The following is a 72,089-nucleotide window of genomic DNA, read 5'->3' on the forward strand; positions in this document are numbered from 1 at the left end:
AGCAAAATGGGGATGTTTGCATTGGATTAAATTTTTTTTAAAAAAAAGTGATTTTACCAAAATTGGTTCCATAATTGTCCCTTGCTAAATTGCACACAAGTCACAAAACTAGATCTACAACCCAACAAGCAAGCCACGATTTATTTAACACTTCACTATATGATATTGAAGAACACTAAATAATTTGTGCCTATCAAGAATACACAGTTGAAACTAACTTAATAATTTGTCAATCTGCACATAAGACATTGAACTTCAAATGCAAACCATTCAAATGAATGCACACCAAATCTCAATCGATCGAAACAACTACTCATTTGTTTGCTAATAGTGGGTCTAGATCGAAGGACCAAATTTTACCACACATTGTGGTCTTTCTTGGAACATAAAATCAAATCTCTTTTTGGTGATTCTAGTTCCTTCACTACTCTTGCTTTGAATGAATGATGAAGTGTGTATTAATGCGAGATCATGGATTCGTGAGTGTAATATGCGACACACGATTGTAGATTTGCAAGCATAACTAGTTTAGCACAACCATGGATCAATGAGCGTAGGAGAAGATGTGATCATGTTGGAAAATGCCTCAAGCTTCTTTTCATCTTGCTTTCTCGCCAAACCACGCCCATCCCCCTTCTTGTTCCTTACCCTTTGTCTAATCCTATCAAGTATTTGCACAGGAGAGAGATAGAGAAAGAACAAGGTCATGAGTTTCTCCAACCCAACAGAAGAGGAATCAACCTTTTTTTAATTTTAATCTGGTGTATGCATCTCTATGATAGTCTAACACTAATCTTGAAAAAAAAATTATATTCTACACACCATTATTGTTTCCCATGGTGGGAGACCTATAAGTCTTTCCCACGACAGAAACAGTCTTTATATGTAGGCAAGTCTACATACGTAGGCAAGGCTTGCACAAAAAAATTAACAAGGGTAAGGCGCGATTTTTTTCTTACACTACATCTTCTCTCTCTTCATTTTTCTTAAAATACTCCTATTTTAAAAGTATTTCTTAAACTACACTTTTTTTTTAAGCGAGGAAAGTAGTCCAGGTTGGGGAATCTGACTTCTCTTTGGTTTCAATTTTTTTAATTTTTTTTTAAAAAATTAATTTTTATATTAAAATTTCAAAGTTAAGAAGTTGGGGTTGGGGAATCCAACTTCCGAACTTTTTATTTTTTTTAAAAAAAATAATTGATTTTTTTAATATTATTATTTTATTTTTAAAATAATGAGAATATCTTTTGTTTTATAATTTATTAATAGTCTTAAAATAAATAAAAAAAAGCAAAATGATTAAAAAAATAAGTTTATTAAAAACACAATAAATATATAGTTATCAACTCTTAATTATATTATATGAAGAAATTAAAACACTTAAATAACGAAAAATACTAACAATTTGAGAGACAAGCATAATAAACAGAACATAATAAAACGAAAATAACAGAATGTATTAACAATAACAATTGAAACATGAAAATGACGAAATTAATCATAGTTTGAAAGGTGTTGTGAGTGGACATGTCTATAGTTGGATTACTGGTTTGTTAAAAATAACTAAAATTTCTATTGGACAAAAACGCTTCCAGTACTTGGATTTTGCTAACACCTTTAACACATCTTCATTGTTTTTCAACTCTATTATTTGATATTCAATTAATTTTTCTGAATATTTTGCATCGCCTAGCCTCGAAAGAACAATTTTCTGACCACTTGTGATTTGTGAATTCCATAAGGGGGAACCCCTAGAGGCGCAAATTGCTTGATGACATCCTTGAGTGTTTCGATGATGTATCTCGAAAGAATGTCAAATCTTATTGGGTTTGTTCTAGTGAAGGAGTAACCTAAAAATCTGCCTTGTCATGGTATCTTCCACTTGTCGTTATAATACATCATTGCATCATGAGTAGGAGTGATGGTGAATCGATGTAGGTTGAGTATACCATCGGGTGTTATATTGATAATACATAATAATTCCATAGGACCAATACACGAGTACTACTCATCGGACATTAACATTGTGCAAACATCATCATCATTTTTCAATTGCAGAGAATGAAAAAAAATATTGCTAACTTGCATCTATGGATAACTGTCGGTAGTAGATTTCATCCATAAATTGGTCATTGGTTAGCCGAAGGGTGTTGTGTATTCTACTCTTGAGTGTCTCAAAAGAACACTCATTAGGAACTCACATTGGTATTGGAGTAGGACATTGAAAATAAACACCAGTTTGGTTGTAAATGATTGATCCATTTGGAAAAATGAATGCTAATCTCGAGTTAGAAATGGTTTGAGTGTTTTTTTCTCCCAAGAATGTCACAGTATTGAGATTGAATTTGGTTTGTGAATGTATGTTGTGTGAAAGTGTGTGATTGCATTAAGGGTGTTTGGTGTTATTTATAGTTGTTTGAATATTTGTCCCATTGATGTGTATTGGAATCTCATAAGGTTAGAATTGTGTCTCTAATAGAGGCTTATCTGGAATCCAATGTTGATTGAGACATGTCATTATTCTAATTTTTCTTTTATCGATATAATGCATAGTATTGTCAATTTCGATTGTCATTTTACCTTGCTACCTGGTGCACCAGAAGTCCATTATTACTTTTAGACTTGAATTTTACTTGTGAGTTGTCAATTCAATGTCAGTTTTGTTGGTGAATCATCTATTATTTTTTCAGAGACTTGGGTGAATTGCAAAGTGTTGTCAATTTCAATTATGATTTTACCCTTCTACCTAGTGCACCAAACATCCATTATTACTTTCAAACTTGAATTTAAATTGTGAGTTGTTAATTCAATGTCAGTTTTGTTGGTGAAACATTTATTGTTTTTTCAGAGACATGGATAAATTGCAAAGTGTTGTCAATTTCGAATGTGATTTTACCCTGTTACCTGGAGCACTAGATGTCCATTATTACTTTCAGACTTAAATTTAAATTGTGAGTTGTCAATTCAATGCTAGTTTTGTTGTTGAAACATCTATTGTTTTTTTTCAGAGACATGGGTAAATTACAAAGTGTTGTCAATTTCGGCTGTGATTTTATCCTGCTACCTGGTGCACCAGACGTAATTTCAAACTTAAATTTAAATTGTGAGTTGTCAATTCAATGTTAGTTTTTTGTAAATAATAGAGACTTGATTAATTTGCACATACTTATATCAAGTGTTTGCGTTTTAGGGAGTTGTCATTTTTTGGACCAAATTGTTAACATAAACTGAAACAAATGATTTATTTCATTATGTAAACTAAGTACTACAAACAAAAACTACAAAATGAAGTAGGCAATGCAAACTCACAATGACATAATGTTAAAGCACTGCACACTGACATAGCACACCACGGGAAAACCTCAAACCAGAAACAATTAACACACGGATCATCCCCAGATTATCAACCTCATTTGAATATTGGTCTGTGGGAAGGAGACATGTTACATCCTTTCAGCCTGAAAGAGGAGTCACTATGACTATCATGGTCTTTGACCCAACAACTCTCGTATTCATCTAATAGGTCCTCAACATTGGAGGTTGAGTCATGTTGGTTGCTTGGTGGGTTATTGTTGTCACAAATTGTGGCAAATAACTCCACAAATGGTAGTGTTGGGTTATTGTAAAAAAAATGTTAAACATTTGTCGAACATCAAGATCATCTCCCAAAATAAAACATGTGTATTTATATTGTTGTCCTGGCTCAAATATAGGGCATCAAAAGTGGAGATGTTAGATATGTTGGTGTGGTTCAATGTTTATTTTTTGGTGAATAACTTCAAGAAATTGTGTAAGGTTTATGGCCTTTTTGACCATGAAAGTTTTTGTATTGTTACTAATGAAGGTGGTGCCCTCATTAGTGTCATAGATTTGGCCGTTGTAGTAAACACAAACATATGCAGTTGGGTGACACATTGTGGTAGGGGTTGAGATGAATATTTAAAAGTTCTACGAATGTCTTTAGTTGGTAGTGATATTTATAGAATTTGTCGATTGCAAGCAGGTGTTTATTGTGCAATCATATACACTGATAAATGGCATATGAGCTTGTCTAGCACATGGCCTTGAGATGCGACAAGAGTCAGTGCATTGAGTAGTAATAATAAAAAAAATAGGTTGAATCATTCGCACAGGCTTTTTGGATTCCTTGACGTGAAAACTATGCAATAAATTTGCCACGGATATTTTTAATGTATTGGAGATTAATTTTATGAATTGCATAACATGACCACTTAAACATTGTTTTAAGGGTTGAAAACATAGGTTTATTTTTTCTTTTTACTCTTAATTTGAAGCCCTTCTTGATGAAATTGTTACACCATATATTTTTTTGGATTCTTTGACGTGAAAACTATGAAATAAATTTGCCATAGATATTTTGAATGTATTTGACATAAATTTTATAAATTGCATAGCATGATCACTTAAACATAACATAACATGGCATGGCCACTTTAACATAATTTTGAAAGCTACATTAGAAGGGTAGTTAAACATAGTTGATCCCATTATAACAACATTTTATACTTTAATGACCAAGACGATGACCAGTCCCACAGCGTGGTGAACGTCATATTTTTCTCTCTTGTATCACTGGTTCTCCCTCGTGATGATGATGTTGTTGTTCTATCTTAGGGTTTTCACTGTGGATTGCTATAGCTGAAGAACTTTGTCATTGTTCTCCAAACAAATATGGTGCATTGAACTGTTGTAAAGAAGCTAAATATGATGCTGGAGAATTTGGTGTATTCAAATCGACACCAAATAAATTATTCATCCATTCATGATTAGTTACATTGACCGACTCGTGAATCTGGCCAAAAAGTTTGATAAACAGGTAGAGTACAAAACATTGTTTTGAGGATGTGGAACTAGGAAATGTGTTTCTTCAACGATTGTCCTTGCAACATTATGGGTAATTGTTGTGCATGGATCATTTAGTTGTTGTGCAACAGATAAGAACAAAATAGTGTTTTGCATATACCATTCCATATACTTTGGTGTATGTGTCACTGGCCCTTCAACCCATTGTCCAGTTAAAACATCATTGTGTTTGATTTTCTAGATATTAGTCCATCCCACATGATATTTCATCTAGTCACTGTAATGATTATCTCGCATGTCAATCTGGTAAAGTCGATCAAGATTCATAAGATCAACAAGGATATCTTGATGTAGTCCAAATTGTATGTTGTTCCACAATGGGAAAACAAATAATTACAGTATAAGCTGACCAAATGTCCATGTCTCTATTTGCATGTCTTGGTAAGTGGTCTTCAAATCCTCTATATGGGACCCAAGAAAACTAAATATATGTTAACAATGCAACATTAGTAAATGTTAATATGTACATATTGATGATGCGGTTGATGATAGTAATATACCTGATGGCTCTCCATATGATCTATACGAGATCTATACCCGACCAAGTCGCCATGAGGTATGCCCCTATGTTCTAATCTACCACCACTTCATCTGAAATGTAAACAAAAATAACCATTGTTTATTGTAATGTTATAATGTGCATCATTGAAATTAAAAATTTTGATTTCATTATTTGTAATAACCTTTTAACAAGTGGCTAAGTTGTTTTGGGCCGTGGGACTCTTGGTACAATAAAAGACATGTAATACCAAGCTTGTGACTGTAATAGTATGACATAACCACCCATAACTCTACCAACCTCTGATGATGCCTGACATAGTTCTCTGTACAGGTTTTCTAAACAAGCAAAACCCCAACTATATTTTTTTATGTTGTCAAAGTCATGTAATAGGTTCAAATACATTAGATGAACTCTATTTCCAGATTTATCAAGTATTAAAAAGCCACCAATTATGTACATTATGTAAGCTCTACACCTACATTGTAGTTGGGGTATTGTTGGTTCTTTAGGTAATGGTGTGCACAAGATGTTAAGCAACCATGTCAGCTTCAGTGTGGCTCCCTTACATGCATTATTTGGAGGCACTTCACCGAGTAACTCGTCGCATAACTAATCCCAATGTAAGAAGCTAGGTCCTGTCACAACACAACCATCGACCCTAATGCCTAGATGCAGTGCAACATCTTCAAGTGTGATAGTGCACTCACCCAATGATAGGTGAAAGGTGTATGTTTTAGGCCTCCATCGTTCAACCAATGTAGTGATCAATGCAGGATCAATTCTTTGCTATTTGATTTGGGCAATATATTGGAACCCGGTAGGCGATAATAATGGTATAATTTATGGTTATGGTTCAGGTATTGTATAGTAATACGAAGTGATTAAGTCATTAATTATGGTACGTGAATGATGAACATGTTGATGACGTAATAGAGGCATATGAGCCATGACAACGAGGTTTAATGGTAAACTAGGTACAAATGATATAGAATTTGAAGTTGGGCGATGAAAATGATGTATTGACATACACCTCCCATCAATTTATAATATAAACTGCATCGAGATTCCAAAGCACGTTTACACTTTGTCTCATTATAAGGCCTCGAGATTCGAAAGCACGTTAATACGACCATCTTACTGTCACGCATTGAGATTCCAAATCATGTGAACCATGGACCCGTGATTGATTGTATATATAAAGGCACCATATCACCATATGTAGAAGCAAAGCTTTCCAAGTTTATTTTGATGATGCCAAAGACTCAAGTTAAGAATCAAGAGTCAAGCAAGTTTCAAGAATAAAAGATTCATTCAATTAAGAATCAAGATTCAAGTGAAGATTCAAGAGAAGACTCAAGATATGCAAGAATTTCAAGAAAAGCATCAAGATAAGTATAAAAAGATTTTTTCAAAAGAAAAGATTGAATAGCAAAATTTGTCCAAAAGAATTTTTCAAAGAAAAATCTTTTACCAAGAGTTTTACTCTCTGGTAATCGATTACCAGAAGGCAGTAATCGATTACCAGTAGCCAACATTCTTTTCAAACTGATTTACAAAGCAGTAATCAATTACCATGAGCATATAATCGATTACCAATGTTTTTAAACGTTGGATTTCAAATTTCAAGAGTCACAACTTGTGATAAAACATTTTCAAACTTGTGTAATCGATTACACAACATTTGTAATCGATTACCGGTGTTTCTAAACATTTTGATTTTTAAATTTAAATATGAAGAGTCACATCTATTGATGTGTAATCGATTACACTATAATGATAATCGATTACCAGTGACTTATTTTGAAAATTAAATTACCAAAAGTCACAATTCTTAAAGTGACTAGTTTCTGAAGATTTTTTTTAAAAGAGTCACAACTTTTAAAGTGACTAGTTTTCAAAAAGAGTCACAACTTTTAAAGTGACTAGTTTTCAAAAGAGTCACAACTTTTAAAGTGACTAGTTTTAAAGAAATTGCCAAGAGTCACAAACTTTAACTTGAGTCATCAAATGGCTATAAATATGTGACCATGGCACGAATTTCAACTAACTGAATTCATTCAATTATTCTCAACATCTTTCTAAGAGTTTTTGTTCAATACTTGCTTTGTTCAATACTTGTTTTGGGCAAAAACTTGTGTTTATTCTATCCTTCTGTTTTTCTCTTCTTCTTCATTCCTTCTCCCTCCTGCCTAAAGAATTCAAAGAACTAACCGTCTGAGAATTTTTTTGATTCTTTCCTTCTCCTTCTTGCCAAAAGAATTCAAAGAACTAACCGTCTGAGAATTCTTTTGATTCCCCAAACAAAGAATTCAAAGAACTAACCGTCTGAGAATTCTTTGCCCAAACACTGAATTCAAAGAACTAATCGTCTGAGAATTCTGTGTAAGAAGCGGGTAGCTTCTTGGTTGTAATAGTGAACATAAGGGAGGGTACATCCTTTGTGGTTCGCTTCAAGTAGAGGGTACATCTACTTGGTTGTTCAAAGAGAACAAGGGAAGGTACATCCTTTGTGGCTCTTTGCTTGAAAATAATTTTAAAAGGTTATTGGAAATCTCAAGAATTGTGGGTTGCTTGGGGACTGGACGTAGGCACGGGTTGTTGCCGAACCAGTATAAATCTTGTGTTTGCTTTCTTCTTCCCTACACTCTTTACTTTTCCACTATGCACTTTTTATTTTCGCTTTACTTTTCTCTGAGTTATTGTTTTTGTTCTTTACTTTCTCATAACTTAGTAGTAAAGCCTAATTGAATCTAGTAATATTAAGAAGGATAAAATTTTAATTAGTCAAGACACATTAATAATTAATTCAACCCCCCTTCTTAATTATTACGAGGCCACTTGATCCAACACCATAGACTTTGCATAGTTGCATCAAATCAAATTGTACAAGAAAACAAAGAGAGCAAGAAAAATTAGTTCAAAGCCAAGATGTGCGTACGTTTATATCAATGGTGAGATTATCCACAGTTCAAGCGCAAATGCAATTTTCAAAAGTGACAAGACAAAGTCGACACTGTTGAATCCAACAATGATGATGTCAGACATAATCACCACAATTTAGTCATCAATTAGAGATGATGATATTACGCATATAATTATTGCACTTTGGTATCGTGTTAAGTATACCAATTCAATGGTCGTGTTGAGTATAGGGCAATTCAAATTATTGACGAAGAAGGTGTTTGGTGCATGTTCGATACATTTACAAATATGACAAGTGAAATATGTGTGGAACTTAAAGTTAATGTTCATAATTCATCATCACCTTCTCAAGTTAATGACTTAAGCTGGGTAGAGATAGAGCAAAAGAAGATAGACAATTCCCTGGAATTAGAATGACTAATTTAACATATTTTGTTGTTGTATTGCTTTTAATTTTTTGTTAGTCTTTATTATGTATTTGTCATTGTTCCATGCTTTTCAGTTGTTATTTTCAATTTACTTTAATAATATGATCCTAAATGCTTTGAAAGCACATTAATGCGGATCTCAATAATCCGTGTGGACTCGATGAGCAGTGCAAAACAATGCGGTCAACAGTTACGATGCAACAAACAAACTATTGTCTATGATGTGCGCAGCTGCACATTGTTCACTCACATGCACTAACAACCGCATTAATGCAAATCTCAATAATCCGCATGGGCTCAATGAGCGATGTGGAACAGTGCGGTCAATAGTCATGATGCAATGGATAAGTTGTTGTTTGTGATGTGCGCAGCTGCACACTGTTGACTCACACCTAACTCTCCTACCTCACCCTCCCACCTAACCCTCCTACCAAACTTTCTCACCGTATATATAATCCCAACATTTCACAACACATCACACATAACAACATCCTTACAAAAGAAACCTCTATTTCTAACTCTCATAGCCTTCCCATTCACATCCCCCAAACATCACCATGGCTTCATCGTTGTCATTCACCACCATGGTTAGATTGTAGACGACCCGATTCACGGATTGACGTACCCATGTGCAAACCCAATATTTCTACACATGAGTAAATCTATTATGTTAACACAATTGATTCAAAAAATTAACAACCATCTCCCTACTTGGGCAACTGAAACAGTTGTTATATAATGCCCCTATTTCATTTCATCATGGCAAAACACGTTTTATTTTAGCAAAATTACACGACAATGATGACCTTAAAGGAATGATAGAGGACTATCCAAGGAGGAAGAGTTTAACTTGGGTGGACTCGACATGGATGGACCAATTACTTGAGTAAGGAGTAACATATTTCAAGAAAAGCTTGTCGAGAGATTAAATTCTCTCATGGAGGGAAGAGAAGAAGAAATGAAACTCATAAACTTTAGCTAACTTTTAAAGTAGGATTTAGTTTTGTTTTTTAATTGTATTTTGGGCCTATTTCGGACTTGTAATGGGCTTCCATGACCTTTTATTTTATTTTCAAGTATTTTAATTTTTAGATTAGTTATTGGGCCTTGGGCCTAATTTAGGGTTAACACTTTATGGATAGCTTTTGATGAAATTCCAAATTAGACATGGTTAAGAGAGTACCTCTCTTGATTCTTATGTGAAACCTTAGGTTCTTATCAAAGAATTCTATTCTTTGTGGAGAATCATCATCAACCTTAGGGTCTTATTCTGTTTATTACTTGTGCATTGACTTTCCTTGTAGGTATGGCTTCTACAAATGGATATGCTACTTCACCATCTCCAAAAACCGCAAGGCTCATGGCGGAGATGATTAAACTTGGTGATCAAATGAGAAGAATGAGCTATGAAAATGAAGAAAGGATGGACAGAATGAGAAAGGAGAAAGATGAGAGTTTGGGAAGAATACACAAGGAGTAGTGAAGCTCTAAGTGTAAGGATTGAAAATATAGAGCGAAGAAGAGAGGACATATCATCTAATTCTTCTCATGGAGAAGATGAGGGGTATGAAGAGGATGAGGGAGAAAGGAGGAATAAGAGGTATAGCGAGAGAAGAAATCATAGAAGGTATGGAGGTAGACAAAGAGAGGAAGGGATTGAAGGAGTAAAGGTGAAGATCCCTACTTTTAAAGGGACTTATGATCCAAAAGTGTATCTTGAATGGGAGATGAAGATTGAGCAAGTCTTTGCTTGTTACAACTACAATGATGAGAAAAAGATCAAATTGGGCTCACTAGAGTTTGAGGGATATGCTTTAGTATTATAGAACCAAGTGAGGAGTGATGTTGAGAGGATGAGAAGGCCTTTGATTAATATGTGGCAAGACATGAAGAGAGTTTTGAGAGAGAGATTTGTGTCATCCTATTATGGGAGAAACTTTCACAACAAGCTTCAAAGACTAACTCAAGGAAATAGGAGTGTGGATGAGTATTACAAAGAGATGGAGATTTCCTTGATTATGGCTCAAATTGAGGAGTCTCAAGAAACCACCAAAGCAAGGTTTTTGCATGGTCTTAATGGGGAGATCCAAGACATTGTAGAGTTACACCACTATGTCTTTTTGGAGGATTTCATTCATCAAGCTATCAAAGTGGAGCAATAATTAAAGAGGAAGCAAATATACAAGAAGTCCCCCTATGGCTCTTCAACTGGAAAAAAATAAAGAGACATTCAAGAAGAAGGGAGGATCTTCATTCAAATCTCATGAAAAAGGTGTTGCCCTTGGTAAAAATAATTCTAACCCTACTCCTACTTCTTCAAAGTCAAGTTCTATTAAATGTTTTAAGTGTTTAGGAAAGTGTCATATTGCCTTCCAATGTCCTAACAAAAGGACTATGGTTGTTGTTGGATCAAGTGGTCTCGGAATAATTAAGAAGGGGGGGTTGAATTAAATATAAGTGTGTCTTGAATAATTAAAAATTTATCCTTCTTAATGTTACTAGATTCAATTAGGCTTTACTACTAAGTTATGCGAAAGTAAAGAACAAATACAATAACTTAGACAAAAGTAAAGCGGAAATAAAAGATACACAACAGAAAATAAAGAATGTAGGGAAGAAGAAGACAAACACAAGATTTATATTGGTTCGGCCATAACCCGTCCCTACATCCAGTCCCCAAGCAACCACCGGTTCTTGAGATTTCCAATAACCTTGTAAAATCCTTTACAAGCAAAGATCCACAAGGGATGTACCCTCCCTTGTTCTCTTTGAACAACCAAGTGGATGTACGCTCTACTTGAACTGATCCACAAGAGATGTACCCTCTCTTGTTCTCAGTGTTACAACCCAAGTAGATGTACGCTCTACTTGTACCACAAAGGATGTACGCTCCAATTTGTTAAGACAAAGAATTCTTAGGCGATTAGTCCCTTGAATCTTTGTAAGGGGAAACAAAAGATATCTCAAGCGGTTAGTCCTTTGAAATCTTTTGTTTAAGGGAAAGGGAAGAATCAAAAGAATTCTCAAGCGGTTAGTCCTTTGAATCTTTTGTCAAGAGGGGGAAGGGAGAATCAAAAGAATTCTCAGGCGATTAGTCCTTTGAATCTTTTGGCAATAGGGAGAAGGGATGAAAAGATAGCACACTTTTGTTTTCTGCAAAATTTTCACTTGCAGAAAAACAAAGTTTTGAAACAAAGTTTAGAAAGCTTTTTGGCAAAGAAAAAGCAATGGGCAATGGTTAGAGAAAGATTGTGAAAAGGAATTGTTTGGAAGAATATACTATATATGTATTGAATGTGTGCCAAAGTCATGCTTTTATAGACTCTTCATGTTTGGTCAAAGAAACATTGGAAAAGTAATGACTTTTGAGAAAACCATGTTAAGAGTTATAACTCTTAACTTTTTCTTCAAAACTGTTCACTGGTAATCGATTACCACAAAGGTGTAATCGATTACACAATTCATTTTATGAAAAGTTGTGACTCTTCACAATTGGATTTGAATTCCAACGTTCAGATTCACTTGTAATCGATTACTAATATAGTGTAATCGATTACACTATTTGAAAATTATTTTGGAATGTTGTAAACCATTTGAAAACATTTTGAAAACTAAACTAGTCACTGGTAATTGATTACTAATAATTGGTAATCGATTACCAGAGAGTAATTGCTCTGGTAACTTAGAAAATTTGAGAAAATTCTTTTGTAAAACAAAACTGTGCTATTTGCTTTTTGAAAAAATCTTTTAATACTTATCCCATATGAAGTCTTGACTTGTTGCTTCTTGATTTCTTCTCTTGAATCTTGAATCTTGGATTGGATTCTTGATGCTTGATCTTGAAGTCTTGAATCAATTACTTGGGCTTTTGGCATCATCAAAATTGCTTGGTTCATCATCATGAAGCTTGCTTCTACAATTGTGTTGGGTAATGGGAATATCACTATTGCATCTTCTTCTAACTCTTCTAGTTCATCTAGTGAAAGTGAAAGTGAAAGTGAATGTGATGTACAACCCCTGGAAGGTGATCTTTTGATGGTTAGGAGGTTAATGGGTAGTGTGTGTAAGGATGGAGATGAAACTCAAAGGGAGAACATTTTTCATACTAGGTGCATGGTCATGGGGAAAATATGCTCTTTGATCATTAATAGGGGGTAGTTGCACCAATGTAGCTAGCCAAAGATTGATTGAAAAGCTTGCTTTCAAAATTTCCCCTCACCCTAGGCCTTACAAACTACTATGGTTGAGTGAGAATATGGAGCTAGTTGTAGATAGACATGTTTTGATATGCTTCTTCATTGGAAAATGTGTTGATGAGATGTTGTTTGATGTAGTCCCCATGGAGGCTGGCCATCTCTTGGAAAGCCTTGGCAGTATGATAGGGATGTTGTCCATAATTGTGTCACAAAAAATTTTCATTTAAACATAAAGGGAAAAAGGTGACCCTCACACCTTTGTCTCTAAGTGAGGTTTGTGAGGATCAAACAAAAATGAGAGTGAAAAGAGAACAAGAGAGAAAAGAAGAGAAAAACAAAATTGATGAAAAGAGAGAGCGTGACAGGAGAGAAAAGAGTGGAGATAAAAAAAAAGAGTGAAACTGTAAAAAAAAAGGATGAAAATCAAGGAGAGAAAAATACAGAGCTTATTCATGAGAGAAAAAGAGGTGAAGAAAGTGATGCTAGCTAGGTAACCTATGTATTTACTAATGTCTCATGATTACAGTTTGTCTTCTATTGTTAGTTCTTTGCCTATAGGTGTGGAAGAATTATTGAAGGAGTTTGGGGATGTCTTCCCCCAAAGACACCCATCATGGGTTACCTCCTTTGAGAGGGATAGAGCAGCAAATTGATCTCATGTCGGGAGCTTCCTTACCAAATAAGCCAACATATAGAAGCAATCTGAAAGAGACATAAGAGATCCAAAGGCAAGTGGATAACTTGATGGAAAAAGGATGGGTGAGAGAAAGCTTGAGACCATGTGATATGCCAATCGTCCTGATAAATCAAACTCTATCCCAAATTTTAAGGTACTTGGTAGGTAAGAATTTGAAAGCTTGGGACAAATGCCTACCTCATGCTGAATTTTCTTATAATAGGGTAGTAAACTCTACTATTTCTTATTCTCCTTTTGAGGTAGTTTATGGTTCTAGTCCATTGTTCCCTCTTGATTTGTTACCTTTGCCTAACACTTTTACTATGATGAATAGGGATGAACTTTCTAAACCCAACTTTGTTAAGAGTTTTCCTGAGAAGGTGAAAACACAAATTGAGAAAAAGGTTGAATAATTTTCTAGATATGCCAATAAGGGTAGAAAAAAGATGGGTTCACTTGAGAAAGAATAGGTTTACTTCCAAATGGAAATCTAAACTTCAAGAAAGGGGAGATCATCCTTTTCAAGTTTTAGAGTGCATAAACTATAATGCATATAAAATTGGTTTACTACTAGACTATGGTGTGAGCAATACTTTTAATGTTACTGACTTGACTCTTTGTGATGTAGGTACATTTGACATCAATTCAAGGGCAAATTCTTCCTAAGAAGGAGGGAATGATATAAGGCTATCCAAGGATGAAGAGTTTGACTTGGGTGGGATCAACCTGGATGGACCAATCACTTGAGCAAGGAGTAAGATATTTCAAGAAGAACTTGGCGAGAGACTAAATTCTCTCATTGAGGAAAGAGAAGAAGAAGTAAATTTTAGCCAACTTTTAGAATAATATTTATTTTCGTTTTTAATTGTATTTTAGGCCAATTTTTTGACTTGTAATGGGATGCGACCTTTTATTGTTATTTTTAAGTCTTTTAATTATAAGATTTGTTATTGGGTCTTGGGCCTACTTTAGGGTTATCAATAGAAGTTATAAATAAACTTCTTAAAACACTTTGTTGGCAGTTTTTGATGAAAGCTCATATTAGAGGTGGTTAAGAGAGTGCCTCTTTTACTTCTCTTGTGAAACCTTAGGTTCTTATCAAAAAAATTTATTCTTTATGGCAAATCATCTTCAACTTATCAATCTTGTAAGATTGTGGTGTTGTTCTTTTCATCTCCTTTTCTAATTTCACATCTTCCTTTTTATTTTGCCCGTTTCAGAGAGTCCCAAATAGGTTTCTCATGCTAAAAATTGGATTCACGAATTGTATGTTGTTACTGAGCTTATTCCTCAACCACAACTACCATATACACAACCATTACCGTACAACAATCTTAACCTCAATGATCCAATGTCTTCATACAATAACGTTGAAACACAAGACACCTTTGACATTTATACTTCATACACACAACTATTAATACTTCATACACACAACTATTATCCCAACATGATTCTTTTTTTTATGCCCAAAAAACCTCCTTTCACCAACAAAGTTATTATCCATCACAATATTTTACAACATCACCCCATCACAACAACCACAAACACAAACATCAAAACCAAATGAAGATTTCATCACTAATGAAGATCCCATCATACGATTTCACGAAGAAAACATTGATAATTTTAGTAAGCATGAGGATCAAGAGCTATTTCATCACAACAATGACCAAATCGATGACGAGGGTGTTATCGTACCAACGTCACCTTTATTGCAATATCATCAACCTAGGCATCAAGTGGAATTGAACCTCAACCATCTACCACAATACATTGATCACCACCATTTCGTTCCGCAACAAGACCGTGTACAACCACCAACTGGTGCACTTAAGGTTGGCATGACCTTCGATGAAAAAGCACAATGTATTCGAGCAATCAAAGAATGCAACATTAGATATCATTTTGACTGCAAACCAATATATTCTAACTAGAGAAGGCTAAACTTTGTGTGTAAATCACATGAAAATGGTTGTATATGAAGCTTAGGCGCATGCAATTCAAAGACACATGAGAAATGAATTATCAAGAGTATCAAAGGTCAGTATACTTGTCTCACGCCAATACTCATACAACATCATAGGCAACTCGATAAACACATCATAACACAGATCATCCAACCCATTGTCAAAATGAACCCAACATGTCTCCATCAAAATGTTGATTGTAGAGATAAAAACATTCATGAATTATACTCCATCCTACAAAAAGACATGGTTAGCAAAGCAAATAGTGTGGGAGATGATTCTAGGAAATTGGGAAGAATTGTATGTCAAACTACCAAAACTTTTGGTATCTTTGCAATCTTGTATTCTCGGGATTGTGGTTCCTAGTCAAACAAAATCCATGTAAGAGGGAGAAATGATAACTGGCAAAAAAGTGCCTAAACGTGTCTTTTGGTCATTTGGTCCATGCATTAATGGGTTTGCATACTGGAACCCATTGTACAAGTAGATGATTTACGTGAAGTATACTAGTATGTTATTGATAACTTACAACACAAGACGATGCTAACCATATCTTTTCGATTGCCTACGCCATTGTAGAAGAATTTGAGAAGACATGTTATTCCGCAGAGTAACATTTAAATTATTTCAAATAGGCACTGTTCGCTTCCGACAAGTGCACTAGATCGGGCAAGTAGTATAAAATGGTAAGAACCGAGTATCGAACTCTCGGGAAACTTGTGTTACTTGGTAAAGCTATTTTAGTAAATAGGTGTCTAGTGTGAAAAGAGATGTATTTATATGAACAGATGTGTAAACTAACTACTAAAAAGGGAAAATCACGTGAGAAATGATGCGTGAAGACAAGAAAGTGACACGTTGGTCTTCCTAGTAGGTGCATAATGCTCAAAGGATATTCTCTATTTAACAATGCTTATGTGTTCTATGGTGTCTCCTGAAATGCTAAACCCCGATTCCTCATGATAGTCTAGCCTAATCTTGATCAAGAATCGTCCGCAGATTCCTCTTGTTGGACTAAACTCAACCATGATCGTATTAAGATAAACATACAACAACTAGGTTACCGTACCCCAATTCCTCATGAAAATACGACAAACTAGCCCTATCCTATCAAGTTCGAAGAATCAGACCAGTTTCCACTGTTGAATGATCCTAAAAACACATACATCTACGTGATGAAGGAAAAAGCATGGTAGAATGAAGTTCTGATAGTACAGTGAACACACAAAACATCATTAAATAGAAAAAAGGATATTTACATCAAGTACCTACAAGGAAGATCCAACAGAGGATTTAGCTTTCCATAATTGGGAAGCTTCCTTTACAACAAAGAAAAGAGAAAGATGAAAGATTGCAGAAATACAAGTGGTGGGGATGTCTCCTCCACCTCTAGGACCTCTCAATCGCTCATAAACTCAGCTCACGCTCTCAGGACAACTTCCTTTTCCAGCTCTGGTCTCTGCAGATCTTCACACAACAAAATCTCTCAAACTCTCTGGAATTTGGACCTCTCTCTCTAGACCTGAAGACATGCAAGAGCTCCTCAAGAAAAATAGCCAAACTCCCTTTCTAAATCTGATTTCAGGCTTAAATAGGTGGCTTTGTTCGTGCTCGTGCGCTTAGCACGACTCTGATCCGCTCAGCGCACATTAGTGAATATCGGCTTAGCGCATGCTTTTTTCGCTCAGCAGATGGATTGAAGCGGTATGCTTAGCGGGATGACCATTCGCTTAGCGAACATGCACAACTCATCCTTTTTCCATATTCTTCCTCGCACTCAGCTGAGGAGGGTTGCGCTTAGCGGATGGCTCGCTAAGCTAGCAGATTAGTTTAGCGAGAAGGTGAAAATCAGCACTTCACAAACTTGCCTAAATAACCTGAAATTGAGAGAAAATGATTATTAAACACACAAAATAGAATTACTAAGTATTTATTACCTATCTTTAACTAAAAGAACTTATAACACTATAAAATAACCATAAATTGGAGGAGTTTGATACAATTTACACAAGTTTTAAACACAAAAGTTAGTCGTATTCACCGACTAACAGGCACCCCTCCATCATAAGTGCCTACAACAACCCTAATAACTTATGGGTTAGGAACACATGCATGTGCCACATTATACAAACCCAAACTACAAACATTTGAATAAACCACTCATGTAGGTTGGGGAGAATCTTCAATATTTTATTTTTTCATTAAACTATATTTTAATTCAAATTTCATAACGTATTAAATTGGTTGAATACTTATAGGATACGCATACACAAAGAATATGCATTGGCAGCATCTCCTGGATATTTGTATGAATAAGCCAAATGCAGCTGAATGGCTTGATCATTTACCCAAAAAATATTGGCTACAATGCTTCGATGAAGAGAAACATTGAGGACATATGACTCCAAATTTGTCTGAGTCGATTAATTTCATGTCTAAAGGCACAAGATATTTGTTGGTTGGTTAGTTTAGGAGATGTACTTCAAGACTACAGAACTTTTGGCTATTAGAGGCCGACAAACCCATACAATGATCAACTCCAACTCACATTATTTTGAAGTCGTCTCTAAGGCAATTAATAACGGTCGGTAGGAGGAATCAAATATGCACATTGTTAATAAATTTGAAAAACACAATCACACATTTATTGTAATAGAGACCACTTTGAAGGTTTAGGGTCATGTTACAATCTCAAAAATTGTGATTGTGGATGAATATCATGCTAAACATTTACCTGTGTTCTAAGGTAATTGTTGTTTGTAAATATGTCAATGTTGATACCATGAACTATGTGCCGCCAACACATCTACGACAACTCCTTTGGTTTACTGTCACACGAATTAATGTGGCAAGAAGTGCAAACGGTCATCTTTTTAAATCGCATTCCTCCGAGAATGAACGAAAAATTGAATGGGATACCAGAAAAAAAAAAGTGAAATTTATCTGTAACAAGGCCATAACATAAAAAAATTATCCCAATATACCTTATCTTTAGCTTTTAGTTAATAAATATTATTGTTTATGTATTTTATTTATAATGTAATGTACTATGGTATAAATTAATTATTATTAAACCAAAAATATTATCAATTTTTTAAAACTAAATCATATAAGAAAAAAATTATATTTAATAAAATAATTTTTATAAAAAAATATAATATTTTAAAAAATAAAGTTAGAAAGTTGGGCACTGAATTCCCAACTTCTTAACTTCGTTAAAAAATATTTTTTAAACAAAATTTAAAAAAAAATAGCACAGGTTGAGAAGTTGAGATGATCAAATCCAACTTCTCACCAACATTAAAAAGAAGTACACTTCAAACATTTCTTTTAAGTATGGTGTATGACATTTCTTTTAAGATCGATATACTTTGAGAAATTAGAGGAGAGAGAAGGTGTAATTGGGTAAAAACAAAGATTGTTGGCCTTCAAATTACTAAATATCTGGTTGAACTTGTCCAAGATGAATTGGAATGACTACTTAGAGGCTTTAAAGTTTAAAGTCTTAATACATATAATATTGTAAAAAAAATGCATATACTATCTATTTATGAAATTTATTAATTTTTACATCTTTATTATATTTAATATAAATGTGTTAACAAGTTATATTAATAATATATTTTTAAGATATTATTTAGTTATATCTTAGTCATGTATTCATGTTAAAAATAAGACTGTGTATATTAACAACAACAACAACAACAACGCCTTATCCCACTAGGTGGGGTCGGCTACATGAATCAACTTCCGCCATAATGTTCTATCAAGTACCATACTTCTATCCAAACCATTAATTTCGAGATCCTTTTTGATAACCTCTCTTATAGTCTTTTTGGGTCTTCCTCTGCCTCGAATTGTTTGTCTTCTCTCCATCTGGTCTACTCTCCTTACTACAGAGTCTACCGGTCTTCTCTCTACATGCCCAAACCACCTAAGTCTATTTTCCACCATCTTCTCTACAATAGGCGCTACTCCAACCCTCTCTCTAATAGCTTCGTTTCTAATTTTATCCTGTCGAGTCTTACCACACATCCACCGCAACATCCTCATCTCCGCTACACCTACTTTATTCTCATGTTGGCTCTTGACCGCCCAACATTCTGTTCCGTACAAAATCGCCGGTCTTACCGCAGTCCGATAAAACTTTCCCTTTAGCTTGATCGGTACCTTTGCATCACATAACACCCCCGATGCTTTTCTCCATTTCATCCATCCTGCTTGAATGCGATGATTCACATCCCCTTCAATTTCCCCATCATCCTGTATTACAGACCCAAGATATTTAAACCGTGTGACTTGAGGGATAATATGGTCTCCTATTTTCACCTCTGAGTTAGAAACCCTCCTTCTTTTGTTGAACTTACATTCCATATACTCCGATTTGCTTCTGCTTAGGCGAAAACCATGTGTTTCTAGAGCTCGTCTCCAAGTTTTCAACCTCTCATTCAACTCCTCCCTCGACTCTCCAAGGAGGACTATGTCATCTGCAAAAAGCATGCATCTCAGCGCTATCTCTTGGATTTGTTCCGTGAGGACATCCAGAATTAAGGTAAAAAGGTAGGGGCTAAGGGTTGACCCTTGATGTAAACCAATTGTGATGGGAAAATCGTCTGACTCTCCACCCTGTGTCCTAACACTAGTCGATACCCTATCATACATATCTTGGATAGCTCGAATATATGCAACCCTAACCCCTTTCTTCTCTAGAGCTTTCCACAAAATCTCTCTAGGCACTCTATCATACGCTTTCTCCAAGTCAATAAAAATCAAGTGCAAGTCTTGTTGGGCCATGCGATATTGCTCCATCACCCGCCGTAATAAATAAATCGCTTCCATGGTCGACCTTCCCGGCATGAAACCAAATTGATTCTCAGTAACTTGAGTCTCCTTTCTTAATCTCCGTTCGATCACTCTTTCCCATAATTTCATGGTATGACTCATGAGCTTGATTCCCCTATAATTTGCACAATTTTGTATATCCCCCTTGTTCTTATAGATTGGCACTAACGTGCTTCTCCTCCATTCCTCCGGCATGCGTTTTGACCTCATAATTTCGTTAAAGAGTTCGGTGAGCCACTCAAGACCTCTATCTCCAAGAGTTTTCCATACTTCAATAGGTGTGTTGTCTGGCCCCACCGCCTTACCATTACTCATTCTTTTCAACGCTTCCTTTACTTCCTGTTTCTGAATCCGACGATAGTACTTATAGTTCCGGTCCTCTTCTCTTGTGTCTAGACTGCTAGAGTCATATCCATATCCATCATTAAATAAGTTGTGGAAATACGCCTTCCACCTTTCCTTGATATCTTTGTCATGCACTAAGACTTTGCCTTCTTCATCCTTAACACACTTTACTTGATCCAAATCTCTAATCTTCCTCTCTCTACCCTTAGCAAGACTGTGTATATTAGAAGAAAGAAAACCCCTTTATTTAGTTACTTTATAAGAACAAATGTACTACTAAATATCTTACACCTACCTAAGGTTCATATCTTTCACAGCATAGTTACCTCCTTACCAGTGGATAGAGTATGAGGTTCGGATACTGCTACTACGACAAACGCCAATAACAATGGAACCTCTCTCATTCTCCACCTCGCACTTATCCATTCCCACCAAAACCACCCTTTTCTCCCCCAAACACCATCCTCCCTCCGCCTCTGCCGCCACCACCACCGTATCCTTCTCCCACAAACCACCGTCAGACTCCAACAGCGCTGCCACCCCTCGCCGCCCCTCCAAACCCCCCAAAGCCACACCAATAACTCCTCCCTCAAACCCTCTCGCTAACAAGCTATGGCTCACAAGCAAACTCTCCCCTCCTCCTCCTCCTCCGCCACCGCCACCGCCACCACCGGAAATTGACACCGAAACCAAAAAAGAGAGCGGCGGTGAAGGCGCGGATTCTGATTCCCGGAATTTCGATTTCCGGCAGCCGGGGAAGATCTTCGTGGGGAACCTGCCGGCGTGGGTGAAGAAGCCGCAGGTGGCGGAATTCTTCCGGCAGTTCGGCCCCATACGTAGCGTGATTCTGTTCAAGGGCCACCACGACACGGAGCGGAGCGCGGGGTTTGCCTTCGTCATCTACGACGGCGGCGAGGGGGACGAGACGAAGGCGGACAAGGCGGCGATGAGGGCGGTGGAGTTCGACGGCGTCGAGTTCCATGGGAGGGTGCTGACAGTGAAGCTCGACGACGGGAAGAAGATGCGGGAGAGGAGTGAAGAGAGGGCGCGCTGGCTGCAAGGGAATGGTGGTGATAAGGGAGAGTACCCGTCCACGAGGCACAAGGAGAGGGACGGGTCCAGGAAGAGCTTCCAGAAGGTTCTGGAAACCCAGCCAGAGAATTGGCAGGCCGTTGTGACCGCCTTCGAGAGAATTAAGAAGGTTCATTATCTTGTTCTATATGCTATTCTTATATTAGTTGTTGCTTCTATTAACTCTTTACTCTGTTTAGAAGGGTTGCTTGTGTAGTTTTTCATATAGTAGAGAAGTAGTTAGTAGGTAGAGTCTTTTTTTTTTGTCTACACCACAAGTATCTTCTACTGGAGGCAATCCTGTTTGAGCCGGATAGGACCACTATGGGCGACAAAACTCTCCCTTCAAGTATTTAATGTAGCTGCGTACCCAGGACTTGAACCTGAGATCGGTAAAGCTAGAGTTTGGTTGGATAAACTTCTCTCTAACTACTAATCTTAGAAGAAAATAAGAAAAAAAATGAAATATGTCACTAGCTAAAATTAGCTTATGCACAAGTTAAAAATCGGATTTTGGAGAAGCTTTCTACTAATTATCTTATGCACAAGTTAAAAATCAGATTTTGCAGAAGCTAATATGAGAGAGTTTCTACAAATTAGCTTATGTATGAGTTAAAAATCAGGTTTTGGAAAAGCTAATATCAGAGAGTTTTTACAAATTATCTTATGCATAAGCTAATTTTAACGTATGGAAAAGCTAATTTTAGTTTTCCTTCTTATTTTCTTCCCCTATAAGTTGTTATGGAGAAGCTTGTCTAGTGGAAGCTTATGATTGAAGGGCATTTGGTTTGATTTTTTTTCTTTCTATTTTCTGAATTCTGGTTTTATTTTATTTCTTGCTTTCTGAAGTTTAATCAGAAAACAGTGAATGAAAGCATAAAATAAGGAAAAGTAGTTTTCACTGTTTCCAATACATACTTCTGTAAACAAGAAATGAAGTTAATTTTTGGTTTTTACCTTAATAACAACATCGGTGAGACATTGCTATAAGTCATTAAAACGAGGGGGCACAAATATGATGTTTGGAAATTAAAGAGAAAATTTGAAGCCATAGAAGTTGTTTTGTGGAAAACTTGAACTGTTTGGCCTCTGTTTCACCATTACTGAAGAGCAATGGATAAGAGTTGGGGATTTTTTATTTTTCTAGTTGAGGGTGGGGGGCGTTTGAAGAGAAAGGACTCCAGAGGGCAACTAGACAAGATAGATGACAGGTTTCTCGATTTTCTTAGGTTGCACTAGTTTATTTGTTGCATGCTAATGTATGCAGCAGTATGTGTCGCCAAAGCTATTGTGAACATAAATCTCTGAGATAAGGGAGTAACACATTATGATAAATGTTCTTTTGTTGTCATTAGTTAAAAATTCTTGTTTACATTGTATTATTATTGAAGAGGGCATCAAAAACTATGGCAAATTAGAAATAATGATTATTAAGTTTTGGTATTTTTGTGTGAAGAAAATAAGATCTTTGTTTTAGGTCAGAGCCAGTGGTAGATTTATGATAATACTTCCTTTTATTTTGCAAAAAGGAAGTGACATCTTTTTTTGCATACACGTAGATGGCTGAATGAAAATTTTTAATGCGCACCTGAGAGTTCTGTGTTTATCTTTTGTAATTTTAATTATAAGTAATAAGTAATTGTTCTTTGATTCATTTTGTTGTTATTAATTTTCCAGCCTGCTAGAAAAGAATATGGCTTGATGGTTAAATATTATGCACGACGAGGGGATATGCATCATGCACGCCAAACATTTGAGAGTATGCAAGCAAGAGGAATAGAGCCATCTTCACATGTGTACAGTAGGTATGTTCTTTATACAAAATCATCTGTATTAGAGGTGTGGTATAATTTTAACATCTGCTAAAATTGTTTTTACTTTTAACCTAAGGCAACATTCTGATTGGTGTGTGTTGTCATTTCAGAGATGAACATGTGAATGAATTGACTTTTCTTTGTAAAGTTGAATATTATTGATCGGGGAAAAATATTTAACTGTCGAGTTTCTGTTCTTTCAAATGTTTACCATTCAAAAGAAGTCCTCTTTAAACTTGTTCTTTCATTTTTCTCTCTCCTCCTTGGTGTTTAACTCAAGGATTCTGATAGATAGGAACAACATCAGATCACATTTCTCTATAGCCACTTATATCACTTCTCTGTAACTTACAACAGAATTTTCCCACTGGTTGTGCTGGCAGTTAGTTACCCCAAGTCGTGCCAATTTTCTCGCCCAATTGGGACTATGATCCCCTACAATTCTTCCTCACATACACTGTCACAATACAAGGGTTTTTAGCATTCTTTAGGGATTCTGTTTGGTATTCTGTATTTTTTGTTTTTCCATTTTTATTTTGTTCTTTGGTTTAAGGAGAATATTATCCCCATCTTACAGTTTTTTTTCCTTCAAAATTAAATTTCTTTTATGAAAAAAGAAAAAGCACTATGACTATTGTTTCTTCTGACTTTAATAATTAATACATGTTAAATGTTTGCAGTCTTATTCATGCTTATGCAGTTGGTAGAGACATGGAAGAAGCTTTACATTGTGTTAGAAAGATGAAGGAGGAGGGAATTGAAATGACTATAGTGACATACAGTATAATTGTGGGAGGATTCGCTAAAATGGGCAAGGCTGAGTAAGTAAACCAGATAAATTCCCCGTTACTGTATCCTTTTATTAGAAGTATTGTTTGTACTTGTTAGTTTTTTTTTTTCTTTCTTTTGTTCATATACCAACTCAAAAGATTAAGCTATTAAGTGAACCTATACAAATGGTTTCTGTCTCTAACTCATCCCATTAACTTGGGATTGATGTTTGGCTAATATACATGCCCACTTTAATTGTGCTGTTTTTTTAAAATTTTTATAATAATTTCATAAAGAATGTAGCCAGCAAGGATTCAATTTGTACTACTTGGTTATAGAACTTTGATACCATGCCAAAGGGAAAAATTGAAAGGTGTCCAGATTGATTTTTATGCGGCTAGCGTAGACTTTCATTTTGGTTCCAGACTTCCAGTTCAATGCACTGGGGTAAATCTTTTAAGTTTAAAGGATAGTTGACACCAGTTTTTCTGGAAAAGCATACGGTTGTGGCAGAAAATTGGAAATGAAGATGTTTGGGTTATATAGATAAAAAGAAAATACTTTGTATTTATTGTCTAACAGAAAACCTGAATCCAAACAATAAACAAAAATTTCAAAACTGATAATGCCAGAATGGAATCCTAGCAACTGATTGCCACTGAACTTTAGAAGTGGAATGCCAATTTTTCCTGCTTATAAGGAAGCCAAAAACCTGCACACTTTATTGTAAAAATTAATTATCTAGGTTAGATTCCATTATTAACTACCTCATTTATTTAGCTCTTCTATTCTCCTTTTTAATAAAAATATGGAAAATAAACTAATAAAGTTGCATCAGTCACTGGAGATCAATTGATCTTCTGAACTCCCAACCACCAAAGTGCAAAGTGCACTGCTATAGCTGGGTTTTGTTTTTTTTTCTCTTACTAAAGTAATTGAATATTTGGTTTTGCTGGTTTGTTCACTTCTGGTTTTTCATACTTAAATAACCCCACTCTCACGATTTCTCTATTCTCTTCCCTGTGCTGGTGTGAAAGTTTTGATCTTTGATATTGGGAAATAATTTGAGGGCCAGTTCATAAATGAGTGAAGAGTAAAGCATCAGTTTGTATCATGGAGATAACTATTTGATGTTGCTTTGGAAGTGCTGCAGATCATTGGTTTAAGGAGGCCAAAGAGAAGCTCCCATCTTTAAATGCTGTCACTTATGGGAGCATAATTTATGCGCACTGGTGAGCATTCATATTTCTTTTAAGGGTTCATTTTTATTTCTATGATATGATTCAAGACCTTTATTTGTCATATGTTGCAAGTATTGGATAGATCATTATTACTAAATGGAGAATTGTCTTCCAAATTTACTTGTGTCATTTCCTTCTTTTTTCCTTTGTGTAATGTTTAGCTGGGAAATAAAAAATTAATATAAGTATCAATGTTTGCCAAGACAAAAAAAATTTCCTCTCAAGTTGTTAATTAAATCAATATTAGGTTAAAATTTAAACAAATTAACCACTCAATTATTGACTGACATAGTTAATCTGTTAATGTTTTTATCTATTATTGTAACCTAGATTTCTGTTTTTGTAAGTTTCCAATTTTTGTCAATGTGCAAATAATTGTCATTTCTTTTCAATTTTCTTCTTGTTTTTGATATCCTGTTGCATTTTACAGTCAAACATGCAATATGGATCGAGCTGAAGCCTTGGTGAGGGAGATGGAAGTACAAGGGATAGATGCTCCCATTGACATATATCATACCATGATGGATGGTTATACAATGATTGGTAATGAAGAGAAATGTTTGATTGTGTTTGACAGACTTAAGGTATTGCTCGTTCATAGTTTTATCATCATCATCACTATTACTATAGTCTTTCTAGTTTCTAGTTTTGGCATGCTATGTGCTCATTGTGTTGTCATCAATTTTATCTTTTAAAAGAAAATGTCCCACTCCATGCGAACATCGAATAGCATAGGGGGACTTAAACATAAATTTCTAACATAAAAATTCCAGATTGTATGTAGGATTCTCTTTCAAAGAGCAAAGTCCGTCCTGTGCTTTTTGCCTGTACACTAGCTTTGCTCCTACGGTCCTCCTACCCACTGCTTACACGTATCTTTCAAGCTAACATTAATGCTTCAGTGGTTTTGTTCATATCCTCAACATGATTTTCTTTGCACTGCAGCTATCATCTCTGTTTCTCAACATTTGCAGTATCCAATCAATGATCTTTTAGGACCTGATCTCTCTCTAGAAATCTCCCAGTCATGCATTGTCCACACTCTCCAGCTGGTTTTTATGTCAGCGTGTCATGGCTCATCTTCAGCCACCTTAGCTGGCAACCATATAGATAATCTCACCTCCCCATTATCTGCATGTCCGTCAACCTTTCACTTGGTTATTTCAGCCACTCTTCCACCTTGGTTTGCCCTGTTTGGCAGTGTGTTTGTCTTCTCATGTCCCCTTATTTGGTTTCTTTCAGTGTGGTTAAACGGAGGAGCTATGGCCACCATGTCGGTTTTTTTTTTGCCAACCGCCATAGGCAATTTTTGAAGGGAGACTTGCTATGGCGGCACCGTAGACCACAATGGCGTGTTATATGACAGAATTTTGGCCTTCCACTGTGTTCTGCCATCTGCCATCGATAACACTTCCTTTCTCGTCTGTATGGCCCTGTTCCATTGCTTCTGTTTGGCTTCATCTTATTTATTTTGCCACGAATTAGCTTATTCCTGAGTGGGTTGCTACTTGCAACACTTCTTCCACTTTTTTGAATTTCCTTTTCCTCTGCCTTGTACTGTTTGTATTACAGTTGTCTATTTGGCTATGGGTTGCTGTAGTCTTGGCTACATTTGTCTGTTTAGCTCAGTTATGATGCTTGTTGTGTTGTTCTCTTCCAGCTGCTAGCTTTTGACTGAGGCAATTCAAGCTGTTTTTGAACTAATTCTTGAGAGATTAATTTTTGCATTTTACCAACTTTTTTTTTAAAGGAAATTTATCTTTCTCACTCTGCAGATATTAGTAGTATTTTTGTAATATTTGTAGTTTTTTAAAAGAAAAGGTGGTAAGTAATTTCCAATTGTTTATTATAGTCTAGAGTTCATGCATAAAGTATATAGTATCTCTCTTTACGTTTTGGTTGTTAGCCTGAGTATCTCTGTTTTTGTTTGAAATTTGTTCCCTTTTTGTTAATTTAGCATGTGCTATATTACTCTCATAGTCAGCTTGATTTATTTGGATATGGTATCTAAAACTGTTGTGATTATTGCACTCAACATTGAATGACACTAACTTTTAATTGTTTTGATGAAGGAATGTGGTTTCTCTCCCTCAGTTATCAGCTATGGTTGTCTTATTAATCTTTACACCAAGGTAAGATATATTTCACATGTGACATTAATTTGGTCATATATGCTATCCTGTTCATTTATCCCATTCAGTAGATACTATTGAAGTTCCTATCATGTAAATCAGACCAATAAAATTCACATTATTTAAGTATCCTTTGTATTAAGATTAATATCAATTTCAAATATATGAAAATATGAATTATTTGATGTTTTTTCAAATTGTGAAAGATCAAGATGATGGACAGTTACAATTCAATGGTTGTTCTGACAAGGATTATATTCTATAAAAGGTTAGGGTGGTATAAGTTTGTCAATTCTTGAACCTGTGCCATTTGATCCTCCTTCCTCAACTACAATTGCATACTATGCACTTCTGATGTTGTTAATGTTCAATAGATTTCTTTAGTAATGCATATAGGAATGATAAACAAGTCTAAAAAAAAAGGGAATAAGCCACTAGGATTGGGCTCGTGGTGAGGGTTTGAATAGTTGACAAGAGCTCTCAGATTTAAACATCAAATGTCTTTGCTGCCAATTTGAAAAAAAGTTGCTCATCCTCAGAAAAATAAGTCTCTGTTATCAATTCTTAATCCTCACTTTTGATCCTTGCACTCTGTTATGGGCATGATTAGTTTTCTTTATTGTGAATTCTTTTCTTGATTGAATGATAATGTATTGAAATTCAGAACCAAATTCCCTTAGAAACACATGAAATTAATATTTGAAAGACTATTTATTTGCAGCTAATAAACTGTCCTTTATGTCCCAAGGTTATAAGAGGCAGATTGAGTTACTGATTTTTCTTTCATTTAATCCTAAAGGCCTCTTGTTTCTTGTTATATGATGTGCTCCTTCATTTATTTCTTTTATTGAAACTGCTTGCTTAATGCTTACTTTTGGCTACCTTAATTTTAGGATGTGGGGAAATTAATTTTGGTCAAACAAACTATTGGAAAAAAACCCAAGTCTCACATCGGCTTGAGTGCCAAGAAAGAGTATATAAGTGGTGGATAACCCTCACCCCATGAGTTAGCTTTTGGGATTGAGTTAGGTTCAAATTCACATTCTAAGATGATATTAGAACCTATCCTAGATCCATCAAAAGGGTCATCCATCATATTATCCACGCATCAAGCCCAAAAGTGTTGGGTGTGAGGGGGTATATTGGGAAAAGCTCAAGTCCCACATCGGCTAGAGATAGTGTCAAGATAGAGTATATAAGTAGTGGATAACCCTCACCCTATGAGCTAGCTTTTAGGGTTGAGTTAGGCTTAAATTCATATTCTAAGACAAACAAATGTATGTGCCACCAGTAATTCTGGCCTGTTGACACCACTCTGTTTTGTCTTCTTTTTCAGATAGGAAAAGTTTCCAAAGCATTGCAGATTAGCAAAATGATGAAAATGTCTGGCATAAAACATAACATGAAGACGTACTCTATGTTGATCAATGGATTCTTGAAGTTGAAAGATTGGGCTAATGCATTCTCCGTTTTTGAAGACTTTACTAAAGATGGTTTGAAGCCTGATGTAGTACTATACAATAACATTATAACAGCTTTTTGTGGGATGAGTAACATGGATCGTGCCATTTGTATGGTGAAGCAAATGCAGAAGGAGCGGTATAGACCTACTACACGCACATTTTTGCCCATTATACATGGTTTTGCTAGAGCTGGGGAGATGAGGAGAGCCCTGGAGATCTTTGATATGATGAGGAGGAGTGGTTGCATTCCCACTGTACACACATATAATGCTCTTATTCTTGGCCTTGTTGAGAAGCGTAAGGTAATCTGTGGTTGACAAACAATTGGTAATTAAAATACACAAATGACATGTCTTGGTTCTTATTTCTCTTATCTTTTGTTTGCTTATGTATATGATTTTCAAAAGTGCAAATGAATCTAAAGAGCTAATTTCTTTTCTAGCAGGCTGAAAAAATAATAACAACAAAATGAATCAAAGAACAATTACTTATAATTAAAATTACAAAAAGATAAACACAGAACTCACAGGTGTGCATTAAAAATTTTCATGCAGCCATCTATGTGTATGCAAAAAAAAAATGTCACTTCCTTTTTTCAAAATAAAAGGAAGTATTATTATAAATCTACAACTGGCTCAGACCTAAAACAAAGATCTTATTTTCTTTTCTTTCACACAAAAATACCAAATCTTAATAATCATTATTTCTAATTTGCCATAGTTTTTTATGCCCTCTTCGATAATAATACGATGTAAACAAGAATTTTTAATTAATGACAACAAAAGAACATTTATCATAATGTGTTACTCCCTTATCTCAGAGATTTATGTTCACAATAGCTTTGGCGACCTTAAACACGTTGCATACATTAGCATGCAACAAATCAGAAAAAACAGACTAGTGCAACCAAAGAAAATCAAGAAACCTGTCATCTATCTTGTCTAGTTGCCCTCTGGAGTCCTACCTCTTCAAACATCCCCCCACCCTCAACTAGAAAAATACAAAAAGCCCCACCTCTTATCAATTGCTCTTCAGTAATGGTGAAACAGAGGCCAAACAGTAAATTTCAGTAAATTAAATAAGGGTTAAATAAGTTTTTGATGCTTGTAGAATTTCAAATTTTGGGTTTTGATCCCTATAATTTACCCCCCATTTTTAGTCCCTCATTCATTTGTATTGCTCATAATTAGTCTCTATGGGGTTAAATATTTGCCTTTTTGTTGCTCAGGCAAAAAAAATTATAGGGACTAAAACCCGAAATCTGAAATTCTATGGGGACCAAAATCTTATTTGACCCATTAAATGATAGAGAGAGAAAATGAGAGAGAAACCGAGAGAGAGAAAGAGAGAGAAACTGAGTGAGGTAAACACAGACAAACAGAGAGAGAGAGAAAGGAGCCAGAGAGAGAATGAGAGACAGGGGGGGAGCGTTTGATCAACACAGTGAGACACACAGGGCGCAACCGCGGGAGACACTTAGAGAGAGGACGACGAGGATGTGCAAGGAGTTGGAGCAATGTACGGGGAAGGTACAGCAAGGAACAATTGCGTAACAGAGATGGAAGGAGAAGCAGCAGAGTAGTGGAATATGATCACCATAGAAATGTGGCAGTGAAGTGGAATACTGAACACGAGGATAACACCGACTATACTACCAACCATGGAGAATGGGTGAAGGTATCTCACAGGAGAAGTAGGAAAGGGTCGGAGAATGGAGGTCGACAAACTATGAGGGGAGATCAACAGCCAGATAGATATATGACGTGGAGAGACAAGGAACATGTCACGACGTTCTACTTTTCAAGATTCCCGGAGGAGATAAGGGAGAGTGATTTGTGGAAGCTTTTCCAGAAATGGGGTAGAGTGAGGGAAGTTTTTATTCCCAGATATAGAAACAAGGTGGGGCACAGGTTTGGCTTCGTCAGGTTCATAGAAGTGGTGGACGAGAGGAGGCTGGAACGACAACTGGACAACAATATTTTCATTGGCGGAATGAAATTGTTTGTCAACAGTCCAAAGTTCGACAGGGGAAAGATGTTTCAAACAAACCTGTATGAAGAAGACATCCAGAAAGAGGGGAAACCCCAGGTGAAGCTCATAGGGAAGCAGCACGCTTATAAGAAAGAACCAGGCTTTGGCCGTAGACAACGGTCCTACGTGGAGGTGGCTAAGGAAGCGACAACGGGGGAAGGAAGTTCTTATATGGTGATAGGAGACGCTCAAGGTATTAAAGGGGATAGACAGAGAAAGATGGTTTTAAGCCCAACCAGAGAGGACAAAGAATGGCTTCAAAGGGCATGGGTCGGGAGATTGAAGAATAGAGGTATGTTCGAAAGATTGGAGGAGGAGTTAAAGTGGACGTTTGAACATGAAGTTCAACCATGTTACTGGGTGGATGACTGGGTGATTCTCCCATACCTGGATGACATTAAGGCGAAACATATGATCAACGAGGAGCGGAAGCACGGATCTTCACCAATATCGGAGCTCCAGAAATGGTCACCGGACATTAAACCTGACCACAGACTCACTTGGGTCCTGCTATGGGGTTTACCGCCGGCTGTGTGGAAACCGGAGTACATGGCGACGGCCTTGACGGATATTGGTGAGATGGTGGAGGTTGACGCATATGTGGAGGACCGGAAAAGGATGGACGTTGCTAGAATCCTCGTGCGAACCAAACGGGGTCTGGGTTTTCAGGAGAACGTGCGGGCTACCATCGAAGGGGAGGATTTTGATCTCAAGGTGGTGGAGGACCTGAGCAGGATAGGGGCGCCTCCGAAGTGTTGTCGGAATAATAGCTGGTTCCCACCATCCCCTCTTTCGACTCTGCCAAACACTCCTTGTTTTGTCGGTGACGGCTCCGATGACTCAGACGGTGGTGCCGAAGACGTGAACGGCGGGCTTTCCAATCTTTGGGAGGATATCCGTCAATCTCAAGCTCGCCGTGACCACTGGGTACAAGCCCTCGGTCACTCCACTTTGGACCGGTCCGATAGCGTTTCGGAGGACGTGGACCAATCAATGGTGAACAAGGGAGAGAGCCTCGTTGGCGCTTGTTCTGGTGCAGATTTCGAACCCCACAACGGTCGGCTTACCCAGAGTGGTAATGGTCTTCTTACAAGGGATGAAAGGCAAAAAATGGCTTGCATGCAGATAGAAAAGTCAGCAGAGAAAAAGATATATGCAGACGAGAGGCAGAAGGGTCAGATTCCTAACGAAAATATGGAAAGCTTAGACATAGACCCAGTGGGGGGCAAGAAGATGGTTTGTTCGTTGGAGGAGGCTCAAGAGACTGGGTATGACAGGTCTGCAAAAAACAAAGGCGTGGTCAACGCTTATTCTGGTTTACATGTTTCAAAGGAAGATGTAGGAGTTTTGGGCCAGAAGCAAATAGGCCCAAGTATATCTGCCACAAAGGTCTATGTTAGAAGAAAGGTGGTGTCGCCCAGTTACAAATATAGACAATACGTTGTCAAACAATGGAGAGTTATTAGAAAGGCAGTGTGCTTTAGTAAAGGTTTTGGGCCTGAACCACGGTGATGATGATATGAAGTTAAAGGAGAGTATGTTGGAAATGGACATCAGAGACAATAAGATGGCAGCTAAGATGGGTATTCATAAACAGCAGATATGATTATTTTATCTTACAACTCAAGAGGTATGGGGAGGGGGTGTAAATGGGCAGCCATTAGACGGATCATTTCAAAATTTAAGGTGGATATTGCGTGTTTTCAAGAAACTAAAAAAGAGAGTTTTACTAAGGTTATTTGTCAGTCTCTTTGGGGGGATGCAGATGTTTCATGGGACTTTGTTCCTTCAACTCAAGCTGCTGGTGGGTTACTGTGCTTATGGAACAATTCTCTCTTTGAGGTGGAAAGGAGGGTGAAAGACAGCAATTTCCTGATGCTTGAAGGAACTTGGCTTCATAACAATCAGAAGATATTTCTTGTTAATATTTATGCACCTTGCGATTCTGTTGGGAAGAGAGCCCTTTGGGATAACCTGAAACAGCTTAAAGCTTCTAATCCTCCTGGAGTTTGGTGTTTTTTGGGAGACTTTAACAGCATTAGAAGTCAGCAAGAAAGACTTAGTTCCTCCCAAAGTGTTCCAGATCACATGGGTATTTCAGATTTTAACCAATGGATCCAGGATATGGAGATTCAGGAGGTTAAGAGTGCTAGGAGTACCTTCACGTGGATCAGACCCAATGGTAGTGTGAAGAGTAGGCTTGATAGGTTCCTGGTTTCTGACCAGTGGTTATCTACCTGGCCTGATAGCTGCCAACATGTCCTTCCAAGGGACCTTTCTGATCACTGCCCAACTATTCTGCAGACCAAGATGGTGGATTGGGGTCCTAAGCCATTTAAGGTTGCTGATTGGTGGATTAATCAGAAAGGGTATCATAAACTAGTGAAGGAGACTTGGTGTAATGCTCAGCAGGGGGGTTGGGGGGGTATTGTGTTAAAAAACAAGCTGAGGCATCTAAAGGAGGTCATTAGGCAGTGGAGTAAAGAATATGGTTTCATTAATGATAAAGGAATTCAGAAAATCCAGCAAAAGCTCAATGAAGTGGAAGACATTGCTTCCTTTAGAAATCTATCCGAGGAAGATATCAGGAACAGGAGAGAGTTACAACAGCAACTGTGGGAGGCCTCAAATGCTTTTGAATCCCTCTTAAGACAGAAATCTAGAGAAAAATGGTTGAAACAAGGGGACTGCAATTCTGCTTATTTCCATAAAGCCATAAATTTCAGAAGAAACTATAATAGTATGCAAGGAATTCTCATTGGTGATGTATGGGTTCAGGATCCTATTGTAGTCAAGAATGAAGCTGTGAGTTATTTCCAAAATAGATTTTCTGAAATGCATAAGTTCAGACCTACCCTTGATGGAGTTCAATTTCCATCTATCAATCAGAGGCAGAGGGATATTATGTCTGCTCCTTTCTCAGACCAGGAAATCAAAGAGGCAGTGTGGAGTTGTGGTGGGGAAAAATGCCCTGGACCGGACGGATTTAATTTCAATTTCTTAAAAGAATTTTGGGAGGTGGTAAAAGCTGACTTCAGCAGATTCGTGAATGAGTTTCATGTTCATGGCTGCTTCCCTAGGGGCAGCAATGCTTCTTTCCTAGCTCTAATTCCCAAAATTCATCACCCTCAGTCTTTTGATGATTACAGACCAATTTCCTTGATTGGTTGTATGTACAAGGTCATAGCCAAGTTGCTAGCAAATAGATTGAGGCTTGTTATATCTGCTCTCATTGATGAGAGACAGACAGCTTTTATTAAAGATCGACACATCCTGCATGGGGTTTTAATCCTTAATGAGGTGATAGAGGAAGCTTGCAGATATAGGAAGCCAGTGATGATCTTCAAGGTGGACTTCGAAAAAGCTTACGATTCAGTCTCATGGTCGTTTCTAGACTATATGTTGCAGAGAATGGGTTTCTGCCCAAAGTGGAGACAATGGATTTCTGCTTGTCTCACAACAGCAACCATATCAGTCTTAGTCAATGGCAGTCCCACAAAGGAGTTTGTCCCTTCCAGGGGCTTGAGGCAAGGAGATCCTTTAGCCCCTTTGCTTTTCAACATAATAGGAGAAGGCATCACAGGTTTGATGCGGGAGGCAGTGCAGAAAAATCTGTATAGAAGCTACTTGGTTGGAAAGAAAAAGGAGCCCATTAACATTTTACAATATGCTGATGACACGGTTTTTGTGGGAGAAGCCCATTGGGAGAATGTTCTAGTTTTGAAGGCCATGCTGAAAGCCTTTGAGTTGGCTTATGGGTTAAAGATCAACTATGCCAAAAGTAAGTTTGGGATATTTGGAGGGATGGTTAGCTGGACAAATGAGGCAGCTCAGCTTCTGAACTGCAGGCAAATAGAAACCCCTTTCTCTTATCTAGGTATTCCAATTGGGGTTAAACCATCAAGTGCACTGGTATGGGAGCCTCTGATCAACAAATGTCAATCAAAGCTATCCAAATGGGCCCAAAAGAACATATCTATGGCAGGGAAGGTGACTCTTATAAATTCTGTTCTCAACGCATTACCAATTTATCTGCTTTCTTTCTTCAAGATACCTCAAAAGGTGGTTCATAGATTGGTGACTCTCCAAAGGAATTTTCTGTGGGGTGGAGATATGGAGCATAAGAAAATACCGTGGGTCAAATGGGAAGAGGTCTGTCTTCCTAAGGCTGAAGGGGGACTAGGGATTAAAGATATTGCTAAATTCAATGAAGCTCTGCTGGGCAAATGGATTTGGGCTTTGGCTTCTGACCAGCAACAGCTATGGGCCAGAATTATTAACTCCAAATACGGTGGATGGAAAGAGTTCCAGCTTGGAAGAGAAAAAAGAGGTTTTTCCAACTGGTGGAAAGATCTGAGAAAGATTTATCACCAGTCTCAGCACAGCACATTTCATCAAAATATGGTTTGGAAGATAGGTTGTGGTGATAGAATTAATTTCTGGACTGACAGATGGGTAGGGGAAAGCACTCTCAAACAGCAATATAATCAACTCTTCAACATAAGCAGTCAGCAACACAGCCTTATTTCCATGATGGGTAATTTCGATCAGAATAATTGGAGATGGGATTTGAAGTGGAGGAGAAATCTATTTGATCATGAACTTGATTTGGCAGTGAGTTTTATGGAAGACATCACTTCCATATGCATTCAGAGACATGTAAAGGATATTATGGTATGGAAAGCTGAACCTAATGGAGTTTACTCCACCAAGTCAGCTTACAGTCTAATGCTGAAGTCAAATGATTCTGGTTCACAAGCAGGCATTTCCAAGCTAATATGGAATCTGAACATACCCCCAAGGGCAGCAATTTTCATTTGGAGACTTCTTAAAGACAGGCTCCCCACTAAAAGGAATCTTTTAAGGAGAAATGTGGATATTCAAGATGCTGAGTGCCCTCTATGTGGCCAAGGGCAGGAGGAAGTGGGGCACCTCTTTTTTAATTGTGAAAGGACAACAAAGCTGTGGTGGGAATCAATGGGATGGATCAAGGCTGTAGGACCTCTTTCCGCCTCCCCATTAAATCATTTTGCTCAATTTTGTGATGGTTTTGGGGCAAACATAAATCAGAGTAGATGGAGGGCTTGGTGGGTTGCCCTAACTAGTACTATATGGCAACACAGGAATCTTTTGATTTTTCAAGAAAAACCTTTTGATCCATATAAAGTCATGGATGAGGCCTTGTACCTTCGTTGGTCTTGGCTTAAATCTAAAGAGAAAGGCTTCGATATTAGTTTTAACCACTGGTCTTCCAATATATCGGAATCCTTTGGTTAATCTAAGTCGGCTTGCCTTTTTATTGGGTTAGCATGGGGTTTTTTGGAGGGCAGCACCAGAGGTGCTTGTATATCTGTTTTTCAGTACCACTTGTACTACTTTGATCAGATTATTAATAATATATATATTTTGTGCCTTCCAAAAAAAAAAAATATACATATGTATTCTAGAAGTGAATTAAATACACCTGATTTTCTTAAAGTTCTGAGAGTTGGAAAGTTTTTAAATTAATTGATTACTCTCAAGTTAAAATTGGCACAACCGTGGCATGCACTGCTAGCTTCTGTTGCTTCTTACTGTTATAAACTTTCAACAGTGTTGCATTCTTGAAAGAATTGGAGAAACATTAAAATAAAGGCTAACCATTGATGATGAAAAATGCTAAATTCGGTAACTATGTTTTATGCTCTAGTTATTTAGTTCAGTTTGTTTCAGTGTGCATTTAGTAGTAGTATAAACTAAAAAGTCTCAATGTTAAAGATTTTCCTAATTCAATCAGGACTAGCTACAGGAATATTAATTGGTTTTGTTAAAAAATCGGATCCTAATTGTCTTTTGATATTTGATTGGTTAGTTTTACCACAAACAAATTGCTCTCTTTGAGATGTGGTTCAATCCAACCCTAGTTGTGATGCCTACAGGACCCTAAGTGCAATGTCTGAGTTTCATGTCATCTTCTCAGCAGCTATTCTGTCTTCTTTGATATTTGACACTACCAAGATTTATTTACATTGCAGATAAAATAAAAACCCATCCTATCAAAGCCCTAATTATCTTTTTGGTTTAACTCTGGTTTAGTATGATTGAATTACAAACTGTTAGATATACAGAGGGATGTTTCTGTTAGTTTTATTGTTTTAGTGCATGCATCGTTAGCTTTTCGTACATTCTTAAATAATGTTATTTTTCTTGTAGATGGCCAAGGCTGTAGCAATATTGGATCAAATGAATGTGGCAGGTGTTGGACCAAATGAGCATACATATACAACTCTTATGCAAGGTTATGCTTCACTGGGTGACACTGAAAAGGCCTTTCAGTACTTTTCAGTGTTGAGGAATGAGGGCCTGGAGATTGATGTCTATACTTACGAAGCGTTATTGAAGTCATGTTGCAAGTCAGGCAGAATGCAGAGTGCCCTTGCAGTCACAAAAGAAATGAGTGCAAAAAATATTCCAAGAAACACTTTTGTCTATAACATACTAATTGATGGGTAAGATTAAATTACATCTGATCTGACAATCAAACTTGAACTTTTCACTTGCTTATAAATATATATATATATATATATATATTCTTGAATGATGGCATTATCTATTTTTTTAACTTTTTTTTTCCATGTGTACATGTTTGGATGCTTTAACATTTTTGTCTATTGATGACTTCACAACCTGCTTTATATGTTAGTAACCTAGTTTTATTTATTAGTTGGGCTCGTAGAGGTGATGTTTGGGAGGCTGCAGACTTGATGCAACAAATGAGAAAAGAAGGAGTTCTACCAGACATCCATACCTACACTTCTTTTGTAAATGCCTGTTGCAAAGCTGGGGATATGCAGGTATGATGGCTGTTGTCTGTTGAGAAATATAATTTATTATTAAGTTTGTGGTTACTTATAGTGGACTAAAAAGTAAGGGTATAAACGTCCCATTTGGCTCATCTTCATCGTCATTTTGCATAACAATGTATTGCGTGCAAAATCCTTGCATGTTATTTAGTCTCATTTCTTTTCTTTCTGTTTATTTATATCATTGTTAACCAGTTTTTCTTCTTCCTGGCAGAAAGCAACAGAGATTATCCAAGAAATGGAAGCATTTGGTATAAAACCTAACCTCAAAACCTACACCACTCTAATAAATGGTTGGGCGCGTGCTTCTATGCCAGAGAAGGCTTTGAGTTGCTTTGAAGAGATGAAGCTAGCTGAATTGAAACCAGACAAAGCAGCGTACCATTGTCTTATGACATCTTTGCTATCAAGAGCCACTTTTGCTCAATCTTACGTTTACAGTGGTCTCTTGTCTGTATGTAGAGAGATGATAGAGTCTGAGATGACTGTCGACATGGGAACTGCGGTTCACTGGTCAAGATGTTTACGCAAGATTGAGAGGACTGGAGGGGAACTAACAGAAGCCCTACAAAAGACCTTTCCTCCTGATTGGACCTCACATAATGCTCTTGATGTCAATAGTGGTGAAACACAAACTGCAGATCTTCAAATTGATGATGAAGACGAGTACGAGGACGATGTACATTATATTGTTAATGGAGTCAATGATGATGATGATGCTGTTATCTCATAGTCATACAGGTGGTAGCCCCCCCCCCCCCCCCCCCCCCTCTAGAAATCACTCTGGACTTTTAAGTAATTTGAGCTAGTCAGACGAATCCACCTTTATGGAACAAAGTTTTTATTTATTTATTTATATGAATTCAAAATCTTATTTGAAGGGGGTTGAACTTTTTGTTACTTGGATCAAAGTGTTAGATGTGTTTTGTAAAACTGAAAACACAATTTTTACTTTCAGGAAAATTTTTATTTTAAAAATTTGTTGAAAGACACTATTAGGTTTGATAATATGATAAGAGGTTATACTGCAACAAAAAAAAAAGCTCAAGTAATAACTTAATATCTGTTACAATGTTTAGATGGTGAACATATTATTGGTTACATAGATTAATTTAAAAATTTTGTTGGTTACATGGACTTATTTATAATATCAAGATTAGGGGATTCATTTTGAAAATATAAATAAAAGGAAGAGGAAAATCTGTGTTCTTACTTTAGAGAAATAGCTGATAGAGTTTGTTAGATTTTTGAGAGTAGATACATGTAACACTCACTTGAGGTGGTTAGACCTCATAAATTCCAAGTTGAGAATTGCCATAGAATATTGATTAATTGAATAAGATGATTTTACAAGAGTACATGCATTTATAGGAAAACACACGTGGTTAAAAGCTACACCTACATAATCACCACAAAAATTAAATAAAGAGTAGGCATGACACCCACACGGGGCGGGGTCGGGGAGTAGTCCCCCGCTCTCCATCCCCAGACTTTACCTTGCTCTCTATCCCCATTATTTTGGTGGGGGTATTTTTTGTCCTGTCCCCATTTTACATTAAAAAATGTCAAAAATTATAAAAATATTATTATTTTTTTATTTTATCTTAATTTTTCAACAATAATAAATTTAAGTTTTAATTTTAAGTTTAAAACATGACTAAAAATACCAAAATAAATCAATAATAATAGTAATAAAATCACACAAGTATAAAAGCATCCAAGAAATATTCAAGTACACATTAATGTTACAGTATTACACAATAAAAAATAATAAAGCTAGCATAACATTACAAGTCTTCATACAATAAATTAACATCATCATATTGAATCAAGTCTTCATACTTTCATCCAAGTGCAACGAAACATCTTCAACATCAAACTTACACGATGAAAAACATGTAAGTATGTGTTTAGAAAATATAAAAAGTCATGAATTAATATAATAAAATTTTCATACCGTTGGCGTTGTTGTGTCTACATCGTCAACTATTGAGCAAAATTTCATCTTTGATTTTAAGGAACCTAATGACACCATTATGCAATCATTAAAATAAATTAATTGCTTAGAAGAAAAATTTACACGTAAAATTAAATTTATTACCTTCAATCTCATTTTGTAGCTAATCTTGAGAGCACATTAATGCCTCAACAGTGTCTTCATTTAATTTGCTACGATGTGGAGTCAAAAATTGTTCACCAATGCTAAATGCAGACTCTGAAGCAACCGTTGAGATAGGAATAGCTAGAAAGTCTTTAGCAATCCTTTGCAAAGTAGGATACTTGACTCCAATGTTTTTCCAATATCCCAAAATGTCAAAGTTACTAATATTTGATTGATTAAACAATACAGACTCCTCCAAGTATAAATCCAATTTAGATTTAACACAATTACCAGAAGAAGTTTCTTGAACATATTTTAAAAGTCAGAACTCCAATCAACCTTTCCACCATTATTATCCAAACCAGACACTATTGAAGATGAAGTGGAAATAGAAGTAGTCATCTTTTCCCTAGATTGATATTCAAAAACCAAATCTTCTAATAATTTTGTCACCCTATTCAATTGATTTGTGCTTTCACTTCCATACATGAGAGGGAAAAAATAATTTAGCAACTTCATTTTCAACCTAGGGTCCAAAATAACCCCTCTTGCCATCACTCCATTGATCATGACTCAATACTTCTCAAACTTGGGAATCATACTGTCAGCCATACCTTGAATGGTGTTATTAGAAGAAAAAATACATTCATTCAAAGCCAATCGAATTTCACACACTTTTGGAAAATAAACATTTGAAGTTGGATATTGTGTACCCAAAAATAACTCAGTAACTTTAAAAAAGATTTCTAACTTCTCACAAATTTCAGTTGCCATTTTCCAATCATCATCATTTGGCAATGACTTATATTGGGGCTCTCATTGACTCAAACGCTTGAAAACTTCAAGATATGGCAATGCAGAAACAAACATTAAATAAGTTGAATTCCATCTAGTTCTACAATCCATCCTAAGTTTCTTTGAATAAGGAATTTCCAATTATTCACAAGCCTTAATAAATTTTTCTTCCCTCTTAGGTGTTTCAACCCAAAAGGAAACACTATCCCTAATCTTCTCAGTGGAATCATGGATAATTGACATTTCATCCTTCACAATCAAGTTTAAAATATGGGCACAACACCGCATATGGAAGTAAGTCCCTCCCAAAATAAATGAACTACGTCCAAACTTGCTAAGAATTTTAGGAATCATTGCATCATTAGTACTACAATTATCAATAGTTATTGTAGATACCTTTCTATCTAGATTCCATTAAAAAAATGTTCAATTATAATCTCTGCAAGAACTTCAGCAGTATGTGGTGTAGGAACATACATAAACCTAAAATAAAATAATTATTCATCTCAAAATCAAGTTCTATGAATACATGTTACTATAACTACACATATTACCAATTATATAAAATTAAAATCATAAAACTTCCAAGTGAATGATTATTTACCTCATAAGCCGACTTTGCAAATTCCAATTGTTATCAATGAAATGGGTTATAATAGTCATATAGCCTTTGTTTTGATTCGATGCAGTCCACATGTCTGTTGTTATAGCTATGCGACTTGAATTTTTTGAATTAACTTCATAGTTTTGGCCCTTTCACTCTCAAGGAACTTTGGTATATTCAACTTCAATGTATTACGGAATATTACTTTGAACAAAGGTTGGACAACATACAAAACCTTCGAAACCCAATGTGATCAACCATAGCAAGAGGGTATTCATGCAATGCAATCATCTTTGTCAATTCCATCCTAGCAGCATCTTGATTAAAGGTATAATTTCCAACTAAAATAGATTCGCCTCTATCTCCTACTGAAGATGATGATTGTTCAAGAGTTTTTAGTATTGATTGCTTTGGACCCCTCACTGTTCGAAGCTTACATGTTCTAATGTGGTCGTGCAAATGCCTGATCTTGTATCATCACCAAGTTTCGTTTGACAATATTTACATATAGCTTTCCATTTTCCCTCTATTTTCTTTCTTTTGAAGTGGGTCAAGCAGCAGAAGTTAATCCTCTTTTATTTGGACTTCTTTCAACATCTTCAACTTCTTCTATATTTGGAGAATTTTCTGCTTCTTTCACCAAATTGCTTTGTGCGTCATTAGCAACTTGTGTTTCTAATGGAGCAATACTATTAACGGATGGATCAATAGGCGTACCCATTTTTTGTACAATAAACAAGTAACAAAATTTACAAATATGAGTCATGTAAAATTGTAAATGCACAAATCTAACTCTTATTGCTAGATTACAGATTTTAAACTCAATGAATCAGGCAAACCAAAACATCACAATAAGTTAGCAACCAAACAAAGAATTGAAAATACAACAGAAATAAATAAATAAATAAAACAGAGGAAGAACATACAATAGAGGAAGAACAATTCGAAGTTGCGAAACCCAGAAATGCATGGTGCGACTCGAAGAAGAAAAAAGTGCAACGAAGGCTTCCACGAGTTCACGACTGAAACGAACAGTGAAGAAGGAACGATGAAGAAGTGAAAAAGGAACGAAGCAGTGAAGAAGGAATAAAGGTGAAGAAGGAAGTCAAGGAACGAAGTCTAAATGTTTGATGCGACGTTTTAGGGTTTGGGAAATGTTTGTGTCTTTGTGACTTGTGAGATATTACTTATATATATGATAATTTTATTTTGTATTTTTTTTACTAGTAAAATACTATATTAACCCTTATATTTATGTTATACATATTATAATTTATGAGGGTATATAAGTAAAATTCTATATATGCGGGGATACGAGAACCCTGCAGGGTGGGGAACATAGTCCCCGTCCCTGTCCCTGAATTAGTAGCAAGGGGGTTTCATCCCCATCCCCGTCCTCGTGGGGAATTTTTTCCCAACCACAGGACCCTGAATGGGGGCAATCCCCTCAGGGATCCCCCCAAGTTGCAGGGAGAATTGTCATGCCTAATATGGAGTCATCCAACTAACAATTAGTTACCTGTTGGTGCAACATCTTTCTTACCCTTCTCCCTGCAAGCTGGAGGGTGGTGGAATCAACCACAACCAGCTTGGAGAGAATATTGGCTCTGCTAAGTAGGGAGGAGTAGTTCTCTATGTTAAGCAATGAATAAAATATAATTTTGGTTTTTATAAAATAAAAAATGTATGCCACCAAGAAAAACACAATAACAAGGAGCACAAGATGATGAAGAGCAAAAGTAAGAAAACTTGTTTCCCTCTTTTTCTGTTCCAACATCGAATTTAAGTGCTACGAAGCAAAGAGTTGTCACTTGATGGTTTTAAAATGTTTAAGCATTTTTTTCACAACAAATTTTCCGACGGTTAAATCAATGACTATTGTGAAATTAAAATATTGATCTAACGGTTCATAAATGTTCAAGTATGTTAGACATTTATTGAATGAAATCATTAGCCATTGTCAAATTAGAATTTCAATCTAACAACTCACAAATGTTAAAGTATGTCAAACATTTATTGAACCAAATTCACGATGTCACAAATTATAATACTGACAAAACTTCAAGCTTCCTTTATAGATAAATACATAATATATAGAATATAGATGTTTTTCTTCCCTCCATTTCCCTCCAATCAAACACTATCAATTCATATATATTTTTATATAAATTAATTTTTAAAATTATTGTAATATTAGTGAATCTCAATTTGAATATAATTTTTAAATTTAACATACTTTATGGTTGACAAAACATTTTAGTTATCTTTTAATATTTTATTAAATGAAAAACTTATTTGACTGTTCTGTACACAAGTTATTTTTTTTAACTTCTAGTGTTTCTTGTGATATTATTACAAATCGTATTTTTTAAAATACTAGTTTCTAGCTTCCAAGTTTTCATATATATTTCTTTTTTGTCATTGAATATTTATTATTTCATTGATAATATTTTCTATATAATGTAAGACTTTATTATATTTTTTCTGTATTCTTCCACTCATAGGATTTTATTATTCTTACATTTTTTAAAAATAAGATAGGATTTTATAATTTTTACCTTTTTATTATATAAGATAGTGATAATAAAAGATAATAAAATTATCTTATTTGATTATTTTTATTTGGATATTTTCATATTATACTATTTATTTTAATTATTCTACTATTTATAATATTTGTTTTATTATTCCAGCATATAGTTCAAGATATTGATATTTTTAGATGATATATATTTTTTAATTTTTTGATATTAAATTATTTATTTTAACCATTACTCTATTCACATTTTTTTATATTATTTTAATATTATACTTCAAGATGATTTAACTTAATAAAAGTGTGTGCCCTACTTAAAATGAACAGTAAAAGACTTAACATGCAATGAATTTAATAATTAAAAGTAAAATATATAATTAATCTATAATTAAAAAATTAAAAGTGTTTAAATTTAATTAAAAACCAAAGTTATAAATACTTCAAAATATATTTTTGATATTATAAATTTTATGAAAAGTGACTTTTAAAAAAAGCTCTATAGAGAAACTTATTTCAGGCTTATGTGAGGCATCAAATCATTCAATCTTAATTTCAATACAATAATCATTTGTGTTCAATCACTTGATTAAATTTTTTTTTAATTAATAATGAAAATAATTATTCTTCTAGTTGATGTATTTTTATAACTCAAAAATCACATAACTAAGAACAAAAGGCAACACCATAAAAAAATGAAAAATCATCATAAATTTATTTAATATGGTTCAGACCCATCTCTATATCCAAACCATATTTTGTTAACGCATTTGAGCCTTCATCCCTACATCTATGACCTTGAATGTATTTAACGTGGTTTAAACTTTCATTCCTAAAATTTTCTCATAACAAGCTTTTGCCTTTTGGGGACAAAGAGAATAAACTTACAAACTTTTCCTCCACATGACTCCTCTCTCACTTAAGATGACGACCCCTAATTCACGTAGGTAATTCTTCTCAATTTTTAGTGAAATTTCTTCTCATCTTAAGAATCTCTATATATAGACTTAATATCATAATCTTAAAAGAAAAAACAAATATCTAATTTATAGAATATATCTTTAATTCTAAAGGATATCATAAAAATAAGACAATATCCTTTTTAAATCTAAAAATATCCTAGGGATTTAAAATTACAAATTTGAATTATTTTCCAACAATCAACTTTATTTAGTTTAATCTTTTCTTCTTGAAATGTATATTCATTTGTTATATGTTATTGTTCAAAATATACTCCTTTATGCAACTTTATAACCTAAAAAAATAGTATTTTCTTTAAATTTTATTTAAACTAATCATTCGTGTATATTTTTTTTAAAGAAACCATTATTTATAAATTATAAGCTTAAATAAGTTTTTCATACCTAGAAAATAGGATGTTTTCAAATTATTATATAATATTCATTTTTTATCTAATAACTACATAAAAAAAATTATTTTAACTTAGTACATGTTGTTAGTCTTATTTCGTTAAGTGATGACGTGACAGATAGAGAGTCACATCATTAAGCTTAATCCTTGACATGTCATTGTCTCGTTATCATCTCCAATGACGTGTCAGTGATTAGACTTAATGACATGACACTATGTTTATCACGTCATCACTTAATGGAATGTGACTAACGACAATTATTAAGTTGAAACAAATTTTTTTTCAGCTAGTTATTTGACAAAAAAGGAATTTTTAAGTAATAATATAAGAATGACCTGTTTTCATATATGAAAAACATACTTAAATCATATATAATTGATGTTCTGTGAGTTATCATCCAAAGCATGCCAACATGTTATCCTCTTACTCACTCTTCCTTCAATGACCCAAGATATATGTATGCATCTTAATTCTTTAATTTCACCTTTAGTACTATCATTAATCTAGTTCACTTGGCTAAACATGATAAATTGATAAGTGAGCTATTGTACAATTCAAACCGTGTTTATTTTTATTCCTATCAATAAAAAATATCATATTAATTTAATGTATTTCTTATTTTGAATGAGAAATTATCTTGAAAAAATAAATAGGATAAAGTTTATTAAGTCTATATAAAAGTAAATTACATATATGTTCATCAAGTTATTTTAATTAACTTTTAGTTTTTTCGACAAATTTACAAATTTAATTGATCAAATAAAAGTGTTTGAGAAACAATTTTTTCTTATTGACTTATAATATTTGCTTTTAAACATAACTTAAATTTACTATTATCATTTTTATTTTTTATTTTTAATAAAATAATAAAATTTATCATTTTATTTGAAATTAAATTATTTATTTTGATAAAAATCCTCCTTATCATTGTTACTTAAAAACTATTTTTCAGTTTGGCCTAAACATGTTTTTCATATATGAAAAATAGGTCGTTTTCAAATTATTATCTAAACATTTATTTTTTTTGCAAATAATTATATGAAATTTTTATGTTTCAATTTAATACATGTTATTAATCTTTCATTATGATGCGACGGACGAAGTATCACGTCAAGTCTAATTAGTGACATGTCGTTGTAAATTTGCAATTGAAGACATGACAATGACAATGATATGATATGTTAGTAATTAGATCAGATGACATGATACTCTATTACTCAGGTCATTATTTGACAAAAAATTATGTCTTAAATTGAAACATATAATTTTTTCATATAATTATTTGACAAAAAATAAATATTAGATAATAATTTAAAAACAACATATTTTTTAGATATAAAAAGCTTATGTAAGCATACATTATATTACACTATTTTAAATTTTAGATAAGCTAAATATCAACAAACCCATTATAAAAAAACAAAAACCCAATAGTCCCATACTATACTACTTAAAACCCTAAGTATATCTTTCGCCTCAGTCTCTAAAACCTCAGCAACAAACACTCTTCTTCTCTCCGCCGTCTCTCTCCATTCTCTCTTTCCTTCCCCTTTTCGAGACGACAAGATGGTGAAGAAGAGCAAGAGTAAGAAAACTCTTTTTCAAACCCTTCACCACCGTCGTTGTATAATATTAATGTTTTTTTTAATTTAAAAATTATTTTTTTGTGGCGAAATTGTTGTGTTGAAGAGAGTAAGAGCAAGAGGGTTTCGCTGAAGAAGAAGTACAAGGTCATAAGGAAGGTGAGGGAGCACAACAGGAAGAAAACGAAGGAAGCGAAGAAGCTTCGATTGAGTGGGAAGAAGAAGGTTGAGAAGGATCCTGGTATTCCCAACGATTGGCCCTTCAAGGAGCAGGAACTCAAGGCCCTCGAGGCGCGAAGGGCGAAGGCAATTGAGGAATTGGAACAAAAGAAAGCCGAACGCAAGGAAAGGGTAATTGTTGTTCTTTCCTTCATTGAACACACCGTTCCATGTATTTTTTTTTTAATTCCCGCACGTAATATGTTTTGATTTGTGATGAGATAGACAGTGAAATAAATGAAAAATAAATTGTAGAAATTTGATGGAGTGATGGACCTTGTTCTTATGGAAATTAATGGGTAAACCGCCATACTGGTTGCTGAAAGTGTAAAGTCATATAAATTTTTGAATCATGGACCGAAGGGAGTGACGGATTGCACTTTCAGGAACTTTTTTTTTTTTAATTTTTATTACTGAGGGTCTAAAGTGACTACAGCTCACACTTTCGAGGACAAATTGGTTATTTACTCGAAAAACAAATTCATGGGAACTTGGGTTCTAACTGACACCTAGAGAGAGAGAGAGAGAGAGAGAGTGAAGTGTAGGAATGATGGGTGATGTGATGTGATGGGAATAGTGAGACAAAGATACATCGTAGATGTTAATGAGGTGTTCGATTATTGATAAATAGAAGTGTTTGCATGTCTTTATTCTTATCAGTGCTGATTGACATCCACTTCAAAATGGGGTGGGAAGATAAAGGAATTAGGAAGAAAAGAGAGAAGGTAGAGGGAGAGTGATATATGTGATAAGTAATGTGATGGAAAAAGAAGAGATAGGAAGAAATGAGGTGGAAGAGAAAGTGTGTGGATATTTGTAATATTTGTTTTCTTATATTATATGAACCCTTCATGTTTTCTCGTAAGTCATGATTTGTCAGCTGTATTGTTGTTGAAGATCTATTTTTATTAATTTATTAGAACTACGAGATTTAAACCTGCAGGCAAATTGATGGTGTGGATGTGTACAAAAAGGCTGACATGAACTCTAGAATGCTTCTGTGTTATGCTTCAGTCTTGATTTCTGTTTTTCTTGTAGTTAGAAACTTTACTATGTTCAATGCTTGTTTCAGGCTCGGAAAAGGAAATTGGGCTTGCTAGAGGATGAAGATAACTCCAAATTGAGTGAAATGAATACTCTAAAAGGTAGTACTGTTGGGAAGACTAAAGGTGTGTATTTATTTGTAATTGGCTGACAATTTTGTTAATGTTAAGTGCTTATTTGCCTCTATACTTATATTAATTTTTTGTTCTTCTTATTCCGTAGATAGCTCAGATAGGGCCTTTTACAAAGATTTGGTTAAGGTCATTGAAGCCTCTGATGTCTTACTGGAGGTGCTTGATGCCCGGGATCCATTGGGTACTCGATGTGTTGATATAGAAAAGATGGTGATGAAATCGGGACCTGATAAACGTCTCGTCTTGCTTTTAAATAAAATTGGTAGCTCACTGATCACATTTCATTTTGTTTCCTTTCTACTTTTTGGAATATTTATTTTTGCACTGACTAATTGTTTGGCTCTTAAAATAGATCTTGTGCCTAAAGAAGCTTTAGAGAAGTGGCTCAAGTACCTTAGAGAAGAATTACCTACTGTGGCCTTCAAGTGCAGCACACAACAACAAAGATCAAACTTAAGTGATTGTCTTGGTGCTGATACTCTCATCAAATTGTTGAAAAATTACTCAAGAAGTCATGAGGTAGCAGAACTGTTTTGGAACACAAATACCCCCTGTAATTCATGTAGTTTCTCTTCTAGTCTTATGTGATATTTGTTGCTTATCCATTAATTTTGTTATTTCTGTAATTGTCTGTTTGATTTTAGATCATTCATTGAAGGTCTTCACATTTATTTTGCTTCCTTGTATTGATAGATCAAGAAGTCGATCACTGTGGGTTTGATTGGCTTGCCCAATGTTGGTAAGAGTAGTCTTATTAATAGCTTAAAGAGGTCCCATGTTGTCAATGTTGGTTCTACTCCTGGGTTAACAAGATCAATGCAAGAGGTTCATTTGGACAAAAATGTTAAGTTGCTGGATTGCCCTGGTGTTGTTATGCCGAAGTCTCAAGAAAATGATGCTTCCGTGGTTTTAAAAAATTGCAAGAGAATTGAGAAGTTAGACAATCCAATTAACCCAGGTATATCAAGGCATTTCTTTCCCTTATTATCCAGTTATTTAGGTCTTTATAGTGCAATTCAAGATGGATGGTAGTAGCTTTATAAGAGTACAATTTGAAAAAAAATTAGTAAAGAAAATGAGCTTGCGACATTGAAGAAACACATTACAGTAGTATGCAATTTTTGCTATTCTTTGTTGCATTTTTGACCAGAATGTCTTCATATCAGGTGTTACCTTGTCCTTAAACTTGTTATGTTGCTTTCTTTAGTGTTTTGCTCAGGGCTGTCTTTTAGCGGAGATGCTATTGGCTTAATATCTGTTTTGGTGAATCTCTTATCCTATCCACCTCTCAATTAGAGTTACTTTTTCATTTATAAATTCAAATTTCAACAATTTGTGTCCTTCCTCCTGACTCTAGAATCCTGATAAAAGTGCTATTGGTTGTGTTTTACTTTTTCTAGATATAAATTGAAGTTTGTTTTATCAAAGTCAATTCTAAAATACCGAGTTAGCTCCAAAAATTTATTGTATTAATGGAAAATCTTTATGTTGAATTCAAATTTTCTGGCTATTGACTCTTGTTTCCATGATTAAATTGAAAGTCTTTTTCTTTTAACTTGGACAATGCAGTGAAGGAAATTCTCAAGCTCTGCCCTCCTGAGCAGCTGGTAACTCATTACAAGATTGGAAGTTTCAAATTAGGCGATGTTGATGATTTTCTACTGAAGGTAGGTACAGTTAGGGGCAAGCTCAAGAAGGGTGGAATAGTTGACATTAATGCTGCTGCAAGAATCGTTCTTCATGATTGGAATGAAGGTATGCATACATTGATTGATTTTGCTAAATCATATACAGAGAAACTGAAACTTGTTTCTGTTGAAGTTAAAAATGAGGAAATACTCAATGCTTTACCAAATTAAGAGAAATTTCCACTTGTATGTTTCAGGTAAAATTATATATTATACCATGCCCCCAAATAGGGATCAAGGGGAACCTTCAGAGGCCAATATAGTTTCTGATTTTTCAAAAGAGTTTAACATTGATGAAGTTTACAGCAGTGAATCTTCATATATTGGGAGCCTTATATCTGTTGATAACTTCAATGCTGTTGAAGTTCCTTCAAGTCACCCTCTCACTCTTGATGAGATGATGTTAGAGGTATGTTTCTTGAAGATGTTTAAACTTAGGAGAACATGCCTAGGGAATTGACTATTGTTGATATCAATCATACTCGTATTTTTAGTCCTTTCACATTTACTAATTAACCCATCCTCTTACAAACTATGATTTTATAGGACGAGACACAAATCAAACCAGCTGAACAAGGTGAAGGTCCTGGAAACCTGGCTGAGGTTGATGAATCAATGGAAGAAGATGATGTTGGCAAGAACAAGGGGAACAGTGAAGCTGGCATGCAAAATGAAAAATTATATGCTGCAGATGGTATGCTTAATACAAAAATGAGGCGAGCAGAGAAGAAGAAAAGGAAAAAGGCCAAGAAAGCCGGAGCCTCATCGGATCCCGTGGATGGTGATTATGACTTCAAAGTTGATTACTTCCAAAAGGGAGCCTCAATGGATGATGCTGAAGAGAGCAAGAGTGAGGATGATTATGAACAAGTCAACTCCGAGGTGCCTATGAATGAGTGATGGGGGAAATGGACTTGCCATAATTTATGGGAGAAATGAATGATGAACAAGCCAACATAGCCATAATTTTAAACATGATGTAAGGGTTTTGCCTTTTAATTTCAATTTTTGTTTCGGAGATTTTAAATTTCTGCAGTTGATCCATTATGTATATATTATTTTGGGATGGCACGAACAAAGTTTTGGATAGGTCATTGTCCAATTGAGGCATATGATTATGCAATTTTATTTCCAGATTTTTATCCTGCTCCCGTGTCTTTAATCATTTGAATAACTTATTGCAATGCCCGCTTCTATTTATTTATTTTTTGAAAATTTCATTAACTAAATTACTTTTGTTGATTAAGGCTAAGTTAAAATAATGGATTATATTTTTTTTTCTTAAAAAATATTTAGTCCTGGAACAAAAGCATGATTGGTTAAGATTTTTCAACTTCTATTCTTTAAATATTTTAGTTTTTAAAAAAAGTTTGATTGGTCAAATTTTTAAATGTTAAACTCATTAAATAATTAAAAGTAATGGGGTTCAAACTTTTATCTAGGGATTAGAAATCTTTTTTTTAAAGAGTTCAAGAACCCTTGATCGATATGTTCAGGATTAAAAAACTTAATGGATAGAGGGATCTTAGTTTAAAGATTATACTGATTTTTCTTAAAATTTAAAGACATAAAAGTTTAGTTATGGCCACATGGTATGTTTTGTCCTCAAATTTGAAATTTTGATTGAGTCATTAGTCAAAACATACTTATGCCGATAATATCTTTTAAAAGAGATTCATTTTGATTAAAAAAAAACTTTTTAAAAGTGATCTAAAATGGTCAATTAGCCTAAGTATCTACTACCTCTTCAAAATATTCTTAATCAATTGGGATGATCACTTTGTCCAAGGAAATATAGAAGAACATGCGAGTTTTAACGAAGATTAATTTCTTTGAGTGGCTTTTTGCCTACTTGCTTGCTTAGATTGACTGAGGTATGTGGCAGATCAGTTAAATTGCTTAGATGCTTAGGCCTGAACTGAGTTTAGGTAATAACTAGTCATGAAACTTGTATTGGAATCGGAAACCACAAAACTCCAAGGTATTTTTTAACTTTGTATACATCTGATAAATTGATATCAAATTGGTAATGCATGATAGCTACCGTAATGCTTTACAATTCAATGTAAACGTATTAGTCCAAAACAAGTGTCTAAGCTCATTGATATATATTAATTGCTACGACCACATTTTTAAAAGTGAAGATTTAACATGTAATCCAAACCACGTGATGAAAAGAGAACATTTAAAAGAGAATCTTCAAAATATGATTTAACATGTGATTCAAAGAGAAGAGAAAGGTAGAGAAACCAAAGTGTTTAAACTCATTGATATATATCATGGATTATCATATTCATTTGATTTGCGTACGAATTATTTTGGGTTTTGAAGAAATGATGGGCCTTTTTAGATAGTTCCCAAAGTCAAATGAGGCAATTACTTTGTGCACCAGCAAATTGCTTGTGCACCCAACAAAAGATGTGGAATTCCAATATTACCCTTCTATAAAGCTGTTACAGATTACAAATTCGTAAGTTCATTATGGATTGACAATCCGTATGCTCGTAATGGGATTACGGAGAATTAATTTAAAAATTTTAATGGCCCATGCATGAATCAAACCTGTGACTTTCACGTTATTAGCACGACGCTTTAACCAATTGAGCTAATAGATCAATTATGTTATAAAATAATTAATGTCGTTATATATAACAGTAAAATTTCTAATGTATATTTAATGCACATGTAAATTTACATAATAAATTTTGTGATAATTAATTTTGATCTAATAATTAATTTTTCTAGATATATAAATTGTAAATAAAAATCACAAGTTTAATAAAAATTTATATATGTAAAGAAATATATTATTAAAATAAATCATTGGTTAATCCGTATAACACATACAGATAGGGTAATCCGTATGAGTTATACGGATTATTCAATCCGTATAACACATACGGATTATTCAATCAGTATGTTTTTTTATTTAATTGAAAATATATTAATTTTATTTTTGTATTTAAATAATTATTCTTTTTATTTGATTATAAATATATTATTTTGATTTTTGTTTTTAAATAGTTAATTTTTATTTTATTTTTTAATTATATATATATATATATATATATATTAATTTGATTTTTGTTTTTAAATAGTTAATGTTTTTAATTTTTAATTATAAATATATTAATTTTTTTTAAAATAGTTAATGTTTTTTTGGATTATAAATATATTATTTTTTAAATAGTTAATGTTTTTATTTATAAATACATTATTTTTATTTTTTTTAAATAGTTATTGTTTTTTAATTATAAATATATTAATTTTTTTAAATAGTTATTTTTTTAAATTATGAATATATTATTTTGAATTTTAATTTTAAATAGTTATTCTTTTTTAACTAAAAATAGATTAATTTGATTTTTGTTTGTAAATAGTTATTGTTTTTTTAAGTATAAATATATTCATTTTATTTTTGTTTTTAAATAGTTATTGTTTTTTTAATTATAAACATATTATTTTGAATTTTGTTTTTAAATAGTTATTGTTTTTTTTAATTAAAAATATATTATTTTGATTTTTGTTTTTAAATAGTTATTGTTTTTTTAAATTAATAATATATTAATATATTTTTTATATATTAGTTTTTTTGTAAAAAAATAGGCAACGAGACATATTTTTTGTTATTTTGTTTAATTAATTAATTATAGTTTTTTAAGGTGCTTTTTAATAAAGAAGTTATTTTGATTAAGTAAAAGTAAATAAAAATATTTTAAAAATATATATAAAAAATATTTTATTCATTTATGTATGAAATATTAAATAGTAATTGATTGAATTATTGTTCGAATTTTGACATAAACTGTTATGATGGTTTAAATGTACAAATTGTGGTTAGAATTAGAGATTTGAGTCGAGCTATAGGCATAGTTGTAGGAAGAGCTCTTGGAGAGAAGTAAGTTGGGATTTAGATGAAGCTCCCTAGCGGTGAAGGCCCAGAGTATCTACACGTAGGCAACGGGAAGTTGCCCCTGTTGTTGAGGATGTTCAGCACGTGGATCACACAGCTGATGAGGTCCACAAAAAACCTGAAGAAGCAACTGTTGATGATGAAGTTGCACATGCCGAGGGTTTTCCAGGCGGGCCACACGACACATTAGTTCTGACTGACTATTGATAAGTGAAAAATTTCTATTATTTTTGGAATTAAATTGTTAGCACTTATCCTTTGATTGTAATAGTTTTGTTATAAACCACCCTTAAATCTAGTTGTTTATATATATTGTACATTTACTAATATTGTTGTTTAAATATGAAAGATTCATCCATGATTTGTAGGTTTTGATGGCTGTTTGTTAGATCCAGAAACAAAACTAAAAGGAAGGGCGAAATGGTCTTTTCATGAAGGTTTCAGATGCTAGCTTGGGCTAAAGAGAAAACTTCAGCCCTAGGCAAGCCACTCGCCTGAGCGAGCCGATACCTTCAACCCTAAGCAAGCAGCTCGCCTGGGTGAGTTTCCCCTGCATTAGATGACTTTTTCTATAAATAGCCATGCAGAGGAAGAGAAGAAAAATACCAGTAGCCTGACATCAGTAGAAAAATGTAGAAGAAGAAGAAGAAGAGGAAAAGTGGAGCCGAGGCGCTGCAGAGTTGTGACCGTGGATTACTTCCTTCGCCATTTCTCTTGTTAGTCTTGTCCTCTGCACAATGATCGGTTAGTTTTTCTAAAGGATTGGATGTAATCTTTGTACCCTTATGTATCTCTTTTGATATTATACATGTATTAATCTTTTCTACTCATTGCTGGTAATTTTATTATACTCTTAATGCTTGATTTTATTTGATCACTAGTGTCACGAAATTGGATTTTAAGTGAGGCTGGAAAATAATCTTAGAATTTGAACCAAATGATTTTACTCTCTACGTTACGTTGCTAGGAATAGAGCATAACATTTTGATTGCAAAAAACACGAGAATATAATTGTAATGCTGGGATATTTACTGTATATACGAGGGATCGATATTTAGTAGATGTTCTTAGGTTCCAAGTGCGAGGAATTGACTTGGGGTAATTATGTATGCATCAGTAATGTTAGAAAATGATTTATACATGTTAATCTTATTAAAATACTAAGGGTATGAACGATGAAGTCCAATCCTATGTTTTCTTGAATTAATTTAAATCGTTTTCGCAATTTCCATATTTATGACGCACTGAATTATGTTATTTCTGTATTTTTGTATTTCCGTTATTTTCGTAAATCCATTATTTTCACTATTCTTTTACTTTTAGTTATCTTTAGTTAGTTAAACCAAAATCAAATGACATTCGATTGAATTTGTACATAACTATTAAACTGATAACCTTTATCTGAATAAATTAAGTAACTCAAGTCCCTGTGGAGATGAACTCTTTTATAAATGTGAAACCTACAACGACTATTGGTACGCTTGCCAAAAGTCACAACAGGTTTCTGGTGACGTTGCCGGGGACTCGAGTCATCCACTTAGTTCTTTCAGATTTAAACTTTTAGTTTGATATGCTTTTTCCTTTGTAAATTTCTTTTGATTTTGTACAAATTCCCTCTTTTATTTTTTTCTTAACTTTGTACTTATTTCTTTCATTTTAATCTTGTATAAATTTTCGCTTACTTTTATTTTCACTAACCTTGGTGCTTACGGGTTGTTGTAGTGTGTTCTTTTTTCCTTTATGTGAGGTAAATTTCTTACAAATAAATCACCATTTGATCTAGAAATTACCAAGACTAAAAGGAAGAATAGAAAGAAAAAGAAACAAGCAACCACTATAACACTAGGTGAGTCTTCTTCTTATTATCTTTCAACTGATAAGCCACTTGTAAAAAATAACATGGCTGGAAGAAGAGAAGGAAATAGACCACCAAGGAGGACTCTGGGTGACTAAGCTTATCAGCAAGGCCCAAAACATTACAATAGCATAGTCATTCCCCCTTTCATCAATAAGGTCGTGGAATTAAAGCCAACACTGCTTAGCCTAATGGGCTCACATCCCTTTGCTGGAATGGATCATGAGGATCCATACACACATTTGTCTACCTTCATGGAACTATGCAGTACTATGGGAGCTTTTGACGAAGATTCTGAAGCTGCCTACCTCAGAGCTTTTCCATTTTCATTAGCAGGTAAGGCCAAAACATGGCTCCAATCACATCCAAATAAAAGCCTTAACACTTAGGAAGAGGTGGAGGAGAAATTCATATTGAGGTTCTTTCCTCCTTTAAGATTTATTAGCGCAAAATCTGCCATTGCGATGTTTTCCCAAGGATTTGACGAACCTCTTTGCGAGACGTGGGAAAGATCCAAATCTTTGTTGTGGAGGTGCTCGAACCATAACTTAGATAATGCTGCACAACTACATATCTTCTATAATGGTTTGAAACCTCAAACCAAGATGGTCCTTGATGCCTCAGCTGGAGGCACTATGATGTCCAAGAGTCCGAAGGAAGCCATAGTAATCATTGACTCCATAGCAGCTAGTGATTATCAAAGTCATCATGATAGAGCTCTGACTCAAAGAAAAGGTATAATGGAGCTGGACACTCAGAGTGCACTTCTAGCTCAAAAAAAAAACTCTTGACGCAACAAATTGAGGCCTTAACAAAGCAGATAAGCCAACTTCCTCAACAATATCACCAAGGTGGACTGCAGAAAACAAATCAAGCTCACCAAGTTCAACAAATTTTGAGATGTAATTTCTATGGTGGTAACCATCAGAATGACCATTGTTTAGCACCTAGTGATGGACAACAAGAAAAAGAGGCCCATTATCTGCAGAACCAAGATAGACCTCAACAAAACTTTCAAGGAAGCTACCAAGGCTATTGAGGTGGCTCAAGTTCAAATCAGCCTTATGGCAGGAGACCACAAAATTCTGGTCCTACTAACATTTCTTTTGTAGGTCCTTCTAATAACTCTTATGGAGGTTTTTCAAATAGGGGTCCACAACAACAACAAGCTCAGCCAGATAGAATGTCAAAGATGAAAGATACTTTAACATAGTTGATGCAGGAGTCCATCACAAACTAGAAGAACACTGATGCTTCTATTAAAAATCTAGAAGTTCAAGTTGGACAACTGGCAAAACAACTATTTGAACATGGAAGTGGATCTTTCTCAGCAACCGCACAGGTCAAACCAAAGGAACACTGTAATTTAATTACAACAAGGTGGGGGACTGTGATTGGTTTGAAGGATAATGATGAGAAAAAAAATAAAGAAGGAGTTGAAAAAGAAAACTAGAAAAATGATGAAGTGTTGACTAGTGAAAAAGTGGAAGAAAAAGTGGTAAGTGAAGAAGAGAAGAAATCAAATGAACAAGCCACTAACAAAGGTAAAGCTATAGTAAACCATCCACCAATTGAGCATCTTGCTTATCCGATGCTCCGTCAAAGAAAGATAAGGAAAGGCAGTACAAGCATTTTATAGATATTTTTAAACAACTGCAAACTAACATTCCTTTTTCTAAGGCGTTAGAGCAGATGCCAAAATATGATAAATTCATGAAGGATTTGCTTATGAAAAAGAAAAGAATTATGGATGGTGAAATAGTGAAGCCTCAGTCACAACAATAACGTCCAACTTAAAAGACGTTAAAGAATCGTTCCTGGGAGGCAACCCAATGTTTTTAAACTTTGTCTTAATTTGTGTTACTTTAATCTTATGTCTTATATGTCTAAAACTTAGTTTGAGTCTTTATTCACGAATTATGTTTTTGAATTTCTAATCTGTTTTGTTAGAGCTATCATTGCATGGCCTGGGGACAAGCCTATTTTTCAGGAGGAGGATGAAGACATGGCAGATCCTGTTGATTATTTCATTGAAGGAGACTGAGCTCCTTAACCATGATCATCAAGGAGAATAATCTCTTGAGCCAAGACCTTCAAAAATTCATGAATTTGTCTTTATGTTTATTTATCATTTTGTATTAAAATTCAACACTTTATTACCTTTTTTACTTACATGAGTTTATTTTGATTAATTTATGCGTGCTTTGATATTCTATTAGTATAGTTATAGATTATAACTCTTTTTTGGGACTTGTATAGAAAATTTTTCTTGAACATAACATGTTTTGGAAAGAATCAACAACTAGTATTTTTTAAACTTATTTTTGGATCAGAACACAACAAAAGGATTTCTTTTGAAAACATTTGAGAATGAAAAACAATGAAGGACTTTTCCAAAACACCAAATTAACTCAAATATTTTTGTATGGAGTTGATAAAATAACAACTTTTGAAACACTAATTTGATTTGAATATGGAAAAAGGCCTTAAGCTTTAGTGACTGTGTGCAACCACAGATTTTACATTGAGTGTCTTCATTGATATGCTCTATAGTTGATTTTGCATGAATTTCTAATTGTCATTACATATGATTCATGAATATGATCTAGGAATTATTTCTTTCTATACATTTTAAGCCATTGGCCAAACTGCTATCCCAATATATATTATTTTTTCCATTTGCAAACCCTTTGAGCCAAACACTTGATATTTTTGGAACACTAACCTAGGATAAAAGTTTCCTACCTTACCTTAGGTTAGGAGAGAAAGGGTGTTTTTGATGGGGATTTCTATCATTTAGTGGCTAATGTGATGTGAATACTCCGTTTTTATGGGTGTTAAAGAAAAGGAAATATTTATCAGAAAAGAAAAGAACAAAAATAAAAATGAAAAAGAAAAGGAAAAACAAGTTCTTTATGGATAAATAAATGTCTGAATCATGTACAGAGTTGTTGTAAATATCTTAATAGAAAGATGCGATAACTTGGTTGAAATGAAAAAAGATAGGAACTGATCGTTCATTTAAGTTACTATCTAGATTTTTATGTTTGCTCTCCTATTCTTAAGGTATGTTTGAATATCCAAAAAAACCTAGATTTCCTTCAAAACCAAGCCCAACCTTAAAAAGACCTATTGATCCATGATGATTATGCACATTATCTTTGATTTGATGGGAAATAACTTGCAAAATTGATTTATGACATATCAGTGATTGGAATTGAGATGAAACACTTGCCTGTGTGAGAACTATACACCTTTGATGAGGTTTTCCTTTGTTTGAATTAATCCAGTGTTTCCTCTGATATTTTTTAGAAACAAAATGCAAAATGATCTTAATCTCATTTTTGATTCTGTGAAATCCATCTTTGTGCTTTCATTTCTCATTGTTGCATTGTGAAAAATGTTGTTCTGATTAGTTTGGGGATTGATTCTTTACAAAGCATGTTCATAATTTTTGAAGCATACTTATACTATTGTTATTTTTAATTTTTCTTTACTTTTCTTGAGGACAAGCAAGATTCTAGGTTGGGGGGAGTTGATAAGTGTCAAATTTCAGTTGTTTTTGGGATTAAATTGTTAGCACTTATCCTTTGATTGTAATAGTTTTCATATAAACTACCCTTAAATCTAGTTGTTTATATATATATATATATATATATATATATATATATATATATATATATATTGTACATTTACTAACATTATTGTTTAAATATGAAAGATTCATCCATGATTTTGTAGGTTTTTATGGTTGTTTGTTAGATCTAGAAATAAAGCTAAAAGGAAGGACAAAATGGTCTTTTCATGAAGGTTTCTGACCCCAAATTTTCCTAGGCTAGCATCTAGCTCGCCTAGGCTAAAGAGAAAACTTCAGCCCTAAGCAAGCCACTCGCCTGGGCGAGCTCTAGCTTGCATGGGCAAGCTGATACCTTCAGCCCTAAGTAAGCAGCTCGCCTGGGCGAGTTTCCCCTACACTAGATGGCTTTTTCTATAAATAGCCACCAGGGAAGAGAAGAAAAATACCAGCAGCTTGAAATTAGTAGAAAAAAGAAGAAGAAGAAGGAGAAGAGGAAAAGTGGAGCCAAGGCGCTGCAGAGTTGTGATCGTGGATCACTTCCTTCGTCATTTCTCTTGTTAGTCTTGTCCTCTACACAATGATCGGTTAGTTTTTCTGAAGGATTGGATGTAATCTTTGTACCCTTATGTATCTTTTTTGATATTATATATGTATAAATCTTTTCTACTCATTGTTGGTAATTTCATTCTACTCTTAATGCTTGATTCTATTTGATCACTAGTGTCATGAAATTGGATTTTAAGTGAGACTCGAAAGTAATCTTAAAATTTGAACCAAATGATTTTACTTTCTAAGTTACGTTGCTATGAATAGAGTCTAACGTTTTGATTGCAAAAAGCACGAGAATATAATTGTAATGTTGGGATATTTATTGTATATGCGAAGGATCGATATTTAGTAAATGTTCTTAGGTTCCAAGTGCAAGGAATCGACTTGGGATAATTATGTGTGCGTCAGTAATGTTAGAAAATGATTTATACATGTTAATCTTATTAAGATACTAAGGATATGAACGATGAAGTTCAATCCTATGTTTTCTTAAATTAATTTAAATCGTTTCCGCAATTTTCGTATTTCCAACGCACTAAATTTTGTTATTTCTGTATTTCCGTATTTCTATTATTTTTGTTATTTTCGTTATTTTCATAAATCCGTTATTTTCACCATTCTTTTACTTTCTTTATCTTTAGTTAGTTAAACCAAAACCAAATGACATTCGATTTAATTTGTACATAACTATTAAATTGATAACCTTTATCCGAATAAATTAAGTATCTCAAGTTCCTGTGAAGACGAACTCTTTTATAAATATGAAACCTACAACGACAATTGGTACGCTTGCCAAAAGTCACAACAACTATGTTGATCATGTTGTAATCATTGTTTGAAATGGAGAGGTATTTATATTTTTAAATAAATTATATTTTAATAAGTATTTGCTATCATTGTTAAAATGATTTTAATTGTTTTTTAGGAACGTCCTAAATTAAAGCTATCCTCCCATGTAAGGAAGGTTCAAAAATTCGGCAAGCCTGCTGCAGAGATTGAAGGCTTAGTTGCTGCCACAAGATTAAGTCCTCTGATCGCATGTTCCTTGGACACTGACGATCGGGGATGTAGAAGCAAAGACTTTGACTTTGTCTTTGATGTTTTGATGATGATCGTGATGATTTGATGAAAATGCGCTTCTCAAGTTTAATTCAAGACAATGATTTAAGAATACAAGATACAACATCAAGAAGATCTCTAATTTTAGGAAGGGAATTCCTAATTGAAATAACAAAAGGTTTGGCCAAGAAATTTAAGTTAAAAAGTATTTTTCAAGAGATTTACTCTCTGGTAATTGATTACCTAATCGATTACCAGTGGCCAAAATGGTTTACAACAGCTATTAAAAATTTGAATTCAAATTTTACACTGTGTAATCGATTACACAATATTGGTAATCGATTACCAGCAGTTAATAAATGTTTTAATTCAAATTTTAAAACCTGTAATCGATTACACAAATCCTGTAATCGATTACTAGAGGATATTTTCAGAAAATTATTTCCAAGAGTCACATCTTTTCAAATGGTTTTTACATTGCCACCAAAGGTCTATTTATATGTGACTTGGAACACGAATTTGCTCAGAGTTTTTCATAACAAAAAGTCTTATTCTCTCAAAGAGCAAAAACATTTTATCCTCTTAAGAATTCCTTGGCCAATACACTTGCAATTCAATAAGGAACTAATTGAGTGCTCAGATTGTACAATCTATCTCTTTCAAGAGAGATTTATTCTTCTCTTCTTTCTAAATTCTCAAAAGGGATTGAGAGACCGAGGGTCTCTTGTTGTAAAGAAATCTGAACACAAAGGAAGGATTGTCCTTGTGTGTTCAGAACTTGTAAATGGATTTTACAAGATAGTGAAACTCTCAAGCGGGTTGCTTGGGAACTGGACGTAGGCACAAGGGTGTTGCTGAACCAGTATAAATCTGAGTTTGCACTTTCTCTTCCCGTAAACTCTTTTATTTATTATTGCTTTGCATTTATATTCAGATTGTTTTATTTGAATCATTATTGAAGAGTTCATTTTTAAGGGAACTTGTAACTTGCATTGAAATTAAAATTGAATTTTAATTGGGGAAATAGTTTGCAATATCTTAATTCAACCCCCCTTCTTAAGATATCTGAGGCCACTTGTCTAACAAGTGGTATCAGCGCTTCATTCTTGTATAAAGTTTAGAAGCTTCAAGAATAATGACCTCAACAAACTTCTTATTTCCAGAAGGAAATTCAATCAATAGACCTCCAATCTTTAATGGAGAGGGTTACCACTATTGGAAAATTCGAATGCAAATTTTCATTGAGGCAATAGATTTAAACATTTGGGAAGCCATAGAAATAGGACCTTATATACCCACCATAGTAGAAAGAACCACAATAGATGGAAGCACAACAAGTGGAAGCACAACAATAGAAAAACCTAGAGATAGATGGTCTGAAGAAGATAGAAGACGAGTACAATATAATTTATAAGCCAAAAAAATAATTACATCTGCCCTGGGAATGGATGAATATTTTAGGGTTTCAAATTGTAAGAGTGCTAAGGAAATGTGGGACACTCTACAAGTAACACATGAAGGCACAACAGATGTTAAAAGATCTAGGATAAACACAGTAACTCATGAATATGAACTATTTAGGATGAATGCAAATGAAAGCATACAAGACATGCAAAAGAGGTTCACACATATAGTAAATCATCATGCAGCTTTAGGGAAAGATTTTCAAAATGAAGATCTCATAAACAAAGTATTAAGATGTTTAAGTAGAGAATGACAACCTAAAGTAACAACCATTACTGAATCAAGAGATTTATCTAACATGACTCTTGCTACTCTGTTTGGAAAGTTATAGGAACATGAAATGGAATTGTTGAGATTAAATCAACATGAAGAAAATGACAAGAAAAAGAAGGGAATTGCTCTTAAAGCCTCATCTTCAATCCAAGAAGAAAGTGATAAGGAAATTGATCTAGATGAAGATGATGATCTTAGCCTTTTTGTAAAAAGGTTCAACAAGTTTCTGAAAATCAAAGGAAGTCAAAGGCGACCAAATTTTAAATCTAAAAGAAGGACATGAGTTTCATCTTCTACTCCAAAATGCTTTGAATGCAATCAACCTGGACTTCTGAGGGTTGATTGTCCTATCTTCAAGAAAAAGATGGAGAAATCTGAAAAGAAAAATTTTAGTGAAAAGAAAATGAAGAAAGCTTACATCACATGGGATGACAATGATATGGAATCTTCTGAAGATTCAGAAAATGAAGAGATAAACCTCTGTCTAATGGCTAAAAGTTATGAAAGCGATGAAGATGTATCTTTGAGGAAGAAATGGTACATAGATAGCGGATGTTCAAAACATATGACTGCAGATGCATCAAAGTTTACACATATCTCTCCCAAGAAAAGCGGGCATGTAACTTATGGTGACAACAACAAAGGTAGAATCCTTGGAGTTGGTAAAATAGGTACAAATTCTTCAAACTCCATTGAAAATGTTCTACTTGTTAAAGGTCTTAAGCACAACCTACTTAATGTTAGTCAATTATGTGACAAAGGCTATCTAGTATCATTTGATTCTCAAAAATGTCTTATAGAACATAAGCATAACACCAATATAATGCATATAGGATGTAGAGTCAACAATGTATATATGATAGACTTAAGCCTAAAACTAGATAACAATCATTGTTTTCTTAGCAAAGATGATGATACATGGTTATGGCATAAAAGAATTGCTAACATAAAAATGGATCACTTAAATAAATTAATTTCAAAAGATTTAGTTGTTGGTTTGCCTAAATTAAAATCTGAAAAAGATAGACTATGTGATGCATGTCAAAAGGGAAAACAAACTAGAGTCTCATTCAAACCCAAAAATATTGTTTCAACTACTCAACCCTTACAAATATTGCATATGGATTTATTTGGTCCTTCTAGAACTATGAGTTTTGGAGGAAATTACTATGCTCTTGTCATAGTGGATGATTTCTCTAGATATACATGGACATTATTCATTACTCAGAAAAGTGATGCATTCCAAGCATTTAGGAAACTTGCCAAAGTTATACAAAACAAGAAAAATCTTAAGATTGCATCTATTAGAAGTGATCATGGGGGTGAATTAGAAAACAAAGATTTTGAATTATTTTGTGATGAACATGGTATTGAGCATATTTTTTCTGCACCTAGAACCCCTCAACAAAATGGAGTTGTTGAGTGGAAAAATAGGTCATTGGAAGAAATTGCTAGAATTTTATTAAATGATACTTCTCTTCCAAAATATTTTTGGGATGAAGTCGTCAATACTGCATGTTACATCATGAATAGGGCCTTAATAATGGTAGAAAACCTAACATTTCACATCTTCATGTTTTTGGTTGCAAATGTTTTGTGCTTAATAATGGTAAAGATAATCTAGGAAAATTTGATGCAAAATCTGATGAAGACATCTTTCTTGGATATTCATTGCAAAGTAAAGCATATAGAATATATAACAAAAGAACTATGAGTATTGAAGAATCCATTCATGTTTCTTTTGATGAATCTAATGCTATTTTGTCAAGAAAGAATATACTAGATGATATTGCAGAATCTTTAGAACAAATTCATACTCATGGACAAGATTCTAAAGGAAAAGGGAAAGGAAGCAATGAAGATCCTCCAGAAGAAGCCAAATCAAATGATGAATTTCCAAAAGAATGGAAAGCCTCAAAAGATCATCCCCTTGACAACATTATTGGTGATATCTCAAAAGGGGTAACAACTAGACATTCTCTTAAAGAATTATGCAATAATATGGCTTTTGTATCTATGATTGAACCTAAAAATATAAAAGAAGCCATAATAGATGATCATTGGATAATTGCTATGCAAGAAGAACTAAATCAGTTTGAAAGAAACAATGTGTGAGAACTTGTTGAGAAACCTAAAAACTATCCCATCATAGGAACAAAATGGGTATTTAGGAATAAGTTAGATGAACATGGCATAATCATTAGAAATAAGGCTAGATTAGTTGCAAAAGGATACAATCAAGAAGAAGGTATAGATTATGAAGAAACATATGCTCCAGTTGCTAGATTAGAAGCCATTAGAATGCTCTTAGCTTATGCATCCATAATGAATTTTAAGCTTTATCAAATGGATGTTAAAAGTGCTTTTCTAAATGGCTTAATTCAAGAAGAAGTATATGTTGAACAACCACCAGGTTTTGAAATATCGGATAAGCCAAATCATGTCTATAAATTGAAAAAGGCTTTACATGGCTTGAAACAAGCCCCTAGGGCTTGGTATGACTGTCTAAGTAAGTTCCTTTTAGAAAAAGGGCTTCTCTAGAGGAAAAGTAGACACTACTCTTTTCATAGAGAGAAAATCACATGATATTTTATTAGTTCAAATTTATGTTGATGATACTATTTTTGGATCCACTAATGAATTATTGTGCAAGGAATTCTCTCATGACATGAAAAGTGAGTTTGAAATGTCAATGATGGGAGAACTTAATTTCTTTCTTGGATTGCAAATTAAACAAACCAAGGATGGTATATTTGTCAATCAATCCAAGTACTGCAAAGAGTTAATCCACAAATTCAACATGGAAAATGGTAAGCACATGGCTACACCAATGAGCACTGCTTGCTATTTAGATAAAGATGAAACCGGTCAGTCAATAGATGTTAAGCAATATCGAGGTATGATCAGATCACTTCTTTATTTATCTGCTAGCAGACTTGATATAATGTTTAGTGTGTTTATGTGTGCTAGATTTCAATCAAATCCTAAACAATCACATCTTAGTGCTGTTAAAAGAATCATAAGATATTTAGTAGGCACTATGAATATAGGTTTATGGTATCCTAGAAATTCCACATGCACCTTAATTGGATATTCTGATTCAGACTTTGCCGGTTCTAAAACAGATAGAAAGAGCACAAGTGGAACTTGTCAGTTCATTGGATCTGCTCTAGTTTCTTGGCATAGTAAGAAACAAAATAGTGTTGCTTTATCCACTGCAGAAGCGGAATATATTTCTGCCGGCAGTTGTTGTGCACAAATCTTATGGATGAAGCAACAACTTTTTGACTATGGAATCCTTCTTGACCATATACCTATTAAGCGTGATAATACAAGCGCAATTAATCTTTCCAAAAATCCAGTTCAACATTCTAGAACTAAGCATATAGAAATTAGGCACCATTTTCTAAGAGATCATGTTCTAAAGGGAGATTGTGTGTTAGAGTTTGTTGATACAAAGAATCAACTTGCTGATATCTTCACAAAACCTCTCCCCAAAGAAACATTCTTCTCTATTAGAAGAGAATTAGGTCTCTTAGATGTTAGTGATTTGGATAAATAAGAATTGATTGATTGAATTATCTATTTTTTTTATTATTATTGATTGTTTATGTTAAGTATGTTACTTTGCATGATTTTGTTTAAATTCATGTTATTATGATGGCTTGATGCATTATTGTGTGTTTGATGTTTGAATGATTGAATTAAATACATTAGTAGTGATGATTGATAGTGTTAGATGTATTTAGCATAGACATAGGTAATGTTTAGAGGAACTAGCCTAGTTTATGCTCTGGTAATTGATTACCATTCAGTGTAATCGATTTCACAAGAACAGACAGCCTGTAATCGATTACAATAGCCTGTAATCGATTACCAGAAGGCTTACTACTCCTGTAATTGATTACGAAATCGTGTAATCGATTACATCTCGTCCTCCTCTATAAATACCTACGAAAACCAGTCACGCTGCGCAGCCACCATCTCTTCTTCGTGCCCCCTTCATCCCTAATCTTCAAACCCTCATATCTTCCTCAATTCTTCACCAAAACATGTCCCACAAAGCCCAATCTTCATCATTTTCACTCCTCTTTCGATTCCACCGATTGAAATTCCCTAAAATTTCATTAAATGGCAGAATCGTCGAAGAAGCGAAAGGGATCATCCTCCACCACCGCTGCTGCTGGCCATCGCCGCCACGGACCACCTGAAGCACCCACAACATTTATTCATCCTTCCTTATCATCTCCAAGATCATCCACTCTGTTTTCTTCTGATGATCAACGTCTACGGTACCTTTCTCAATTTTCTTCTAGGATCATTCTAGACCCTAAGTACCTAGACATAGATTTCTTCAATGATGAGACATTTGACTGTTATCAAGTGTTTCAAAACTCAGGATTGATTGATTTTATGTCTTTAAAATTGTCTTACTATCCTGAACTTGTTAAAGTCTTCTACATCAATTTAAAAATTCAGGATGGTATTATTTCTTCTGAGGTGCATGGTATTTCTATGATCATTGATCAATCTTTGTTCTTTTCATTGACAAAATTACCCACTCAAGGTGCACCTTTTGAGGGCACCATTGTTGATGACTGGAAATTTGATTATTCTAGTCATGATGCTCGCCGTATGGTTTGTAATGACCAGGCTAAAATTACCGGTAGATTGCTGGCCGGATCATTGACATTTGATAATCGCATCATGCACTATATTATTGTTAGAATTTTGCTTCCCCGATCTTCAAATTTGGCTCAAGCCTCTGAGGAGGACTTGATCTTGATGTGGGCTTTCCTTACGGGTCGTTAGATCGACTGGGCTCACTTGGTTCGGTACCGAATGCATAAGGCATTACGGGCCAATGCACCTCTTCCTTACCCTCAATTGGTCACTCTTTTTCTCCGTCATTTTCAAATTCCTCTTGATGATGAACCTTTTGTTCAAGTCAAGCGTTCCTTTGCTATAGGTGCTGGTGCAGTCACTTCTTTTGGTTACCGTAAGGATCGTAATGGTCAATGGCTAAAGAAAGATGCACTTCCTCCACAAGATGACCGCACTCATTCTCCCCTCCTCAACGAGATGATTAAGCCCTTATGACTGAAGTTCTTTCAGAGTTACGAGGTCTTCGCACTTATGTTGGTGAACGTTTTGATTCTTTGGATAATCGCTTTGCAGGAATAGATATCCGTCTCACACAACTTGAAGAAGATGTGGGATATATTCGTCAGAGCTTTGATCTTCCACCACCACCACCACTTTCTTAGTGTTTAGTTTATAATTATCTTTGTCTTATAAGCCGTGTATTTGGCTATGATCTTTAGGCTATCATTTTCTGCACTTTAGTTATCTTTTGGTATTTGGACTTTAGTCTTTTATGCTTAGGATTAAATGTGGTTTGACTTATGAATGTTTGGATTATATATTTACCTTATGAATGTTTGGATTATTTAGTTAACTTATGATTGTTTGGATTATTTTTGGTCTTAGTGTTTTCGTGTTATATTGAATTATATGAATACTATTGTTTTGTTATTACTACGCACTTTGGCTTCTTGATGTTGCCAAAGGGGGAGATAAATGGGGTGGTATAGAAGCTTAGAAAACCAGTGATCATCAATTCCAAAACATAGGGGGAGTATGAAATGAGTGAACGCAATATATCATGCATATACATTACTTGTATCTTGATTTCAGGAATTAAATTGTCATAATCAAAAAGGGAGAGATTGTAGAAGCAAAGACTTTGACTTTGTCTTTGATGTTCTGATGATGATTGTGATGATTTGATGAAAATGCGCTTCTCAAGTTTAATTCAAGACAATGATTCAAGAATACAAAATACAACATCAAGAAGATCTCTAGTATTTTAGGAAGGGAATTCCTAATTGAAATAGCAAAAGGTTTGGCCAAGAAATTTAAGTTAAAAAGTCCTTTTCAAGAGATTTACTCTCTGGTAATCGATTACCAGTGGCCAAAATGGTTTACAACAGCTATTAAAAATTTGAATTCAAATTTTACACTGTGTAATTGATTACACAATATTGGTAATCGATTACCAGCAGTTAATAAATGTTTTAATTCAAATTTTAAAACCTGTAATCGATTACACAAATCCTGTAATCGATTACTAGAGGATATTTTCAGAAAATTATTTCCAAGAGTCACATCTTTTCAAATGGTTTTTACATTGCCACCAAAGGTCTATTTATATGTGACTTGGAACACGAATTTGCTCAGAGTTTTTCATAACAAAAAGTCTTATTCTCTCAAAGAGCAAAAACATTTTATCCTCTTAAGAATTCCTTGGCCAATACACTTGCAATTCAATAAGGAATTAATTGAGTGCTCAGATTGTACAATCTATCTCTTTCAAGAAAGATTTATTCTTCTCTTCTTTCTAAATTCTCAAAAGGGATTGAGAGACCGAGAGTCTCTTGTTGTAAAGAAATCTGAACACAAAGGAAGGATTTTCCTTGTGTGTTCAGAACTTGTAAAGGGATTTTACAAGATAGTGAAACTCTGAAGCGGGTTGCTTGGGGACTGGACGTAGGCACAAAGGTGTGGCCGAACCAGTATAAATATGAGTTTGCACTTTCTCTTCCCTTAAACTCTTTTATTTATTATTGCTTTGTATTTATATTCAGATTGTTTTATTTGAATCATTATTGAAGAGTTCATTTTTAAGGGAACTTGTAACTTGCATTGAAATTAAAATAAAATTTTAATTGGGTAAATAGTTTGTAATATCTTAATTCAACCCCCCTTCTTAAGATATCTGAGGCCACTTGTCTAACAGGGGACTTATATTGGTTTTTGTAGAGAGGTGGCATTAGGAAACTAGCAGTTTCCATCTTCCTGTAGGATAGGTGACTATCACCCTCGATGATGTGGCATCTTTGCTTCATCTTCCCATCATAGGCACCTTCCATAGCTTTGAGACTCTTCATGTTGACGAAGCGGTGTTGTTGTTAGTCGAATTACTTGAGGTAAGTGCAGATGAAGCAAGAGTTGAGATAGTACAATGTCATGGGGCATATGTTCAACTATCATGGCTACGAGACACTTATCGTAGCAAATGTGATGTCGCACACTGGACGGTAGCAGCTCGAGCTTATTTGTTGCAATTGCAAGGTTGCACTCTTTTTGCTAACAAGAGTGCAATACACGTGCATGTGACGTTCTTGGATGCCTTTCGAGACTTCACCCAGAGTGGAAGCTACACATGGGGAGCTGCCGCCTTAGTGCATATGTACGACTATTTGAATGATGCATCTAAGAGTAGCGCTAGACAACTTGCAAGATATATCATACTGTTATAGGTAATTATAATTGATTTTGTTTTTGTTGTTCTTAGATGTTGACTATTGTGTTGATTTTAGTTTTTTTGTTTTGAAAATATGTGTAGTTTTGGATTTATGAGCATTTTCCTTCTGTTGCTGAGGCTATTGCTGCTAAAGATTATCATGAGAGGAAACCACATGCCTGCTGCTGAAACTCTGGGAAGGCATTACCAGTGTCGACATATCGGAAACGTCTAGATAGATTGGCATCTGATGGTGTTTGCTGGATGCCCTATGGTGACCATTGTGCAGTTAGAGACTTTGTGTTGATTTCTTTGTTTTTCGGACATATCCAATGGGGTCCATCTATTGTCATACACCGACCAGAGAGGGTTGTGCGGAAATTTGGGTATGTTTATAGCATTCCTCCACATTCTCCGGCATCAAGATTATGCTTAGAAGATATTGACGACAGATGGATGCATTTTTCTAAGTACCTTGCACTAGTGGGTCAGATTTGTGTTGTGCTTGGACAATATGCAACAGACTACATCAACTGGTTTTACATGATGTATCATCCCTTCATAAGACCGGCACAACCCAGGGATCCAGCTAGACATCCACCTGTGTTTCAAGATGACACATATGTTGAACTAGATATTCCTCAGTACCTAATGGTGACAACAACTATGGAGGAAGCCCCTGCAGATGCACCTTCTCATGTAGAGCAGTCTCGACATGCAGTGGTAACATATATATTTAGTTTACTCTGATATTCATTTTATTTGAACATGCAACGTGTATAACCCTTTTCCATTGTTTTCAATTTCATAGGATGCTTGCCAAGCAATAGCTGAAAGATTAAAACGATTGTTGAACATGAGGATAATGACAAAAAGTATAGAAGCATACAGTGTGATGGAAGACTGCCTAAGGATTGCTAGAGGTGTCACTGTGAAACGCAATGTATATGTGTGGTCACGACGAAGGGAGCATATGGAAGACGCATGAAGACATTTAGAATTTTTTAGGAAATGTTTAGACAATGTTTATCATTTTATTTTATTTGAAAACTTTTTTGTTTGACAATTTTTTTTGAGATATTTTTTATATTAGTATCGAACCCGTATATCATAGGTCTTGAATTAAACCATAAACCTTATATTAGACACTTAACAAAAAACCTAAGTTTTGAATTAACACTAAACCCTAACTTGTGACATAACACTAAACCCTAGGTAGTAAAACCCATTATTTGTGATGCACCAGTCAACTGGCATACCACTAAACCTCTATTTTCAAAGGTGTATATTATTGTAGTACATTACAATTACATAAGTAGCTAAATCTCCACTCTTCACTTAAATCAACATAGTCTGTTTTCAACATCAATAATTTTTTATACTGCTGTATTCTACTAATATATGGAGATGATCACTACTTTGCTTGAGGATGAAAATGTCTAGACCATAACAAAGCTAGAGGTGGTAAGGGACAACAGTCTCTTAAAAAAACTTGTTACATATGCACAAAAAGTTTCAAATTATTATAACACAATTTATTTGATAAATTAAAACAAAAATTATGATGCATTTACCTAAACAAAATGATTATCATATGCATGACCATTACATATTACGCGATGCATAAAACAATCTTTTAGTGGTTGACTTTTAAGAGGAAAAAACATCATGCTTTGTTGGAGAGACAGAGAAACAAGGATGACATTATACCTTGATGCAATGACATATCTCATATCATTTATATTCATCCACTTATCCATGGTAACCTGCATGTTACAATTATGATTACATTTATTTACAATAAATTTTAACTATAAAAATAACAGAAATTACATATCATGGACAATCCATCAACAAGTAGGGACCGCTTTAATTCCTCAAATCTGCCTA

General features: G+C 34.5%; 2 protein-coding genes across 3 annotated transcripts; both read left to right on the top strand.

Annotated features, from left to right (window-relative positions):
- The first annotated feature begins 21,044 nt into the window (after positions 1-21,044).
- On the top strand, positions 21,045-39,020 carry LOC100775408 (pentatricopeptide repeat-containing protein At5g04810, chloroplastic). Its single transcript, XM_003535163.5, has 10 exons — positions 21,045-21,966; positions 23,514-23,641; positions 24,331-24,471; positions 25,567-25,653; positions 26,093-26,246; positions 27,735-27,794; positions 29,131-29,559; positions 37,481-37,776; positions 37,992-38,121; positions 38,345-39,020. The coding sequence occupies exons 1-10, from the start codon at positions 21,154-21,156 to the stop codon at positions 38,861-38,863; spliced, it is 2,757 nt and encodes a 918-aa protein (XP_003535211.1). The 5' UTR covers positions 21,045-21,153; the 3' UTR covers positions 38,864-39,020.
- Positions 39,021-46,960: 7,940 nt separating this feature from the next.
- On the top strand, positions 46,961-51,348 carry LOC100777028 (guanine nucleotide-binding protein-like NSN1). 2 transcript variants are annotated; one of them, XM_003535902.5, is made up of 9 exons: positions 46,961-47,120; positions 47,225-47,469; positions 48,410-48,506; positions 48,604-48,777; positions 48,868-49,034; positions 49,209-49,473; positions 50,085-50,270; positions 50,401-50,612; positions 50,750-51,348. In XM_003535902.5, exons 1-9 carry the CDS (start codon positions 47,102-47,104, stop codon positions 51,101-51,103), a joined length of 1,719 nt encoding a protein of 572 aa, XP_003535950.1. In that variant the 5' UTR covers positions 46,961-47,101; the 3' UTR covers positions 51,104-51,348. The 2 variants fall into 2 exon arrangements, with proteins under 2 accessions (XP_003535950.1, XP_040862298.1); XM_041006364.1 differs by having other exon boundaries at positions 48,604-49,034.
- Positions 51,349-72,089: the final 20,741 nt, after the last annotated feature.

Source organism: Glycine max, chromosome 10, assembly GCF_000004515.6.
Source record: "Glycine max cultivar Williams 82 chromosome 10, Glycine_max_v4.0, whole genome shotgun sequence".
NCBI lineage: Eukaryota > Viridiplantae > Streptophyta > Magnoliopsida > Fabales > Fabaceae > Glycine > Glycine max.

Excerpts from the sequence above, each read along its gene's own strand:
- LOC100775408 (XM_003535163.5), top strand. The coding sequence starts at position 21,154 with ATGGAACCTCTCTCATTCTCCACCTCGCACTTATCCATTCCCACCAAA. Across the intron at positions 26,247-27,734 it reads TTGTGTTTGACAGACTTAAG|GAATGTGGTTTCTCTCCCTC; the intron begins GTATTGCTCGTT and ends GTTTTGATGAAG. Across the intron at positions 29,560-37,480 it reads GCCTTGTTGAGAAGCGTAAG|ATGGCCAAGGCTGTAGCAAT; the intron begins GTAATCTGTGGT and ends TTTTTCTTGTAG.
- LOC100777028 (XM_041006364.1), top strand. Across the intron at positions 47,470-48,409 it reads AAGCCGAACGCAAGGAAAGG|GCTCGGAAAAGGAAATTGGG; the intron begins GTAATTGTTGTT and ends TGCTTGTTTCAG. Across the intron at positions 49,474-50,084 it reads AGACAATCCAATTAACCCAG|TGAAGGAAATTCTCAAGCTC; the intron begins GTATATCAAGGC and ends TGGACAATGCAG.